We start from the raw sequence: 72,089 nt of genomic DNA on the forward strand, positions 1-72,089 counted from the left end.
CCAGACCGAGCCTTCAAGGGGACTGGCAACTTTTGTGACGCTCTAAGTGTCATGCTGTAAGAAATGTTTCCAGCCACATGAAGAGGCAAAGTATAGTTGTTCCAGTTGGTAGCCCCAGTTGAGATTCCGGCTAATAGCCAGCATCAACTAACAGCATGTAGGCGCACCATCTTAGATGTTCTGGCCAACTCATGGAATTATGAGAAATAATGTCATGGTTATTGTTTCAAATTATTAAGCTTTGATGTATTTTGTTACACAGCATTAGAAAACTAAAATGCTAACACAGAATGATGGATAGTAAGCAGCAAATCTATTTTAGAAGACTAAACGTCTGTGAAAATTATAATTATAAAGCAGAACGTAAATATTATATTGATTGTAATGAGAAAAAGAACATTGCAACTAATAATGGCTCCCATTTCACCATAGTCCTCATAGTGACTTACAGGGCTCTACTTGATCAGTCCTTCCATCCTGTAAACTTCCGCTCTCTTCTATTACTCTCCTCTTCACTCACTCCATTCTAGCAGTGCTGTCCTCCTCACTGGTCCTAGGACTGCCAGGCATGCCCTTAGGGAGTTAATCTAGCTTTCTAGTGCCTAGAATGGTTATCCTAGATATCTTACTCCACTCACTTCTTTTCTGAAACCTCACCTTCACAATGGATTATTTAAGAATACAACCTTCTCTCACTCTGGCACTTGGCACTCTTGCTCTTTCTTATCCTTTGTTTTTCTATTCAAATTTATTTTTTACTTATTGAATTAGTAGCATGTTTACCTTCATTATTTATTTCTATCTCCCTTTGAATATACTATAAGCTCCACAAGGGCAAGAATCCAGTGTAATGGCCATTTTATTCACTGCAGTATCCCAAACATTCTGGCTCATAGTTGGTGCTCAACATATATGAATTAATACAATTAAGAAGCTGGAAGTCAGGCAGAGAAGAAATGTAAGAATTCTGATTTTCCTATCTTTCATACTAGGGAGTCAACCTTGCATAAAATTCAATGTGTTTTTAAACACATTCAACATCTTACGCTTTCTGTAATATCCTCTCGATATTTATATGAAGTTCTATAATTCTTTTATTTGATATTTTTCTGTTAAACTCATATGAAATAATTTTAATACATCTAATTTTTACAAGAGTATGCATACATAATTTCATCTTTGTAAACTTACCTCCTTCTACGCAGACAGAAAGACTTTACTCTCCCCTCTGTTTATCTGCATAGAAACACATGTAGAGCAACCCTCACTCAATATTAACAAAGGATATTTCTGGGGTCTGGGATTTGAACATTTTTTTCTTCCTTCTTTGAACCTGTTTGCATTAATTGAATTTTTTATCTTAAATTTTTAAATATTTATCACATCAAAATTATAAAGTTAAATTTGAAATATAAATTACTGCTTGGTGAGGTATCTCTACCTGAATATCCCAAATGTCACTCATGTTCAACATGTACCCAAAAAAAGAAAAGAAAAGAAAAAGACTGGCCTTATTCTTTATACTCTAAGCTTATTTTCTTGTGCTTTATCAAAGATAAGTCATGCTTATCAAACTGCAACTTGAAATTTAAATCTATCTTTGACTCCTTCTGCCTTAAGGCAACTAGTTATTAATTGTTCTTTGCTTCTAATTTTAATTAGTGTCTCAAATCCGTTTATGCTCCTCATTTCCATTGCCGTGATCAAAACCTATATAAGAAGTCCAAATTTCTTCACACATCACTCAAATAGCTGAGATTCTGTCCTCACCCTCCTATCCTACCTCAGTCACTATCTCGCCCCAGCCTTGGCAACCCTGTTACATCTTCAAAAGCCTGGACAACTTGCCTATTTTTAGGCTTTTCTGTATTTTATTAATTTTGTTGTTTTCTCTCTTAGTATACAATAAAGTTCCCTTTGAAAAGCCAAACCTGCCTCAGAGTATGGAGGAAAACAAGGGAGGATTATCTGTCTGTTCCCTTTTTTTGTCTTAGTTTTTCCCCAAGCTAGAAATTTGAAAGGAGATAGAGTACATGGAGATGGTGAAGAGATGGTGAAGGTATGATACTTGGAAGGGAACCAAAGGGAGAAAATATGAAAAAGAAGACACAACCAAAGGGCACATTCCAGAATAGTTTCATCCACTTCAGCTGTCCCTGCCACTTGAAAGGTCTGTTTGCAGAATCCCACTGTTTCAGTTTTGGAAGGTACGTGTTTTATTAAAGTGGTTACTATCCTGAACTTTCTGTTCCAAAGTACCGCTGAACATAGGCCTCCTGACATGACTGGAGTATGATTGGTGCAATGGCCAAGCACTTTATTCCCCCAGAGGCCTAGCCAGTTACAAAGCCGCCTCTCGGGGCATCTCTCCACATGCAAGATGACAGGGTATGGTGGACGTAATCAATTTCTTGAGGGCCAAGAGAGACAACAAGAATCCAAGCAGTGGTGAAGAGGAGTCAGAAGTCAAGGTGAAAACAAAGTGTGACGTTGGGGCTGCCAATAAATCTGAGGCCAAAGAGGAGTCGGGGAGAGGTGCAGAGCAAGGACAGTACATCCCAATCACAGAGCAGCACTGACAGCACTGGGCAAGAAGGGCGGGTGGGGATGATTTATACAATTAGGACAGGACAAACGAAAGCTGCCTACAGGCATCAGCCATGGAGACATCCATGATGGGTTTTAACACACTGATATGGAGAACGAAGCAAAGGTCTGGTGAATGTGTGCAGGGAGAGAATGTTCTCATTTGCTTAGTGGGCAAGAACTCTTTACCTGATACTTTAGTGCCAAACATGCAGTAATGTGTAAAAGAGAACCCTGCCCCTGAAGGAACTGATAAGCGTGGTATTATAAAACTTGTATCCGCCCCCCTAAAATTTACACATTGAAATTATAACCCCTAGCATCTCAGAATGCAGCCTTATTTGAGTCTAAGGTATTTTCAGATGATCGAATTAAGATGAGGTCATTAGGGTGAGCCCTAATCTATTATGGCTGTGTCTTATGAAAAGGTGAAATTTGGAGCCAAAGATAGACACATACATGAGGAGAATGCTTTGTAAACATAAAAGAAGGGATCAGAGTGATGCTTCTACAAGCCAAGAAATGCCAAAGATTCCCAGAAACCATCAGAAGCCAGGGGAGAGGCCTGGAACAGATTCTTCCCTACATCCTTCAGAAGGAATCAGCCCTGCTGACACCTTCATCTTGGACTTCCAGCCTCTAGAACTCTAACAGTTTATGATACTTTGTTACAGTAACAGGAACAAAATAATATAGGTGGAAACTTAAAATAAATAAGTAAACAAATAAATATACAATGGATTCCCAGTAGCAGTAAGGGCTTTAAAGAACATCTAGGTGATAGGATTCAAAATGAAGGCAGGGGCACTTTTTTTAAAACAGGAAAAGGCTTCTCTGAAAAATTGTATTTGAGGAAGATTTAAATGAAGTGAGGAAATTAACATCCCTTAGATCAACGGGAACATATCGAAGAATTTGAGTAGAGATTGGTATAATCTAATGATTTTAGTTTAGGTTGTTTTGTTTCGTTTTAAAGATTGCTTTGTGGGGAACAAACTGCGATGGAGGATGATTGGAAATCAGGAGTATAGGCTTCAGATGACATGTGCTGATGGTGGCTGGAGTGGGGCCATCATGAATTGATGACAAGAGGATACATTTGGGATATGTGGTGATGGAGTAGGTGAAGGCATGTAGTAGGGGATCTTGAGAAGTAATTGACTTGTTACTACTACTAACATGTAGTAACATGTGCTCAATCTGGCTGAGATGCTGGTTCTAAGTACAAAACTGCAGATGTGAGAAAGGTGTGTTGGGTTTCTTAGAAAGTTCCTGCTATGTGGGCCAGATCAATGTGAATAGTGGAGGTCTTACTGAACTAAAACATAAACATCCTGAAGCCAGATAGCAGTATTAGGTTCTCTGAGATACAGCTGTCAAAGTCTCAAGTATTTCCTTTGTTGCCAAGCCGTGAGAATTTCGTGAGGGGATATGGTCTGTGTGTATACTAGGGGATGGGGGAAGACAGAGACTACACACTAAATAAGAATAAATGTTTACACAGCCTTACTTCACACTGACAATAAAAAATGGCAAGACAGTGTGTTATGCGTCACTTAATGTTTATTTAATATCAATCCTGAGCCCAAATTGATCCAAGGCTCTGAGGTCTTGATATCATTTTTTGAAACTATTTACGTTTAAGCCAGTTCTTGATGATGTGAGCACATGGTTGAAGATTCAAAGAGAGAATCTGGCAAACAGTGAAAGGGGTCAGATAGGAACGCAAGTTCTTTTTTTTTTAAGTACGCCATCTTTCAAATTTAGTACCACATTGAGAACATTTAATTCATTAAGAAGTTGTGTAGTTTGCTAGGACTGCCACAACAAAATATACAGATATTACAGACTGAGTGGCTTAAACAACATAAATTTATTTTTTTCATAGTTCTAGAAGTTAGAAGTCCAAGGTCAAGGTTGTGGTAGGTTTGGTTTCTTCTGAGGTTTCTCTTCTTGCTTGCAGATGGCCATCCTCTTTCTGTGTCCTAATATAGCCTTTTCTCTGTGTATAAGAACTTCCAGTAACTCTGATTGTGTCCAAATGTCCCCTTCTCATAGGAGCCCCAGTTGAGTTGGATTAGTACCCACCCAAATGACCACATGTTAACTTAATCACCTCTTTAAAAATCTTTTGATTCCCTTCTCCAAATATGGTTACATTCTGAAATACTGGGGGTTAAGACTCTAACATATTAATTGGGGAGGCATAGACATGATTCAGCCCATAAAAAGGATAATTTCCACAAGTTCATAGGAAACATCTGATGGGCTTGAAAATTATGGCAAATAAGTTACAATTTTCATGAGGTTGTTTTATATAACAAAAGCATTCCCAGATATCAGTGGCTTTTGACATGAAAGTTTACTTGTTGCTCATACTGGTTGAGGGCAGCTGTCACTCTGCTCAATGTGTCTTGTCATTCCAGAATAGATGAAGGACTATCTCCTATTTAGGACTTGCCATTCCCATGGCAAAGGGAAAAGAGAGGTGGTGGGAAATGTGCTGCAAACACACAGTGACTCTTAAAAGCTTCCGCTCAAAAGTGCCATAGTTATCATTCACTAACATTTACTTGGCTAGAGCAATTCGCATGACTTTGACATCCAAGCTTAAGCATGACTTTGACATCCAAGCTTAAGTAAGTTATGCTCCTTCAACAGGGAAGCAAAAAAGCACTGCAACTCAGTTTCAACAGGTGTAGCTATATAATCCCAGCACAAGGTACTAGGAAGCAACTAAACTGAGAGCAATAATACAATGTACCACAAGGCATGCCAAGGATTCCTAGAAATTCACTGTTCATGAAGAAAATGTAAACTCAAAAAGGTAAGTAACAAAAATTTTATCAAGTTCACAACAGAGAGCAGGAGATGCTAGCAAAATACATGAATCAATTCTCCACGTTAAGTTTATAGGTTACTAATGAACCAAAAGGGCATAAACATTGCCTTCTGTTAGGAGGACTTGCTTGAAAGTTTATCTAGAAATGAGTAACCAAAAAGAACCTAATTAAAGGTTCACAAAGATTAATGATTTTAGACATTTCAAAAGCATTTGACAACAACAAAATTACTAAGCCATGTTAAAATGCTGAAGTCGAAATATTCATCTCTCACCCTCCCTTCTGATGCTTGTCCCCCACACCCCCACTATGACTCCCTGCTTTATTCTCCCATGACGTCTTCTCATTGTGTTATCTTTCTGTCTCTTGCCTTCACTAGGCCAGAACATATATCTTCTCCCAGTTTGTTCTTACCAAAAGAGAAGTGTTTTTTTGTAACTTTATATTGAAGTAAGGCACCCTTGTGTCCCTTTCAGTCTATGCTCTCCCACACTCCAAGAATGGAGACCAACCTGACTTCCAGCACCATAGATTAGCTTTGCATTGTTTTAGATGTGCTCTTGTGTGTCCGGCTTCTTTCACTCAACATCAGCTTTATGAGAAAAAAATCAATAGGTAGATCATTCATCCTAATTATGTATTAAATTACGTCTTGTGACTGAATCACAATATTTTTACCCATTCTACTTTTGGTGGATATTTGGATTATTTTCAGGTTGGCGCTATTAAGAATAGGGCTACTATGAACATTCTAGTTCATGTTTTTCTGGAAATGCGATTTATGAATTTATTTGGATATTTACCTATAACTAGAATGACTGGGTCATAGGCCATGTGTATATTTAGCTTTAACAGTTTTTGAAAGTGGTTGTACCATCCTCCAAACTTTAAGGTTTCACATTCATTTAAAAAAGCCTTAACAGTTGGCACAGTCTTTCCAAAAGAGGCATGTAGTGACCTCACCTTTAGAAACAATAGATTAAGGATAAGACATGGTACGTGCTAACCGCCATGTCTCACTTCTAGTTAGTTATCTGCTAAAAATTTATTAACTAGAGGGATTTACTGGCCGGATCACTGCCTATAGGTACAAAATATTTTAACAATGACGCATTCTGCTTCTGTACCCCTGCTTGCTTACCCACCTCTTAGTTATCAGTTAATGAATGGAGGAGATATAGTCTTTTGTGTAAAAATTAAGGATGTGGGGGATGGAATCGAGGGCTTAAAACCTTTGTGCCCCTGCGTCTCGGGGCTGCTCCTTGGCAAGGACAGCCGCCAGCTAATAAACTGTCTCTTGGATTAGAGCACTCGAGTTGGGCCTTGTTATTTCGGTCACAACAATGCAGACCCGGAACCCATGCCTTCTGACTCCAAGTCTAGTGCTTTTTACATTGAGTAAATTTTAAACCCTTCTACACTACTTTCCCCTCACCAAAACTTTGCCACCTTCTTCCTTTAATGCTTCTCAATTGAATAGACAGCTAGTGTTTATGAGCTCTTCTCCCCAGGGTATTTTTGCCTTAAAGAGGGTCAGTAGAGACTTCAAATACTAATTCTAATTGTGAGAATTTCAGGTCCCATAAAAGTTCGGTCCATAAGAAGAAACGGGGGAAAAGGAGAGAGGGAGATTTTTTCAGTTACAGGGAACTAAGTATTCAAAAGAATCACTCAAATCCCAAATGACTATTTATCTGAATAAAGCCATCCTGATGAAACACGATAGGAAATAGAACGCTTGTTTTTTATCATGCGAATGTCAGGGCAAACACTTTGGAGATTTATTAAACCCTTACTTCTCCAAAGTGATACATTGGAACCAAAGGGAAGCCTGAGTGGTTTAATTGACCCATAACCAGCCAAGTCTCCACCCAGGAAACTAGGAGCAGGAATTTGCTGCCGGTTTCTTGAAGATAGCCTATACCTGAGCCCAGTGCATGAAGAAGCAGTAGAAAAAAATTGAGAAAGATGACAATGGAAATCAAGCCCCAACCCTTGATGGCCCACTCAGGTGTACATCTGTTCCCCAATTCTGTGTTGTAATTAAAGAGAAATGGTTTTTACATATTAAGATATTTTCCATTTATCCTAGTCTGATGCCTGAATTTAAATGCAGTTCAAGTTAAGAGTACTAATTAATTGTGAATCACTCCAATACTTGAATATAAGGCCTCTCGAGCCTAATGTGCAAATTTATGTAAAAACAATGTGAAAATTAGAAATGCATTGGCACATTTTTTTAAACCAGAACTGTAGCACTCTGTCTAGTCAAACAGACTGCTCATTTGCAAGTTGTCTATATGCAAAGCATTCTGCCCCTGGGAGCCTCAAATCTCCTTAGCAAGTCATCTGAAATTTGAGAAGAGCTTTGTTCTGAATCTGCTATCTGCTCTTTTCACTTTCTCTTCTCTGCTTCCAACAGAGCAGACAAAAAGCTAAGTACAGATTTCACCTGGCAACCCCAAGCATGGCCAGAACCTGAAGCCTACCCAGGGAAAATTCCAAACCGCTCCCTCCAACCCAAAGGACTCAAATTTCCCTTTGCAGACTGGACCTGGTCTGTTTATGGGTAGATACTGGGCTAGCTTTCGGAATCTCAGTAAAGCTTGCTGTTAAAGCGGGGCAGCTGTTTTGAAAGCTGATCAATAGTGCAGACTTGTCAGAGTCAGGATTCTGTAGTTCTGGGGCTTCACCCATTCTTCGGAGAAAGAGCCAGCACTGACAGGTACCCAGGTGCAGCAGCAGGGGGCGCATCTGGCACATGAGCCCAAAGCAGACTGCCACCTGAGCCAGAAGTGTGTCAGAGGTCAGTCCCAGGAGATGCTGGGACGGGGCCAGCAGGACAAGGTCAAGTCATTCCACACCCAGGAGTTGGAGGGGAGCCTTTCTGGAAATTCCCTAGTTAATCATATAGCTGTAGAATGGAAAGGATGATGAGAGAGACAGGAGGATCTTCCAGGAACTGGCAAGCAGCCAGGCAGAGCTAATGGCAGCCCACCCACGCAAGATAAGGCAGGCAGTGGATCCTGATAGCTGAGAAGGAGCACTCTGGGACAGGAGCTGCACCAACAGTGAGTGTGAATCACTGTCACCTCTAAGAGGCTGACTCAAGGTTTTCCCAGCAGCTCAATCCCAGATTAAAGGGGCATCATCTCTAGGCCCCCAGCCTCCAGTCACACCTCTGCTTGGTGGCCCACTCTGCTGCCCACAGCTCATGTTTGCTCAAGTTATGCAAAAGGTTAATTTCTCATAATGACTTGTTCTTTAAATGCTGCTTTCACTGTGACCTGTAAATTCAATTTTCACCAGTTCGAGTAGTTGTCATCACACTGATATTAGCATCCTAAGGCCCCAATACTCAAAGTGTGGTCTCTGAATTTGCATTATCATCCTCAACTCTGAGTATGTCAGAAATTCAGACATCTGGGGCCCACTGCAGACTTCCAGAATCAGACTCTGCATTTAATAAGACCCACAAGGGATTCATGTGCACATTGAGTTTTGAGTAAGTGTTCTAAGATATTCCTCTAAATCTCTACCAAGCCAAGCTGAGTTTCAGTATTTCTATTTATCAGCTGGGTAACCTTGAATAGGGCACTTTTTTTCTTCAACCCTCAAGTCCTCATCTGTAAAATGGGGATGCTAATCCTATTTAAAGTTAGTTAAATTGAATAATAATTAGAATTTGTCCTATAAGTTGTGAATAATGATCAAAATATTCAACTTTATTCTTATGTTGTATCCTGACTGAATGATTGTATCATAAACTGCTAAAAGCAGGAACAATTTTCCCTCTACCTCTTTTTTATCCTCCCTATACACTGAGTGTAGTGTTCTGCCCATAATGAGGTTGACTATTTGACATTTACAAAAATCAACCTCCCTTGGAATTTCCAACTGCCTCTCCACCCCCCTCCCCCAAAATTCTAATTTCAATTTCCAACTCCAAGCACAAAGAGCTCCTGTCACTTTGACCTAATCCTCTGAGGTTCATCCCTCTAAATAAGTGTATTGTCACTATCTGTAAAGCACTTTGTTACTATGGCAACACATTCATAATTGGGTGTGTGAGTAATTGAGAGTGGCTCCCCTGACCAGGGGCCCTCCTGCCAGACTATACAGAAAACATTCTGTCCTCCTACATGTTACCCACCCATAGGTTTGCATCAAGACCCTATGAATTTCTCCACTTTACATGTATTTTATCAATACTATAGACCAACAGGAGCAGAAGGATAGATATGGTAGGAAAAGTACTGGGGGAGGAAATTGAAGGTCTCAGTTTCAGTTCAGAGTCTAACTCAACTTTTCAGGACCCACACGTAGGCCCCCGCCATCCCCCTTATTTAAAAGAGATGAGTGAACAACGTGCTTTCCTAGGCTTAACCTCTCCCATGTTCTATAATATTCTCAGCCTCACTTAACTCAGCCTCATTTAACAAACCTTTCCAGCATTAAACATTAACACAGCTCTTTTTATATGGCACGGTTCATTACCATGCCAATAAATGATTAATTATAATTCTCCTTCTGGACCAATAATTTGGCGGGACTTTTATGATTCATAATTTGTGCTGTGTTGGAATGTTACCATTCGAAACTGACATACCAGCATTTATTGTTTTTTATTGCCTCTCTGAGGTTGCTTTTGAAAGAGACACCAAGTGACACATGTTTAAGAAGGGTTTAAAAGTTTGACGTGGTTGGAGTAGGAATTACTTATCTAGCGAGGAGTGGAGGATTGATGCTTCTGTGCATTTCTGTGATCATTTGAGCCTCAAACCCAGCAATGAATAATTCAACAGGCTGTTTGGCCACTGCAACAGTTTGTGATGGTGCATCCTGTGTGGTACCTGCCAGCAATTTCAATAACATTTTAAGTGTGATCCTGAGTACCGTCTTGACCATCTTACTGGCTATGGTAATGTTCTCCATGGGATGCAATGTGGAAGTCAAGAAATTCCTGGAGCACATAAAGCGGCCGTGGGGCATATGTATTGGCTTCCTCTGTCAGTTTGGAATCATGCCCCTCGTGGGATTCATCTTGTCAGTGGCCTTTGACATCCTGCCCATCCAGGCTGTAGTGGTGCTGATCATGGGATGCTGTCCCGGAGGAACTGCCTCCAATATTTTGGCCTATTGGGTCGATGGCGACATGGACCTAAGGTAAGATATCTAAACCTCTATATACTGCTATCGCGTTGAATTAATCTTTCAGAACCTGTGGCATTTTGAATATTCATCAGGTCTGCCACTGAATTAGGGTACAACTGAGGAAGTAAACAGAAAGGAATAAATGATTTTACTTGCCTTCCTGTGTAGCTGCTTGCCCATTGAAATTTGAGGGTTACATATATATATATTTTTAATCTAACTCAGTTAGTAGGGAGTTGGATAATTACTGTTTATCTTTGGGAAAAGGGTCAAAGTTTTTAAAACAAAAATCTTTTTCAAGCCACACAGGCTGCAGCTGAGAAAGTTTTCTTTGTCTATGAGAAAAAACAACAAACAAACAAACAAAACTTTGTGGTGATGAGGAGCTTTGCCTGTAATCATGAAATCAAATTGTTCATTCAACATTAGAATCTTTGATGAGATAATAGTCAACTCTACCAAACACAGCTAGTTCTTTTGACAAGCTTTTTCTTGGTATAAAGCAAAGGAAGAATTTGTACATTTGTTTCAAATTAAAAGAAAAACACTTAGAGCAGCTTCTTTAAAAAAAAAATTATGCTTACCTTACTATAAAATAAACAGAAAATGGTTTCTCTGCTTCCCACAGAGTAATTTAAATTGCAATGATTTCCCAATTCATCCTGTGCCAGTCTGAACTAGCACTAGAAAAAAAAAGCTAATAGAAATAAGGCAAAGCATTAATGTGACAAGACTGAGAATTTTAATGCTGCAAGTCGAATAGACAAATGTCTTTTTCCTTACCTCACAATTCCTCATTTCCTGTGAAAGGTATGCATTTCTGCAAACTAGCCAGGTGTTAATGTAACGTATGCTTATTAAACACTGTACTCTAGGCAATCAGCTCTGTTAATCACCAGCTACTATACTCAGAAGAGAGAAGCTCAAAGTATAAAAATGTAACCATTGCAAAATGTAAAACCATTCCAGGTCAATCCAGTGTCTAGTGAGCAATTGGGAGCCTGCCACCGCATCTGAGCTGATGCTGATTTCACCAAGAGCTCTGGAAAAACCATTCAAATTATATACCTTCACAGTGCATATTTTTCATATAAGAAAATATCGTATCTTCCTTGCAATAATTTTTTTTCCGTAAGGAAAGTCCTGTAAAGAACAAAGGATGACAAGAGCTGTTTAGGTTTTGTTAATCTACGAACCACCGTATAGCAATAAGATCTTTTTAGACTTTAATTTAGTTTGACCAGGACAAAGGCACACAGAGGTAAAGAATTCTAAAAGCTAGTTGACTGGAGTGAACCAAATTGAGTATGGGGCTTTGATTTCCACTAAACAGCTTTTATGTAATACAGTCAACCCTTGAACAACACAGGTTTGAACTGTGTAGGTCTACTTATACATGGATGTTTTTCAATAAATACCGTAAATGTATTTTCTCTTTATGATTTTTAATTTATTTCATTTTAAGAATACAGTATATAATTCATATAATATAATATATATTTTTTATTATATGAAATATATATACATACATACATATATATATATACATATATATACATGTATATATATATAATCAGTAAGATTTCTGTTACATAAGAGGCTATTAGTAAAGTTCTTGGGAGTCAAAAGTTACTTGTGGATTTTCTGCTGTGAGGGGGAGGGGGTCAGTGCCCCTAACCCTAACAGTTGTTCAAGAGTCAACTATATTTGTAACTTTTTAACAAAATGGAAGAGTCTTATACCTTGGCATAATGCCACATGTGTAATCATTTGGTAAGATAGAAAAGTATGTGTGATGTTGGTTTGCTTGTTCTTGAAACAGATTCCCTTTTATGAGCTAAAACTGCAAAACCTTAATCTAAAAGGCCAAGCTATACTTTTCTGTGGTTTTAGGTAAATTTTACTACTCTTGAAACAGGAGATGATTATGAAATCTTGTCTATATTGCATAATAATTCCTGCAGTAAATAGTAATGTTAGGAAATAAGAACCAAAAAGCAGTGTTTGAAACCTTGGTGAAAAATCCAACTGAATCAGTGTATAGGATTCCTTCGGCAAGTCAGAATAAGTCCTATAATGGGAGGGATAGCATTGAAAATTTTAATTTTCATTCTAGAAAATGTGCACTCCACAGATCCTCCTTGTCTTAAAAATAACACCAACATCTTTCCAGTCCAATAGTCACCTCTCTAGCAATTCCACCTATCTAGAACTCAATAATAGGCTTGTGCACACCCAAAATAAATCCCATTTAATCCCATAAAGTTTCCTCACACGGGACCTAGTCATTCTCCTAATTCCAAAGTTCTTTTGTGCTTTTTCTCAGCTCAGAGGATAAAAAATTGGAAGTGGGCAGGGGTGCTAGAGAGGCAGGCCTGAGTCCCACAGTAGCATGTGGTCCTAAAAGCCTGACCTTGAGAGAGAAGACCAAAATGCCTCCAGAGCAAAGAGTTCAGCTTACGAAACACAGTAGCCTTTGCATTGTTTATTTTGGGGACAAACACAATCACCCAGAAGACATCGCTGCATTTTAGCAGAGTAAATAATAATGTTTTAGCAGAGTAAATAATACTGTTTACCACAATGACCCATAATTATTGCAAGATGATGACATGCATTGCATATGTTAGGTGGAAGACTGATTAAATATTTCTTTAAAGCAAATTTAGAGAGAAATACCTCAGCTATCGGGAAAGTTTTCCAACACTTCATTCTTCCAAAGTGAGCACTGGATAACTAAAGTCCTGATAATTTATTTAGATACAATCCTATCTATCATTGCCATTTCCAGTTCTTTCCTCTCGGAACTTTACTTTCTCCATTTCCACTTGAACTCTAGCAATGGCAGTCAAGATATGATTGTTTATATGAACGGGTTATCTGTACTAGTTGAATGTATGCCACAAATGCCAACAAAACAACCCCACCTAGCCTTAATTTTCCTGGGTATGGTTCCTGGAAGAAGAAACCAAATCATTTTTCCCTCACTCGTCATCTCTTCCAAACCTGGGAAACCACTGCATTTTAAAATCCCTCATGACAAAAACAAACAAACAAACAAAAAACAGAAAAAACAAAACCCATGCACACAAAGTAACAAAATAACAAAGCTTGCTCCTTGGAATACAGCAAGTCATACTGGACATTTCACCCCGTCCCCTGACCATGCCAGCCTAGAAAGTTATGGGAATCTGATCAGTGCACAGGTATTTTCACCTGTTCTAGTTGTGTCATGGGCACATTACACACAAAATCTTCCAGGGAGAAATGACAGTGACATTTTCAGGTGTATCTGCTGGGGTCCAGACCCACATTTATGGGGACACAGAGATGTCTCACCTTCTTGTGTCCTCTACCCCCAGAGAGATCCTGTTCTTCAGTCTCTCCTTTCTTAGCAATGGCTTCAGCCATAACACACAAGGACATTTCCCTTGAGCTTTCCTTTCACATCCTTCCCTCAGTTTCTCCCAATTTATTCACTGTCGTGCACTTTCTATACTCTCTTTTATTATTTTGTAAATTTATGGTCTCTAGATTTGCCTACCACATCCTTTGTTCTGTGGCCATATATTGTTACATTGTTCATCTTCCAGTTCAGTGTTCACTGTTATTTAAGTTGTTCAATTCCCTTATCTTCCAGTTGATTGTAAATTCAAAGCAATCCCTCCCATTTCAAACACATAGAAGTCCAGCTCTAAGAACTAACCCAATACTATTTGATTTTTCCTTTATTTTTCCTCAAAGTAAACAAGCTTTGATTCTCTCATGTAGCATTTATTTTTGTATTTTGCTAACTAATATTTGTTAGACAGTATTATGAGCCATGTACAATATAAGTACTCTACATGCATTAGTGTATTTAATCCTCAAGGTAATCCTCTGAGGTCAGTACTATTACCTTCTGTATGTGACAGATGATAAAATTAAGGCTTAGAATTTTGACCAAGGTGACAGAGTCAGTACATGTCAGAGTTAGAATCTGAATCCAGACCTATCCATTTATCCCTCTCGAGACTCTTATCCTTTGCTCACTACTGTTTCTATCACTTACTACAGCTCCACTTTTCAGCACCACCAATAACACACTCCTTTTGATCTTTTAAATTTAGTGTTTCACTTCTAATATGATTATAAATCTTCTACATTTTCTTATAACAAACTTCATCGAATTCCTCGACATTCACTGAATTCTCGTTTATTGTTTTTATTTCCAGAAAGAAAAATAATTCTCCTTGGTGGTGAATAGAACTAAAGCCAAGAATTAAATACAAGAGATTTTCTTCTTTTTTACATTTTCTCTCCTTTCAATATAAATTCATGGTAGTATTTCTATGGTTGACAACTATGCTCTTTATAGAAGTTTAAATTTATTTTATGTAAAATTATTTTTTCTTTTACTGATTTATTCTCCTACATTGCTTCTTAAAATTATTTATCTATGAATTGTTTCTCATCTCATTTTGAGTGGATCAATGTTCTCGTATTAGTTCAAATGCCACTGACTTCCAACCACCTATTCTCTCATCTCTTGGCAGCACCTTACCGTCAAGATGTCTCCTAAAGTGAAACCTTTTCTTTCTCCAACTCCTGCCTTGTCCCTCCTATGGCCTTTAAGAAACTGCTCTTGCAAAACTCGAAATCATGATACGACTTCTTAATTGTCTTAGCATTAACTCAGAATTGAAGCTTTCACTAGGAAATTTGAAAGAGAAACAAGGAGAGAAGCAGACTTCCTTCTCAAAGTTGTTCTCATAGTTTAACACAAAAACTTCTCAGACTTCTCTTCACTATGATCCAGGTAATGAACACTGCTCCCCTCCACCATCACGCTCATCTCCTCCACTCTAGAAAGTACATAAGATGCAGTGGAATAAAAATAACTTCATTATGGGATAACTTTAAGTCCATTCGAATTTATTTTTAAAAATAAAAGATAAAAAAAGAGAATGGCATAGAATTGAGGAAGGTAGAGAAAGAGTGGAAAAATCAAACCCCAGTACTTTAAATTTAAGTAGGACAAAGCACAATTTATATCAAATTGACTTACTGTGCTGTAGGACTTTGCTTAGCATTCTATTTTGTATATAAATTAAATTCACCTGTTACCATAATCGATTGAACTTTTAGAAATGGTTTACATACAACTAGTGTTGATTATTGTTATACTAGTTAGCTCTACTCAGTATTTTTTTTCTAAATCCTTTCAACTCATTTTAAGTGAGGTCATTCCTGGTTTTTTACAGAAATGATTATTAGGAAAGATGATTATTAGGAATGATAAACATTGTTCCCACTCTTTATTTTGGCAAATCGGTGCTAAATTAGATGGCTTGAAACAAAATTCCTCCCTGCAGCTGTTTTTCTTAGTATTGTATAAGGTGCTTGTTTCTGTTGTGTTTTTTTTTGTTTTTTTGTTTTTTTGGTGTTTTTTTTTGTTTGTTTGTTTTTGTTTTTTGTTTTTTTTTGGGGGGGGGTTGGCGGGGTTAGGGGCTGTGGGAGGAAGCAGGTGTTTTAAATAATTTAGCATCTTTCTCCAAGTCGGCATATAACACCGTCAAGAAATTACTACTCTGATAGTCTCAATGCTACAACTATCGGAGAAAAAGCCTTTCAAAAAAATTTCTCTAGTTTCATGAGTCGGAATTATGCTGGAATATAGCACACACTATGACTAAATATATATTAACAGTAACTAGATTTTAGTGAGCACCTTGCTTTATTCTAAGTACTAGACTCACTGGCTCAGTCAGTTCTCGCAGTCTATGAGGTGGTAATGGTTATGATTTCATATTACAGATAAGGAAACACACACAAAAAAAGTCAAGTAAATTACACAAAGTCACATAGTAAGTGGCCATGCCTGCTTCCAATCCAGGCAGTTTCTGGCTTTGGTGCCTGGCCCAACCTTTTAAGGCTCTGTTCCCCGAGGCAGAGAATGTGCCCCTGTATACAGGACATTTAATGGGAACAGAAAGACTCACTACCCCAAAACATCTTTTCCATACACTGTGACAGTGCTAAAAATTGCATCATTCCATATTAACCCCTCCATGTCGAAAGCCAAAGTCCCCTTACTTAGCCAAGTCAACTCTCTAAAACACAGATACTCACAGATGGAATGTATCAGATCCTGCCTCTTCTGAATACATTTGGTAAATTTCTTAGTAGAAATAGAAGTTAGTCCTACCCTGCCTGCTTGCGTGTTTTCTTTCTTGTTTGGTTTTGGTTTTTGTTTTTGTTTTTGTTTTTGTTTTTGTTTTTGTTTTTGTTTTTTTAAGTCAGCTTCCTCTTCTTTTCTCAAGCTATAGCATTTAGGGCAATAATTTGTCTCCTTTAAGGAAATGCAATGAAGCTTCCTCTCTTGGACATGCATTCTCCTCCAAAGGTCCAGGGAGGCCCATCTATCTTGTCCCAACACAGACAGACATGGCAAAGCCCCTGTTGTCTTTCCTGACATAAATGTGTTTGTTATTTTCTGATTGGAGTTTCAAAGAATGCCATGTAATGAGTTTAAATTGTCATTAAATATCTTCTCTGATTGTTGAAAACCAATGGGGAGGGAGGGATGGCCTAGAACAAAGTAGGAAGACACCAAATACGGATCTCATCATTTTGCTCAGGGCCAGACCCTGCGTACACGGGGGCACATGTATATTTCTGTCCAGCAGACCAGATGGTGCTACTGGTTGAGACAGTCTTTTTTAAGACTTTCTAATCATGAATTGAAAAATGAAACCTTTCTCCTAGAAAACTCAGGTGAATGTATCAACCTGCCCATTTCCTTTCAGCATCAGCATGACCACATGCTCCACGCTGCTGGCCCTGGGAATGATGCCTCTGTGCCTCTTAATCTATACCAAAATGTGGGTCGACTCTGGGACGATCATAATTCCCTATGATAACATAGGTAAGTCATTCCTCTGTGAGATTGCCAAGTATTATTCTCCTACTCTCTGCTTATGCCCAGCTAGGTTCTCAAGCCAGGCTCAGACCCAGCCAGTATTTACTTACCTCTTGCACCAGCAGCAGTTTATGCCCAATTAGGATTTCATTACAAGTCACCCCTGCGTTTGAATTAGAGTTGGCGGAATCTAAATGCCAGACCTGGACACCATGGGAGAACCTGTTTTTTCCCTCCATTGATATCACTAGGGAGAGGGGCCAACTTAAGGGTTTCCCCTGCACAGCTGTCTGGACTTGAGGAGGCAGAAGTTGCTCGTGTACCAGAGGCTCTGTTCTTTCCTTAACCCACGGTGCAACTAGTTCATGGGAATAAGAGTTTGCTCCCAGACAGTCAAATTGAAGAACTACAAAAAACATTCCACTAATGATTTAAAAATTGGACCCCCGGTAAGCAATCATGAGTGTGGTGAACAAAAACTATCAGATAAAACATATTGTTTATAACATTTGACTGTGAGCCACATCTTGATTTAAAAGTCGATTTACTGGCACGGCCTGTGTATCGTGCCTGAGAGTCACATTTGCTAGTTATGACTCTGTCTCCACTCATTTCAACTCCCAGATGTTTACCGCTATCCCAGTGGAGTTTTTTCCCTATTTCTGGGAGAATAAATGATGGTGGAAGATTAAGTTGTTGGCATAACATGGGGCCAAGGGAAGGACAGGATGGTTCCTGATGTACCCAAACCAAGCATCAGGCATATTTCGTAGAATTATCACCATAAAAGGTGAAATTTAGGTGAAATAGTACATCAGTACCAGTCACTAGGTACACTGCATGCTAAATAGTCTATTTTCAGCTGACCTTAGAGATAAACATCCCCCTGATGGGCTGTGTCAAAAAGGTAAGAGTGTCCCACCGAAGAGAGCATGTAAGCTAAAGCTAAATGGTGATTCAGCAGGTTGTTTGTAAAAGGAATTTCTGTTGCAACAGAAAGCTGGACTGGATGGCACCTAATATCCCTTCCATTTCTAAGAAAGATCGTGATAAAACTTGATTCGAGTTCTACACAACTGACTTAGAACACGCTTTGGGGACACTAATTGGGAGCAATCTATATTGCAATATTTTCAGATATTCTCCCTCTCCACCCCTATCATGGCCATTAGACCAAAAAAAAAAAAAATGTGGTCCTCCTTGACATCACGTTCAGAATGGGATTTCTTGATACAAGGTCCTACAACTGACCCCTGGAAACTCCTCCTGTCAGACACCGTCTCCTGCTGCAAACAGGTTTTAGTATGACCCTCCACAACCGCCTGCCTATGCTCATGCTGCTGAGCTCTCAGTCTGCTCCTCAGAGGACACCTTCCTTAAAGTTGAAGAATGCAGTTTGCTTGAGTGGTATACATTTTAGGCCTCTCAAAGAACCTGTCTGTGGAATGAAGAGCTTTAATTCTATATTATTCATTATTTAAGAGGAGAATTTAAGCTTTAAAATATTCTTTTGATATGCATTCCATTCTGGAAAATGTCCCATAGCAATATGAGTAATTCTAACTATGGTGTGAATGACTTATATCACATCCTTCAATGACAGTAAATTCTGAAAGCAAGAGAAAGTGAGAAAGAGTAATTAGAAATGGGTCATCAAAGAAAAAACAAAATAAGAAAGAAAATAGAAGAGAAAGAAGAAGAAAAGTTAAAAAATTTAAATGAGAGTTTGAAAAACAAAAATATTAATTCTGCTTAGTCACCATTCTGCCCAGGCCTATTTCCAACCTAACCTTCTTGCTACTGGTTTTTCTAATCTTTTAATGTAGAAAACAAACAACCTAATTACTGCAAAAGATGTTATCACTACGTTTTCGATGAGGAAATTAGGCTTAGGGTCACTGTTTAATCTGTCCAAGATGACCAGGTTGCCTGGTCTGTTCTGCACTTGTTCCACACTGAGGATAGGTCTGTTTGGCACAGGTTCCACATAGTGCTCACCATGATTCAATAAATACCCGGTAAGCCCCTTCGGATGATGCATTTGGATGGAGGAGAAGGCAGCTTGTACAGCTGGTACCACGAAAAACACAGTGCAGCAAGTTGTTGTTCGTACTCCTCTCTACCTTATATTTGAGTGCATACAGTACCACATACTGTATATCTGCTTCATCACCTAATTCTCACAGCAGCACTGTGAGATGGGTATAATTTTACCCATTTCATAAACAGGGAAACCATGGCTCAGAGGGGTTAAATGATTTGTACAGTTTTCACAGTTTGTGAATAAGGTTCAGCTCTGAAACTCTCTCATTCCAAGTTCCACCACATGACTCCAAGCACCACTCTCTTTCATTCTCTTTTTCCTTTCTACCTTTCTTTCCTCCTATACCTGCTTTGTAAACTTGATTAAAGACCAAGTTATGGTTCAAATGGCGTAACTGTAAGCAGATGCTTTCTCATCTAAATAGGCAGGTGTTGGGCAGAAAGCACAGGAATGTGAGGAATAAGAGAAACAAGCAGAGCCTGGGAGAAGAAAAGAGTAGGATCTCTAGACCATTGAAGAGTAAAGAGTTAGAACAACCCACCTTTCCATGTGGGAGTCACATACTCTGAGTATGAAGAAGGACAAAGAGTGTGTCTTTTCCAATCAACTTCAAGTCCCAAAAAAAACTTTATCTGGCCTCATTTGGTCAAGAGAGTAAAGTGAATATGCAATGGATTCGAACAGATGGTCCTGCTTGCATGTTTATTCCTTAGCCTTGGGCTGCCCCCAAAGAGATAAGGCCTCTTAGCAAGAGGGGCCAAACATGGGAGTTTGCTGTCTTTTCACAGATCCAGCACATTAAAAATATGTTACCAAAACCTAACCACACACATTCCAAGCACAGCATTTTGCACCTAGATTTAAGCTACCAGAGTACAATCCATACCAAGATGGTTTTCATTTAAGTTCTATAAAATTCAAACAATTTAGAGAATAGACCAGAGACCCAGGGTCTATGTAGCAGGATGTAAGGATCCTCAAAAGGGATTTTCTCAAAGTAGCAGGATGTAAGGATCCTCAAAAGGGATTTTCCTGAAGGCTCTTACCAGTAAATCTATAAACAACCCTTTTTCAGGTCCATTGTTCCACCATTTTCTCCTTAATTTCTCCTCACCATCATTTTTTTTTTTTGTCCTGCTCTTGGTATCCTTAGCTACCAGAAGGCTACAAAGAAATTATGTTTTCGTCACTGTAGTATTCATTTTAAATTCATATTTACGGGCCTGGAATCGAGAATCTGTTTGCCAGTCCTAGTTCAATCTACTCCAATACTAAGGAATGTCTGCTGTCAGAATTTCATTTTTCAATTCCACTTTCTCTCAATGCTTTAAAAAGAATGTTTGAAAAAGAAACAGCCCATGAGAAGTTACAAGTTGTGTGTACTATATTATATAAAAACAGCTATTGGACAAATGAGTGTTAAATAATTTAGAGAAACAAACCACATGTCATGAGAACAGCAGTAAATTTAACATGGTGAAATTGAAGTATGACTCTTATCTGGCTGGGTGAGCATGCTCCTGCAAAGAATTATACTTACTTAAGAGGTCGTCAAATATATTATCTGACAGAAAATTTAAAGCATGCTTTTCAACCTATTCTCTCACCTCTCTGCTATAGATTTGAATAACTGAAATCATTCTTAACCAGAAGTCATTAGCCTACGGAAAGCTTGGAGAAGTTTGAACTTTTTCTTTTATTTCTTCTACCAAGAAGTAGCAGATATAAAATATCATCTATGTACTTCTTAAGAACACGCACACACGCACGCGCACACACACACACACACACACTTTGAAAAGGAATTTTTCCTAGGATAGAAAGATCCAAACACCAAAAAGACAAGATTCTGACAAAATGAAACTAAAAAATATCAATCGGCAGTATAAAAACTCTAAAAAATTTACCCCAAAATTTAAGGAAAGGATTCATATTATTTACTGAAGTGGGTTTTTTGTTTTTGTTTTTGTTTTTGTTTTTAATTCTGTTCTATGTATTCAAGAAGGATACTGATATATTCCCTAAGTTTTTTAAGGCTGCTTATTTTTCTGTTTTCCTCTTTTCTTGTGCTGTGTTCTGTTGATCAAATTGCTCTTCCGTCATCTTTAGGTACATCTTTGGTCGCTCTTGTTGTTCCTGTTTCTATTGGAATGTTGGTTAATCACAAATGGCCCCAGAAAGCCAAGAGGATACTTAAGGTAAGTGGCCCATGTTATAGAATGCAAAGTCAAATGTTCCATAGTGTGAGTTGAAATGATAGGTCTTTCCAGCTACTACACTTGTTTTCTCATTATTATGGGGGTGGGACTTAAAGTTATTAGACATGCAGTTGACTCTTCTAGAAAGACTTTCCTTGTTGTATCCACAGGGCAAATTTCTATCCACCTTTTGAGATACGTAATTCAAACATCACCTCTTGGTTTTATTCTACTCTGTGTTCCCACAGCACTTTGTTCTTATCTCTATTATGTGGCTTTGTATTATAAAATATATCTACACAGCTGTCTTAGATAACAGATCATATCTTTCTTATCTCTTTATTCATATGACCTGGCAATTGTTAGATAATTATATATATATAATTTTATATATATATATATAAAATTAGTAATCATTCATTTTCTTCACTAACTATATTCTGGCTAAATGATATGGATATATAAACATGGATTATATAGATATATGGATATAGATATAGAGATGTAGACATATTCCACTGACCAGGGAACAAATTAAGCTTGTTGGTATTCTTTGTTTCTCTGGACAAAAAAAAAAAGTTATAAAATCCAATTTTTTTTTAATGTGAAAGGGAGAAAACAAGAACAGTAGCTTTTGTTTACACATATATTTTAACTTTTATAGGGTTTATATCTATTTTCTCATTACCATAATAATCATAAAAGGTGACTAGGGCAAGATTTTATCCATAATTACAGATGAAGAAACTTAATATTCAGAGAAATTTCATAATTTACCAAAGGAAAGAGAGCAATAGGAATGGAATCCGGAAGCCAGATCTTCTAGTTCTTATTGAGTGGGTTTTCTTCCTCTCTGACAAGGATAATTTGCAAGCTAGAACAACTTCAGGCTAATTGAACATGTATGCTACATGTCCTGCTATTTTCTTAAAAATTAAAACATAGGACAAGCACCAACATTTCTGGCCACAGCCATCAAGCAAGGAATACACAGAGAAGTCACTTCATTATCACATTTATTGGTTCTCCTTGTGTCTTTCTTCCAGGTTGGGTCCATCACAGGTGCGATCCTTATCGTGCTCACGGCTGTGGTTGGAGGAATACTGTACCAAAGTGCCTGGGTCATCGCTCCCAAACTGTGGATTGTAGGAACAATATTTCCTGTAGCCGGTTACTCTCTAGGGTTTTTGCTGGCTAGAATAGCTGGTCAGCCCTGGCACAGGTAGGGTGTTTTTGTAAATCAGATTGGAAATTTTCTTCTGTAACAGCAGTTGTATTAGTTTGCTAGGGCTGCTTTCACGAAGTCCTCCAAATGGAGTGGCTAAAAACAACAGAAATGTATTGTCTTACAGTTCTGGAGGCTACAAGTCCTAAATCAGTGTGTAGCAGGATTGATTCCTTCTGAGGGATATGAGGGGGATTCTGTCCCAGGCCTCTCTCCTTGGCTTGTAGATGGCCATCTTCTCTCTTTTCTCTTCATATTGTCTTCTTCTGACATTTCTCTATATTCAAATTTTCCCTTGTTGTAAGGATGCCAGTCATATTAGATTAGGGTGCATCCCAATCACCTTATCTTAACTTATTACATCTACAATAACCCTATTTCTAAATAAGGTCACATCCTGAGGTATGGAGCCTTAGGGCTTCAGCATATGCATTTGAGAGGACACAATTCGACCCATAACAACTCATAAATACTGATGACAAATTCAAACTCTTTCACCTGTAACAACTATTTCTGAATATGTCATTCTACATAGACTCATTCATTCTTAAATTATGCAAGTCCCCCCAGAAAGAAAATATTGACTGCCTCTCTTTTGCTCAAATTCTTCTGGACCATTTCCAACACAATGCAGGTTGATCTCTTCCATTGTCTTGTATCCTTATTCTCCAAGCATAGTAACTAAGAAAAGCACTCAGGTTAGCCTTTTAATATACGAGAGTTCCTCCAGCCAGCAAAGGTAAGACCTCATCAACCAAAAGTGCTGAATACTAGAACTAGGTTTAGCATGTAGGGGTTTGGTACTGAGTAAGAGCATTTCCTCCTCTACTAGCCCATCTGAATCAACAGGCAGAGGGAAAAGCAGATGTAGGAGCTGGTGCCTGTATGAAGTTTGGAAAGAGCTGAGCAGTCCTGGACAGTGGAAAAAGTTGGATACGTGAGGCAGGCTGACCTAGGCCTGCACTCTGACAGGCCACATACCTACCAACTGTGGGACCTTGGGCCGGGCACGTTTTCTCTGACCTTTCTCATCTGTAGAAGGGAGGCAGTAATGCCTACCTTGGAGATTTTTGATCAAAATTTAATCAGAAAAACAAAATCAATTTAACAATAAAACAACTATAACAAATACTCTATCTTGAGTGTTTTCTCAGCCCCTGCTCTGTGCTCTGCACTGTTAACATGTACATAATTGAAAAGAGTGAAATGAACTCTTTTGCCATTTGTACACCACTAATAAATGGTCCATAAATGAGCCTGAATTTATAATATATTTTTTAATTTAGATGTATATTCCTCTTTATTATATATATTTATTCAATCAATACCTTTATTTATCAATAAATATATATTATTTATTAATAAATATTATATATTAAATAAAACATAAATAAATATTCTCTATGTAAATATATATATTTTACACATATAGATATAGATGACATAGACATATTTCACTGCTCAGGTGGTAAAATAAGCTAATTGGTGTTCTTTGTTTCTCTGGACAAAAGATGTTATAATCTCTAGATTTTTTTTTTTTTAATGCAAAAGGGAGAAAACAATGATGACAGTGTCTTTTGTTTACATATGCTTTTTTAACTTTTAGAGCATTTTATATCCATTTTCTCATTATCATAAGAATCAACAGATGACAAGGGCAAGATTTTATCTATGTGTGTATATACATATAGAGAGAATATTTATTCATATTATATAATAATACATAAATAAGTTACATATGTATTCTATATAAATAAAATTATATATTGAATAAAATATTAAAAGCAGATCTATATACATATATTATATATGTACTTGTTCTCATATCTACTTTTAATGTTATATCATAACAAAGCAACACAAAAACAAAACAATAAAAACGTGTATTCTCTTAACATTTCTTTTAGGTGCCGAACAATTGCCCTGGAAACAGGGATGCAGAACACTCAGCTGTGTTCCACTGTGGTCCAGCTCTCCTTCACCCAGGAGCAGCTGAATCACGTGTTTACCTTCCCACTCATCTACAGCATTTTCCAGCTCATCTTTGCAGCAATATTCTTAGGAAGTAAGGAATATGCTAATCACATTTTATTATGATGTTCTTCTTTAAGGAATCCTGGAGTTATTAACAAGGCATTTTTAATAATCTTTTTCTGGCAACGAATTACATAAATTAAATTAAATGCCTTTTTTTTCTGGTAGTGAAATAAATGGGTAGAAAAAGCCACCTATAAAATTATCATGATTTCCCAACTACTGAAGAAAAGATTATAATTTTACCAAAGATTCTGGTAAAGATTATATGTAAGTGAAAAATAATGGCGATCAATCCTTTCCACTGACTCTCTTTTCCTCAGTAAGTAGGGAGGCATATTAACCTGTTAAAAACCATTTTATCGTGTGCCTTCCTACATGCTTCCCGGAACCTTGAACCAGTAATTTTTTTCAAAACATTGTTTTGATATGCTTTGTAAATATAGGATATTTATCAGAAAAATGGTATACCGAAGATATTTATCAAGCTAAGTTTCCCACGTGTGCATGTGTATATAGGTATATTTTTGAAATACCCATATAATCGAAACAGTTGAAGCAAATATGTTCTTTATTTCAGGTACTAGGGATAGCTAACTCGATTTTCAGTTTTATTCTGATGTAGCATATAGCTTTGACCCATTAGCCCCTGCCACCTGCTGGCCTTCAACTAGTTAAAACTTCCTCTACATTTTATTTTCCAAGGACAGATGATGGTTAACCTCTATTTTATTTAAATATTTTTTTTTATTTTTCAATTACAGTTGACATGCAATATTATATTACTTTCAGGTGTACAACATAGTGATTAGACATTTAAATAACTTATGAAGTAATTACTCCAATAAATCTAACACCCATCTGACACCATACATAGTTATTATAATATTATTGACTATATTCCTTATGCTATACTTTACATCCCCATGACTATTTTGTAACTACCAATTTATACTTCTTAATCCCTTCCCCTTTTTACCCAACCCCCCAACTCCCCTCCCATCTGGCAACTACCAAATTGTTTTCTATGAGTGTGTTTCTGTTTTGTTTGTTCATTAAGATTGTTTTTCAGATTCCGCATATAAGTGAAATCATATGGCATTTGTCTTTCTCTGTCTGACTAATTTCATTCGGCATAATACCCTCCAGGTTCATCTATGTTGTTGTACATGGCAAGATTCCATTCTTTTTTTTATGGCTATATAATGTTCCATTGCATATATGTACCATTTCGTCTTTATCCATTCATCTATTGATGGACACGTAGGTTGTTTCCATATCTTGGCTATTATAAATAATGCTACAATGAACATACAGAGGCATATGTCTTTGAATTAGAGTTTTGGGTTTCTTTGGATAAATACCCAGAAGTGGAATTACTAGGTCCTTTTTTGTCTTTTGTTATACCCTTTGTTTTAAAGTTTATTTTGTCTCGTATAAGTATTGCTAACCTGATTTTTTTTGTTTCCATTTTTATAAAATTATTTTTCTGTCTTTTTACTTTCAGTCTGTGTGTGTTTTTTGATATGAAGTAAAATCTCTTATAGGCAGCATATGTAAGGGTCTTGTTTTCTTATCCATTCAGCCACCCTACATCTTTTGATTAGAGTATTTAATCCATTTATATTTAAATTAATTGCTGATAAATATGTCATTATTGCGATTTTATTATTCACATTTTTTGTAATAGTAGTTCGGTTGTGATGAACTCCCTTAGTTTTTCCATGTCTGGGAAGCTCTTTATCTGTCTTTTGATTCTAAATGATTGCTTTGCTGGGCAGAGTAATTCAGTTGTAAGTCTTTGCTTTTCCTGACTTTGAATATTTCTTGCCAATCCTTTCTGGCCTATAAAGTTTCTGTTGAGAAATAAGCTGGCAATCTTATGGGAGCTTCCTTGTAGGTACCTAATTGCTTTTCTCTTGCTGCTTTTAAGATTCTCTCTTTGTCTTTCATCTTTGGCATTTTAATTGTGATGTGTCTTGGTGTGGGCCTCTTTGAGTTCATTTTCTTTGGGACTCTTTGAACTTCCTGGGCTTGCGTGTCTATTTCATTTACTAGGTTAGGGAAGTTTTCTGTCATTTTTTTAAAACAGATTTTCAATTCCATTCTCTCTTTCTTCTCTTTTTGGTATCCTTATGATGAGAATATTGGTACAGAATTTACTTATTGGGGCTCTGGTGCCTGCTGAATCTGGTCTTTGCTGTGTCATTTATGGAGATGGTTCGGTGGTTCTCTGGTGTGGTCTGAAGCTGGCCACCAGTTGTGTTGATCCTTGGGCCTCTTGGGAGGGGCTGTGGTGCAGTCCAAGTTTACCCACTGCCTGTGCCCTGCATGGGGCTACTTGGTATGAGCTACAAAGTGATCTGCAAATGGCCGCCATTTGTGCTGGTTTTGCATGTGCCTGGGAGAGGCTAAGCTGCGATCTGAGGCCAGCTGCCACTAGTTTTGGGCTTGAGGCTGCTTAGCAAGAAGTCTGAGGATACATCAAGGCTAGATGCTACTTGTTTGGGGTTTGTGAACCTTTGAGAGATTTTAAGAAAGTCTGCAGCATGAGCCAAGATAGGTTGTTTGCATGGAAAAGCCACTGGAAGCAGCTTGAGCGGGCCCACACGTTGCATGGGGAAGGGTCTCAGAGAATCACTAGAGTGTGGCAAGCTAGATATGATGCTTGCCTGTGTGTGCAGATTGAGTGAGGAAAGAGCCCAAAAAGGAACGATGGCTTCTGCCATCCAGCCCTTTCCCTGAAGCCAGACGATTTTGTTCTTTCTCATACATCCCTGGCACCTTTTGAGCTGCTGCCCTAGAGCTGGAGCTCAAAGTGAGTCCGTCAGCGAATACATCCATGCATGGGCCCTTTAAGAGGACCACCTGGGATTTCGGCCACCCTCCATTTCACTTAGCCACAATCTCTGCTGGTTTACACAGCCAGATATTAGGGGGACTTCTCACCCTGACACTGGAAACCTGGTCTGGGAAGTCTGGTGTGGAGCTGGGACCTTTGCTGCTCAGAAGGGACCTCCGCAGCTGAGATGTTCCTCCCAATTGTTAAGTACCACACTTGAGTATGACATGAACTCAGTCTGGGTCTCCACCTGTCCTCCTATCTTCAACACAGCTTCTTCTGTATATCCTTAGTTATAGAGCTTCAGTTCAGCTAAACTTCAGGAGATTCTCAATGATGGCTTTTCTGTAGTTTAGTTGTAATTTTGATGTGGTAGTGGGATGAGATGAGCACAGCATTTACCTGCTCCACCATCTTTACCAAAACTCTAACCTCTATTTTTAAATTCTATTTTTTTTGTAATAAGAAATTGCTGTTTTAAGCTTCATGGCATTTTAATGGGGATTGTATAGTGAAGGTGAATGATGCAAATGATGTGAATGTTAAGTTATAAAATGCCTGGAGTTAGTTTTGTTTAAATTTGGTTTTACTTTTTCACTTAGCTCCAATAGGTATTCAACTTGGCTGTGGGTGCTAATCATTTTCTGCATTACTGTCTTGAATGTTATTCTCAAAGCAGAGTTTGGCTTTCTATTACAGGACTATCTGAAACCACTGGAAACTTTTCCCTAATTTATCTTTGATGTAGAAGACAGGAGTCCATGGCCTAATTATTTTGTTTTCTTGTATGTACAAATATACCCAAATTGGTGCACCTCAATATTTTTACAAATAATTAGTTAATGATGTCTACTAGACAAGCCAAAGAAAGACTGGTTGATAGAGCAATTAAGTAGATCTACTAGTTGAATAACTAACTCAAAAGGAATTAACAGATAAGCTGAAGGAATGATGGGAGGGCACCAGTATTGGTCTTAAACTTTCCCACAGTTTTATCAGCAAAATTGAAATTCCAATTGAATCCATATATTGGTTTTGAAAACAAGAAAGAGATCTTTATTAAGTATATGCAATACTTAGAAGCATATTTCAGTGAAAGGATTAGAAGTTTAAATATTTTTTGGAACAAGAATAGGAAAGGAAAGAAGGAAGGAAGGAAGGAAGGAAGGAAAGAAAAAGAAAGAAAAGAAAAGAAGGAGGGAGAGAGAGAAGGAAGGAAGGAAGGAAGGAAGGAAGGAAGGAAGGAAGGAAGGAAAAAAAGAAAGAAAGAAAGAAAGAAAAAAGGAAGGAGAGCAGGCAGGCAGGGGAGAAAGAAAAGGAATAAACAGGTCGATTAAATAAAATCAGGAGTCTAAGTATAAATTGAAGCAATCCCAGCTCAGAGTTTATAATAAAAGTGTTGGAATATTTTAACTAACCACAGCTCAATTCAATCAGTTCAATAGCTCAGGGCTTCAAATCTACTATATTACTAGAAGTGCAGGGACCAATCCAAGGAGATATTGATCTTGATATATTAATATCTTTGAAGCAGGACATTGTATCTCTCAGCCATGTATCATGATAGTTAACATTTACCAAGCTCTTACTGTTCTCCCAGGGCCATGCTAGGCACTTTAGTACTTTATCTCATTTAATGTTCGCAATTGCCCTTTGCAGTAGATAGTATTATGATATCAAATTTAAGTGTAAGATATTGTAATTTGAGGGTAAATAATACCTTCTCTTCCCCTGAGGACTTTGGAACCAATTAAGAGGTAGAAGAAAAAATCAGATATGTAGATAATACACTTTTATTACAGATAAAACAATTAGGAAATATAGCTCAAAACTGCTACCAAGCAGGCTTGTTAATACCTCACCCTTCCACTGAATCACACATGTGCACGTAACACACACATATACACACATAGATTGCAAGAGTCCCCTTGAAGGGCAGTCTGCCCAGGTGAGCTGACCTCAAAAATATGCTGAGAAATGGCTGAGAGTGGCAGCTCCATAGAAGAGAAAAGGCTGATCACCAATCAGCCAAGGCCCCCTCCTTGTGGGAAAGAATGAATAAAGGCTGGGAGAGATGGGAGTGTTATTCTAGCTCACGTCCTCCTACACAGACCATTAGATCAAGGTCCTGGACATTGCCCCTTAACGTAGCATATTTATTGAGGACTAGCACATTAACTGGGAGATGATATGTACAGAATAAATGCTTGGCGAGTACCACCTGCAGAAGTCATGGGAGCAAGTATCCTATACAGCTGTACACTAGATCTTCCTAAACTGCAGTCATTTCTCTTACCATGAGTAACCATGGAACTAGGAATGGTGATTGTCCTAAGTAGCCTCCAGCCTACAAAATCTGCAAACTGATTTTTGAGCCATAGCTTTTAATCACTGTCCAAAGTAAGTTTGCAGCTAATTATTATGAAAGTTGCTTAACTTCTCCTGTATTGTTTTTCAGTTTATTTGATATATAAGAAATATCATGGAAAAAACAATGAGGAATTTCCAGAGAGCAAAGACAACAAAACAGTCCCCGAGTCATCGCTCTATAAGGTGAATGAAGGATTTCAACCACAAGAAAAGTAGACACCAAGTAGACAAAAAAGAAGAATTCTAAAGACCGTGCTTCAGCTATAACAATATTTAATTATTTGTTTTGATGGGATATTTGGCAGGAAAAAGTTAAAGCAAAAACTTAAATTCCAGTTGAATCCATATATTGGTTTTGGTACCAAGCGACTGACAGTCCAAATCTTTAATGTAGCAAATATTTATATGTATATAAATATTTCTGTGTCTTTGAAATATCCCCCCCAAAATATCCTCAGATCTCAGACTGAACCTGACATAGATAACACTGAGAGCCTCGTATTCCTGAACTGAATTCTTACCCAGAATCTCATAACCCAGAGATGAGCACCTGACTTTTTTATATTAAAATAGCTCCACTGAATTATTATAAAGTGATCAAAATTTTCTCCAGTATTTATAATTGTAAAAAGATTGAAATGAACATCTTCCATTAACATATTAATTAATGTTGCAACCTATTTGTGTAACTCTGTAGTGTAACATGGGCAAATATCTGACTTCTTGTATTTAAAAATACTAGCCTTCTCTAAATGATAACCCAAAAGCAAAAATAAGAGAAAAGAGTTTCTAAATAGAATTCAATAACCAAATTAATAATTTTCTACATTGGTTTCTCTGTCTCAGGAGTCCAATGACACCCACTAGACTTTTTAGGAAATGGCTTGTATTTAGCAAAGCATTCTTTAAGCCCTGGAGAGGAACTTCCTCAAGGTTTGCCTGAATGAGGCAGGTGCATGTTGGCTAATATGACAGCTATTCAGTTTATATGGAGCCCCAGAGTAGGCATCATTGCCTGGGGAGTTGTCAAGAGGTACAAAGACAGTAGAAGTATTGGAAGAAACACCACTACTCTAGTGGATGAATTCGATTCAATGGGAGATAATGGGAATTACATGAAAAGGCACAAATAACAGAATCCCACTTGAAATGCATGACTAGCTCCAAGTAGATGTGCAGAAGTAAGAAGCGATAAGAAAAATGAAGTCAGGGAGCTATAGAGGAAGTGAGTATTGAACAGTATTTGAGAAAGAAGAGCACACACCCAGGGCCCAGAAGTAGAAAGGGCATTGCCATGTAAGCTCCTTGAATGCTATAAGCAGGTGTAACAAGAGGAAGCAAGAAGGATTTGATCAATGACAACAGGGTTTTATGGCAAGAGGGAACTGGCTGAGTGTTGGGTTCTCGATTTTAATGTCTAGTTTAATTTCCTTTCCCACATTCTGCAGCAAGATGCAGGCACATTCTTAACTCATTTCATAGTGATTTAGTTCCATTTTTCCGTTTGGACATTTTTGCTGCCTCATAGACTCCCTTTCAAATGTTTTGGCTCCTAAAGGGCCTTTTGCGTTTGAATAATGTGAGTTAGATCCTGCTGGTGCACCTCAGCATTACAGGAACATGAACATCAGCTCTTTCAATAGAGGGATGAGGGATTCTGCTTTTCAATGTTGTAATATTTATACCTTTTTATAAAAGATTCACATTTACAATTGAATAAGGATCTTATATTTTTCTATCATTAGACAAGTACATTAAAAGGGACTAGGGACTTTTATTAAAGGATAGTAGGTGAGAGGTGGTACAGATTTTCTTATTAGGGAGTGTCAAAGAATATGCTTTCCAACAGTGCAAAAGGGAGACTTTCAGTCTGTCTGTAAAGTACCTCTTATACTTTCATCAAATAGACAACAGGCAGCTGCACTAGAGACACACTGTGAATTCATATCATAATTTCAACGTACCCGAATTCAAGGGCCTGGATGCCAGCAGTTGCAGCAAGCAGGTTTTTCCTCCCTGTTGATAAAGATATGAGACTGAGACAGAACTTGGCTTTCTTACATAATGTGGTATCTTGTAAGTTGTGGATTTTTTCCTACTGTGCTAGAGGGAAGAAAATTAGCTGTTTTTAAGTTGACAGCTCTCTATTTTTAAATGACTTTGAAAAGACAAATAAATTATGTATTTTATTGCTTCTGTGAGTATCATATTAAATGAATATTTTATTTGAAAGGCTTGAATAAATGAAAATAATTTTTGTAATGTTTGGCCTATTTGAGTCTTTGTGACAACTGTCAAGATATTTTCACTATTTAATTCTAGAGATATAAATAAGGTAAAGTTTCTCAAATATTAAATTATTCTTTAAAACATGCCTGAAACTCTTAATTAAACACTCTAATAATAAGGTCTCCCACTGATACAGACTGAGGTTGTCCACAAGAAAATCATACTACTGTAACACTAACTAAAGACTCTTAAAAATGGTATGATGATGATAGTTAATCTAAAAATAATAATAAAAGTATTATGTGTACTTATAAATAAAACTACCACTACCTTCTACTATATACATACATATGTATGTGTGTGTATGTGTGTGTGTGTGTGTGTGTGTGTGTATATATATACACACACACACATACATATGTATATACACTTCAAAAACCACATTAGTTTAGAACAAGTGTCTTCAAAGTATGATATAGATACTCCTGGGAGTTCCTGAAATTATCTAAGGGGTATGCAGGCACAGATATGGAATCAATTTCCATTTCTTCAATTTCCGTATGTATACTTTCCCAAAACTGCCCTGCTTGAAATGCTTGAGTTGCCCTTAGTTCTCATTTCCAACCTCCTCTTCATGGCAGGGTTCCATTCCCCCCCCCCCCCAAAGAAAGGAAGACCTTACTCTCATCATCCCTTAGGCTTATTATGGTACATTGCCCAGGGTAGAAGACTTTTGAACATCAACTAAAGGAATAATCAAAATACTGGTGCCTGAGGAAGGCTTCTCATCTTTCTTAGTTGTATACATTCTTATTTAAGAATTTAGAAATGGGATATTTTGACCCGTGTTGGAATATTTTGAATATAGAAATACTATAAAGTAGAGTGGGAACAAAGACAATTTTCCATTAACACTCTCGCTAGCAATTTCATCTCCAACTATTTACCCAAAAAACATCATTCTTGAGGGTAATTTTGTGAGAGCAAGCAAAGGAGCATTGGTTAGAAACATTGAAAGAGAATACCGTTTTTTTCACCTAAGGGATGATAAATTTATGGCAAATATCTGAATCTTATCTATCTTGGAACTGCAATTCCAATGTGAGGGGATTGACATAGGGACTTGTATTGATGGATTGGTTAGGACTGAAACATAAAGTCGGATTTTTTTTTTTCTGTCAGAGAAAAAAAAGTCTGATTTGGCTGATTGGTTTGACAGGGGTCCTTGCTTTGCCAATTAGGAAATATGAAAGACATTTTCCATAAGTTAAATGAGATAAATCTGCACCTCCAAGATTTTAAAAATATATTTAAAATGTTATAATATCAAAATCATATTATAAAATAATTGATCTAGAATATATAAAGACTTACATTTCAATAAGAAGGTAAGTAACTAAATTTTAAAACGAGCAGAACAATTTGAATAAACTTCAGCAAAGAATGGCTACTAAAGCCAATGAACCCACAGTAATAGCAAATAAATAAATGAAAAGATCCTCGATAACATTTATAATTAGATAAATACAAATTAAAACCACGATGAGGTACCTCTACATGCCCAATAAAATAGCTAAAATAAAAATTACTGATGATAGCAAATGTTGTTAATTCCATAAACCATAACTCTCATAGACTACAGGTACTACCGTTACTTTCAAAAAACAGTTTGCAGTTTCTAGTAAAAAACACACACTAACCATATAAACCAACAATCTCACTCCTAGGCATAAGAGAAATATAGTAACACAAAAACAGGAGCCAGTAACTTGCAGAAGGAATTGATTAAAAGGGGCATGAAGGAACATTCTGGGATGATGGAAATGTTCTGCAACTTGAAGTGTTTGTCAAAATGCATAGAACTGTATGCTTAAAATTGGTGAACTTCATTCTTTGTAAATTATACTGTTAATAAAGCTGATTAAAAAATTTATGATTAAGATGTAGTAAGGAAATTTATTCCATTTTTCCCTAACTCTCTGAGGATACTGAGTTAAATTTGGAGCCTCTAAGTAAAAGAGCAACAGGCTCTAAGAGCTATTTATTAAGTTTAATAAAGCCTTTTGTTGTATACTTTCTAGAAACAAAAAGTTAATAGCTCAAGTTCCAGAAACGTTTTGAAAAACAGGTATTTGCAATTCTTTGTTTTCAACAAAACTGAACGAGATGCCCATCAAGTTGTCAACCCTTGAATTAAAAAAAAAAAAAAAAAATTGATGATAGACCACTGATTTCTTTAGTGAGTTAACCTGGAAGGCATTTGAATTTGAGGGACAATATCTACCAAAAGTTCTTGTATTGTCCTTTTCTTCATTATGTGAAACAAGGTTGGTCAACACCGAAGTCTATAAACACACACAAAAAAGAGGAACAATGTAGATGTTGAAGCCTCTCAGTCTAATAATAACAGCAAACTGTTACATAGTGCTTATTGACTTCCAGGCTCTTTTTAACCTCTCTGCAAATATGAACTCATTTAATCCTCACAACGATTCTATCCCCCAACCCCTATCTTTTACAGATGAGGAAATTTAGGGCACAGTTAAGTAACTTTCTCAATCTTACACAGTTGGCAAGTGGCAAAACTTGATTTGAACTCAAGAAATCTGGCACTACATTCTGTACTGTTGACCACAGTCCTAAACTACGTAATATCCACAGATATATGGAATTTTAAAATTTTCATGAATGCATTACATTAGAATAAATTTTGCAGTGTAAATGGAATTAAAATATAAATTCAAGCAGAAAAAAAAATAAAATGTGAATTTTCCAAATATGAAGGCAAAACTTTTCCATCTTATTTCAGTCAACAATAAGTATCATATCTATGAGATATGCAGATAACTTTGGATACATTTAAAAGTGATGTAACAATTTAATTTTAAAGTTTCACTGTTTTACAAAATTGTATTTGCAACTATTGTCAGAAATTGAACTTATTGTTTAATATTATGACAAATGGCAAATATCACCTAAAAATATACAAAGTATTTTTACGTTTTAAAAATTATTTGGTGAGATATGCAACCTAATTTTTTTTGTTTTAATTCTAACCTTTTAATAACTTGCTAAGTATTACATTTAAAAGGCTAGTCAGTGTTACAAAGATGGTAGGGGAAGCTAATGAATGATCGCTTTTTCTGAAAATTAAATACATACACACACAAATACACACATATAATTGTATACAGTGCTAAAGTAATGAGAAATAGTATCATTACTCAAAATTAAAATAATGATTTGAGATATTTAAACACAACGATTACTAGTATGTTGAAACAGTAGGGTTTTCAGCTGAACTGCTGATCCATACATTATTATAAGTTCTTGCGTCATCATGGTTACATCATTCTCAAACTAGGAGAGCTTAAAATAGAATAGTTGTTTTAAAAAATAACAGATATGATTCTGTCTTTCCGTTACTGTGGATATAATGACTCTTTCATAGGTAGTCTCTTGGAACTAAGAAACAATATAATGGCTATGGTTACAAAGCTAATATCCCTAACATCAACCCTTTTAAGGAATTGGTGAAGACAATGCAGACATTTATTAGGGACAAAATGGAACAGCAAGGGGGAAAGCATTATGAAATAATGTTTAGTGAAAAAATAAATACTTATAATCTTTATATTGAAATGCATGCAAATGATAAGCATCAAAAGAGAAATGGAAATATGAGAACACTTTAAAGAAATGGGACTGTGGGATGGTTTTTCAATATTTTTCTTTACCACTATGGCACTTCCCAAAGGTTTGTTTGGTTAGTTTTCTTTTTCTTTCTCCAAATCTCATATAGTTAGGGTTTGATGAATATTTGTTGAATAATGGATATATGCACCACATAATGATGTTCCAGTAAGTAACAGACTGTGTATATGACAGTGGTCCCGTAAGATTTAAAGAGCTGAAAAATTCCTATTGCCTAGTGACATTGTAGTTGTCATAATCTCGTAGCACAATGCATTACTCATATGTTTGTGGTGATTGTGGTATAAATAAACCTATTGTGTTACAAGTCATATAAAAGTGTAGCATACACAATTAGGTATCGTACATAATATTCGATAATGATAATAAATAACTATGTTACTGGTTAATGTATTTACTATACTAGCTATCATTATTTTAGAGGCTACTCTTTCTAGTTATAAAAAAGTTTGCTGTAAAATGGTATGCCATGTTACACCAGCAGCAGCCTTATACATCTTGTGTTTATCATGTTTAATTGCATCATTTTCTCTTTTGCTTGATTTAATCTCATAAAGTCTACAGCAGTGTACAGGAATGTCCAAAGTCTTCACATCCACTCAACACTCTCTTACTGACTCACACAGAGCAACTCCTAGTCCTGCAAGTTCCATTCATAATAATAGCCAGATACAAGTGAACCATTTTTTATCTTAAATAAAGTATTTTAGTGTACCTTTTCTATACTTAGATATGTTTATATATACAAATTTTTATCAAAATATTACAGATGCCTAAAGTATTCAGTACAGTAAAATGCTGAACAGCTTTGTAGCTTAGGAGCAATAGGCTATCCCATATAGCCTAGGAATGTAGTAAGCTATACCATCTAGGTTTGTGAAGTGCACTCTGTGATGTTCATACAATGGCAAAATCTCCCGAGGACACATTTCTCAGAACATATTACCTTTGTTGAACAGCACATGACTGTACTATATTATAGATATTTAAAAGGCTCGGTGTCTTTATTCCTTTTCCATGCCACCTGGCTAAAAGTTTCTTATTCTTGTGTTTCAAAAATTCATTAGTCCTACAACACATTATTTCTTAACTCGCAAAATATACATCGGTACCAACAGCCCACTTACAGTTTTACCTTCTTATTCATACCATAGTTTCCTGGAGAAGCAAACAAGCATTTATCTAGGGCTCATAAAATTCTTAGAGAGACCTCAAGTAATATGGCAGTTACCAAAAGGCAAATTATATAATTACTTGTGTGTGTGCGCGTGTGTGCGTGTGTGTGCGTGCAAGTGAGCATCTAATTGGTACAAACAGGATGTTGATATTTACGGGAAAGATGTTTTCCATGTTTTCCATGAGACACAACACTATCTTTGCAAAAGCAAACCGCATATTTGCAAAGGAGAGAGCTTTTAATTATGACTTTAGTATGAGTGGTCCATCTCACTGACACCTGCTTCCCTTTGTTTATTACTCTCATTTCTGACAATTCAGAAAAGGCCATGTCTAGTAGTTGAAACTACTCAGCAGCTTCATTTCCAATAGCAATCTGTCTTAAGTACCTCGTCCCTGCCCCACCCCTTACACAACTCCCTTTTTCAAGGACTTGAGCATTTTATAGACTTGTAAAGAAACTGTATTATATCTGATGATGATGGTGATGACATCAGTCATACACCTAAAGTTCTGTTCATTCCACACTCCAGCTTATCTCTTTCTTTATTACTCTATTTTATTGTTATTGGGATTGCTGAATCATAAAGTTAAGGGGAATAATTCCATTTAAAAATATCTTTTATATTATTTGGAGGTTATACCTATATTTTGAATCTTCATAACATATTGAATACTCATTCATTAAAATGTCTGTGTTGTATCACATGACAGTAGATTATTTAAACCTCTCTTGCATTTTCCCCCCACCAATACATAAACTCCATAAGGTCAGGAACTTTTACATTCAATCCTATAATCTCAGCACCTAAAATAGTGCCTAGCTCATAACAGGTGCTCGAAACATTTGTTAAATAAAAGTCTATGAAAAATCTATTGAATATATCAACACATGAAACATTTTGTTTCTCCTGTTTCTCTCCAATTACTTTGCTCCTTATAAGTCTTATGTTTCTATGATCCCTGATAGCAACTGTGACCATCTCCAACATTTATTTCTTGGCTCTATGACCTTCAACTACAGTAAACAAGTAATTTGTCTCATTAAATTAGATTCAATGGCTTTAACTTTACACTGTTAATGACTCTAATTATCCATATTTTATCCATATTTTCAACCCTGATCTCTCATTTAAGCTCTAGTCCTACACCTCTCATTGCACATAGGACAATACTATAAAGCATTATCTGTCCTCTTTATATCCAAGTTGTATCCATTTACCTAATTCCATTCTTTCTATCAATAACATTCTCCAAGTCAGCCCAGCTTGAAAATCTGAAGCCACTTTCTACTCTTCTCTTTTCTTTATTCCTTAGAGTCAACCAGTTAAAATTACCAGTTTATGATTAACTCAGAAAGCCTCCTAGATCAAACCTTCTGTCTTTGTTTCCACCACCATATTCCAATATTAAACCTCATTTTCTCATATCTGTATAACTACATCAGCCTCTTAGTTTCTCTTCCTCCAGTTTATCTTTCCTCCAAAATCCTGTACACACAACACTTGACAGCATATCCAACAAATATTAGGAATCAAGTACTATTAGTTCGATAAATGAAAGAATAAATGAATGACTATGTTGCCATAATGTGTCTTAAATATTTAGTTTGTAATAGTCACTTCTTTCCCAATGTGTCTCAACTCAGACTTCAAATCTGTCTACAATTAGACTCCAACTTTTGTTCGCTCATTCCAAACTCCCCCTTCGTCCTAAGTAGTTTTCCCTAAGCAGGCCAGAATCAAGTTTCTCCAGCTCTAAAAAGAAACCCTTCCCAGTCTTCACAGATGCAAAATTTGTTCTATTACCTCCATGAATAAAAGTCTCGAATGACTTGTGCCCCTCATTAGCGGTTCATCTTCTCTGAATTCCTATAGAATTCCCTATATGGTACTAATAAATTTTGGCGTTCTAATCTGCAATGTCACTTCACTATGTTTTTACACATACATCTTCTTTCTTCAGCAAGATTTACATAATCCTGGAAGACGGACACTGTCTTAAGATCTTTGCTTGACCGACTACAATGATGTAAATGACTGGGTATTTCTTTAACACTCTACATGCTTTATTTAACCTTTGTATTCATCCTATGAAGAATAAAAAGGAAACAAATTTTGAAGCAGAACAAAATCTACAAATAACAGGCTCCTGAAAGGAAAGAAAACCCACATTCTACACCAATTGATTAACATGAAGCATGTAACTCAAGAAGACCTTTATAAGTAAAGCTTCCTAAAAGTTTACATTTATAGCCATGAAATAAAGAAAAAAAGTAAAAGAAGCAGAATTTAAAACAGAATATTTTACTTTTTTATTATTGTTTCCTGAAATGCCAAAACTGACTAACTCTGTTTATTTATAGTCAGTTGAAATGGTGGAATATGTGTGTGTGTATGTATGCATATATATATATATATGTTCTTAAATAATATATGTATGTACATATGTTCTTAAATAATAAATATCTAGAGAAATTTATTTAATTTGATGGTTTTCTATATACTTAAGAATAACAAACCTCCATAACCTGTTTTTTAAAAGTATTCAGTAATAGTAATGTCAAAAGAAAGACAATAAATGGAGATAGAAATTATATATCAAAGAAATTACCATATAATTTTATTAAGGATGCTTGTTCCTGCAACTCAAAAGTGGAAAATGCTCTTTTCAGATAAATTTCAAAGATAAGAATGATGATAAGTGTTTATTTTTGACCCTCCAAAGACTAGCAGACATTTAGTAAAGAATTAAAAATAATGAAGGAAATAACTCACATTTTTTGGCCTCAGGGAATTCCCTACTGTTATGGAAATAATTCCCCAATCTTTATCCTCTGTTTTTTCAGATAATTATTTCAGTATTCATTTGGCTTTGGTGCTTAATAATAAAATAAGAGTTTTTGAAGAAAGATCTCAGACAAAAATACCAATATGTGAACAGAGCCACTCCCAGACCATCCTGTGAGGTAAATTATGTATTTTCTTCCTCTGCGTACCTATGCTCTCTTTCTGCCAGGTACTCGCTGTGAGTCATTATAAATTTCTAGTTTCACTAGAAATTTATCACTTCCCCAGAAAACTTATTCTCCAAGGAGGCCAATCTACTCAATATTTTACAAACACTCCTCAAACATACTTGACTCCATACCTTAATGGAAACCATTTCTGTAACCTCCAACATCTTCCTTTCATCTCTCCATCTATCCAAATTTCACCCATCCTTCAAGGTCCCACTCAAGTCCCACCTCTTCTTTGTATCTCTTTCTGATCACATCAGATTCTTCAAAAATGTTGCAGAGCTGTAACATTCATGCAAATGCTATGTCTTCTCTCCTCAAATAGGATTGCATGTCCTGGTAGAATGACATAATATTTTATATTTCAAAAGGAAAGTGATTTGACCAAAAACATGAGCCTACCTTATTTAAAATTTCTATTTATTCTTTTAACTCTCTCTTCCACTTTCCTGTATGGAGTTCCTGTTAAGTCTTCACATCTTGTTTTCTGCCTTTTATTTTGGTTAGTTTTTGTTTAAACATTTCTTATCTCCCTGACAAAAGTATAAGCTTCTTAAGAGCAGGCTTTTGTCTTATATTGTATGACTCAACCACCAAGACAAATAGTTTCATACATGTATTAAGAGATAATTGGGAACTCAGTAAAAATATGTTTAATAAATTCTACATAGTGGTTTAGAGCTAGAGGACCTGGAATCAGATATGGCTTTGTCACTTAGTAGCAGTAGTATTGTGACCTTGGCTTTGTTATTTATCTTTCATCAGCCTTAGCTGCTGCATCTGTAAAATATGGACATCATTAGCTATTTTCTTTGTTTTTGGTATTGTCAGGGTTGTGCTATTGTTAGCGGTCTCCTTCCATTCATAATTGGAAGAACAGCCATGTCTGTAGCAAGAAGCAATTTTTTATTTAAGAAAGCTTAACTATCCCATCAAACTCTGCAGAAAATTTACTGACTTATCACTGTATTTTCTAAGCTTTTTCTCTGAACTAATAAAAGTATGGGAAAGCAATAAAACAAAGGAAAGCAAACATTTATAATATATATGTTCAGTTTTAAGGACCCAAACAAATGATGCTGCAAAAGTCTTTACTGTCAAATATCATTTTGTAATCCTTGATGGTATCCAACATCACTTATGAACAATCTGCTGGGTTCTGGAGATGATTTTATGGTTCATTGCAGTCTTGGTTAAAGTCTTTAACCCATGACACTGACTTCAGTGAAAAATTTCAAAACCACCTTCCGTCATTTCAAACACAACATTTGCTCACGTTTTGCTATTGGAGTCTTTTCTGCAGTATAGAGGTATACCAAAAGGGATCTGAGCAGCCAAGTGGCAGTCTTCTGGGATGCTAAAATCTGCATGCCTGAGTGACTCTCTGATTCTCATATGCCAAAACAATTAAAGAAGCAGGAGTGGGTTAAAAATTGTCAATTTTTTTCTTTCTAAGTCATTGCACACAGTTCCTATGCATAATTTGTTATCCATTATGCAGACTTTAACATCTTGTTTACCACTGTTCAGATGGAGTGTTTCTTTTTAGAAAAGTTTCTGAGTTTCTATAAATTGATTAAGAGATTTCAAACAAAGAGTAGTAATTATTCAGTGAAAGAAGAATTGCCGATCAACTATAAGTGTGTGCAACAAATGCTCATGCCCAGGAGGTAAACTTGCTCTGGACCTCTCATTCATCTGAACATTACTTATTTATTGAGCAAACACATACACTGTGTTAAGCACTGAGCACATCGACTGCCTTTCTTTAGGATGTTGTAGATTGTCTTTCACATTCGAGGTTCTTATTTAAGGTAATCTGACCAGCAAATCAAAAGCAAAACATTCCACTCCAGAAGATTGATTTAAGCATAAGAGTTTAAAAATCAATCTCTCAACAATTTGATATGATCAAATTAACTTTCTGGCCATGGTCTTTAAAGGTATTCCGTAAGAGCACCTTTAAAACATCACTATCTAACTTCCCATTTTTCAAAACATCAAATATATTATCTTAGCTCAAGTCTGTTAGTCGCAGTTTCTAAGCCATGAATGCACACTTGATTTAGTCCTTTTAAGCCTTTACTTCACTATTTTTTGCCATCTTGCCCCTCCTTGGAAAATGTTCTTTCTACTCTGTCTCTGCTAAATTGAAAGCGCTTTTCTCAAATTCAAGCAATGGATTCATTTCTCCTAGGAAAGTCTTTTGCACATAGGTCCAGTCACAATGTTCACTTGAATTAGCCACATTCCAATCAATCTCATACAATATCTAGGTTACTTGAAAATATAAATGTAAATATGCATCTACTGTGCACCTTGCAGCTGTATAATTAATATAAGATGAAGGCATAACGTTTTCTTTAATTTTTCATCTCTTTACACAGAGTTTTCTAATATACTATCATTCTCTATAAGTGCCAGTTTTTTTTTATGAAGAGAAGCCATTAACAAATTTATAAAGACCATTAGTAACACTAGGAAAATTGGGGGGGGGCGGGGAGTGTAGAAAGAGAAAAGTAAAGGTTTACTAATTTAATAGAATGAGTCACTTCAAAGGGGCCTTTAATTTTTAGAAGTGAGTCCAGGAGAATATAGACCAAGACTAATAGAATAGATGCTTAGCAAAGCTAGCCCAAGTTTTCTAAGAAACACACACACACACACACGCCTGGTGAAATCATAAAATATTGTCTTTGTCTAAAAAATTTAGCGTAGATGGATATAACCAGAAAATTTGCAAGATCATCATCCAATGAACATTAGTTTAGTCGAGCAGTTACAGTTCCAAGTGGGCCTCCCAGAGGTCTCCTTGACCAGAAATGGTGGCGACCAGCAGAAACTTCTCAAATTACACCAGAATCCTGGGATTGACCTGGAACAGAACCATAGGGAAGCTGGAACAGAAGCTGTTTGTTCATTTGCCAACATTTACCTCAGCACTAAACTGCCAAATAAAAAGTGCCAACAAATTTTTAAGAGAATTATCCTTAGCTGCGCAACAGTCAGAGAGCTGAGTAAGGATTAAAATTGAAGTATTTATAATGCCCTCTCCTGAGCTCAGTGCATTGAATCTTGCCTAATATCTGACAGTAGAAAATATCATTTCACCAGTTTTGTGTCATAATCAACTCCAGGATAAGACCTTAAATCAGACCATGAAAAGTAGTTGAAGCTGTTTATCATATAGGCATAGCAATGCTGAGAAATATAAATGTTAAAAGGGAAGATAGCAACTTGCAGAATCTAAATCCAGAAAACATAAGAGTAAATACACACATACACACACACACACACACACACACACTCACACACACACATATTAACTTATTAAATTTTATGTTCTTTTCAACGGAATGCCTTGTTAAAGGAATGATAAAGTATCATTACTTGGTTATTGGCCCAAAAATACAGTTTTCTGTATAAATGTTTCTCAATATGGAATCACTTGGGATCGTGGCTCAGAATTGAGTGCTTAAGGAATTTCAGTAGAGATGCTTTTTTTTTATTGCATTGCAATAAAAATTTAGAGTTAATCAAATGCCATGAAATTTTTCCCTGATAATCTATGCAGCCAGCACTGCATTGGCAAATAGCTGTTTAAATTTACAGCTTCAAAGCAGAGGAAGTTTGCTGACAGGTATGACACAGAACATCTTAGTAGGAAAATACCCTTAAAAGCAATTTTTTCATCAAGTTCTCAACAACCTCTTTCCCACCTATGCATATAGCCCCAGGAACTGCCAGCCCTTCAGTAACAACACATACTCTATTAGCTTCCAGCACTGAAGAAATTGGACAGAAGCCATCTTTGGACTTAACTACATTATCTGTCTACTGTGAAACTCTCGACATATGCCTTCTTTTGCCCACATATTCAGCTGTCCCTTTTAAGCATGCCTGCTCCTGAATGTATAGGCAATAAGTTAATGATGTTGAGTTTGAGAATTCCCCCAGGTAGCTTCATTGTTAACCTTAACCCAGACTATGCAACTCAGCCCTTAATAGTAAAGTAGACCAGAAAGAAAGCCGTGTGTCCTTGGTAGTCTAATTACATTGTTATTTCAACACATTCTGCTCTTTTTCATATTTTGTTTTTATCTTTCACTCTTATTAAACCTAACAATGTAACGCCATATCTGATTTTTTAAATTCAATACATACACAAAAAAAGAAAAGTTGAGGGGGAAGGTCAGACACATAAAAGTGTGATATCTCCAGTCAGAGCCAAATTCCTAAAGGGTTAGCCCATTAAATGGCCAAGCAAAATAAGACACAATCGGTGCTAACTTCATTTTCAAAAGTTCCCACGTGTAGGTTTATAGGTGCCTAGAGGGATGAGTTACCCTCAATTGTGTCTTGTTTAATTTGGCCATTAAAAGGGCTAACCCTTTTCTAACTTGGCTCTTGTTGTAGATATCACACCTCCACATGTCTGAATTTGATTCTTAACTTGGCTTTTTCAGCACATATTAAATGTTTCTGATTTGGTATCACTCTAAAAGAATTCGTAAGTGGTTTCTTTGCACTTATGTCTGGACGGATTAATGTCAGGTGTGATTGGTGGGTTTCCACTATTAAATTATTTCACACTCCCTCACCCCACCTAAAGGCTGTAACCTCAGAGTTCATCTTCTGTGTGGGGGGCCAAAATATTCTGAGATCAGGCACTGGAAAAGTTAGATGTATGTATTGCAATCACAACAAACAAAAATGATATGTCACTTTGTTGAATAAACATGTTATCTTTGACAAGAGCTTTTCATTAACGCTTTTTACTTGGAAAAAAATAAAGATAAGTTGCCTAATCCAGTAGATAGAATGCAAAAGTTAAGTCCTTGTTTCTGTCAGTTTCTTCATTTATTAGATGGAGAAACTACTGTTTATTATAGGATTACCTAATTTATGATTTAGTAGGGAGAAACTCAATTGGAATAAACTGAATTTCTTCGAGAAAATTTGTTATATTTGTTTCTTTCTCCCCCAAGAATTAAATTTAGCCTATAAAGATACATAAAACACATGATAACCTAAATTAGAATAGATGAGAAAGAAGAAAACTCACGTAAAAATTCATAAAATGGAGTAAGGAATGAGTTGTTGCACTGTGAAACTTAGAGTGAGAATACACCATTAGAATCCTGACTTACTAGCTCTATAACTAGCTGGTAAGTCATTTAATCTCACTAAGCTTCAATCTTCTTATGTGTAAAATAGAAATTACAATAATTTCTACTTCATGGGGTTTTTGAGAGAATCACATGAGACTATAGATATGAAAATACCTTGTAGAGTATTAATCTCAGTAAAATATTTCACAAATAGTATAAAAAATAGAAAATAATTAATTGTTAAATTATGGTGTGACTATAGTACAAGTTCATAGAAAGAGGGTATTAGTAAGAATTGGAGAAGATTAGAAAGTGTTCTTTGAAGCAGGTGCAATTTGAAGTGTACCTTGAAGTACAAGGAAAGAAGAAAGTTTTGGAAGAGAGAAGTAGGATTTGGGGGTGAGGGAATTCGTGGGCAGCAGATGCAGCAGCGTACAGGTAAAAATCCCTGGTATGGGCAATGGGTGCTGGTAGTGAGAAAACTGGAGATAAGGGTACTCACCCAGGAGTAACAGAAATGAGAATGAGGAGACTGAAGGAGCCCTGTTATGGACTGAATGTTTGCGTCTTCCTAAAATTCACATGTTGAATTCCTAAGTTCCAGTGTGGTGGTATTTGGAGATGGAGTCTTTGAGAGGTAATTAGGTAATTAGGTAATGAGGATGGGGTCCTGGTCTGATAGGATTAGTGCTTTTATAAGAAGAGACACCTGTAGAGCTTGCTGTCTCCTCACAGAGAGGTTATATGAGCACTCAGAGAGATAGCACTGCCTACAAACCAAAAGAAGAGATCTCAGAATAAATCCTACCTTGCTGGCACCTTAATCTTGGACTTCCCAGCCTCTAGAACTGTGAGAAATAAATTTCTGTTGTTTTAGATGCCCAGTCAATAGTATTTTGTTATGGCATCCCAGGCTGACTAAAACAAGCTCTAAATATGGAAAGCCTCAAAAATCAGACAGAAGGCTGAATGCAAGAGGCTAGAGGTTCTTTAGAGGAGTGATAAAATGAAAGAGATGTCTTTGGAATGTTATTTTAGTAATAGTGTGCAGGGTGAAATAAAAGAGAATGAAGCTGAAAGCAGAGATGCGAATGAGAAAGCTGTTTCTACAATCCATGTACAGTATGATGAAAATAATTACTGGAAATATAGCAGTGAGAGAGGAGAGGGTGAATCTAACAAGCTTTTCTAAGACTTACACAATAGTATCTGGTAATTGGGAATAAAAGAAAGAGAAGAGTCAGCCTGAATCCTAAATTTGGTTCTCATCTTTGTATTTTTTTAAAAATGGATGGAGAGCTTGGAGTGAGCAGGATGAATTGCTTAAAATAAGAAAATCAAGCATTATTATTATCATTATTATAATCATCATCTTCATTATTAATATAGAGCACTAAATCTTTACTCATGGGTTGGCCAATCAAAGATTAGGAAGCTAGAACTATGCTCAGTTTGGCTTAATTCCAAGTCCTATCTCTAACTTGGAGAATTGCTGCTACATACCCCCGCCCCCCCGCCCCCACTCTTACATTTAGCATAATAGAAATAGGCAAATACCCCCTTCTTTATCTCGTAAGTTTATTTGTAAATGAGACAGCATTTGTAAATAATTGGAGCCCTCCAAAAATATTGCCATGCTAACATAAAAATTAGTGTGCCAAGACACACAATCATTATTATAAGTATTCATATATATATGGATATATAACTTTATTGTTATATATAACATTAATTGTTAAGGTCAGTGGAACAACTAAACAATAATCAAATGTTTTCTATCAGGAACTTTAGGAATCATAAGTCAGAATGTTATTATCAAACCATATATTAGTCAAAGAATAAGCTTAAAATTTAGACGTTTAAATCCTAAAAGTTCCAAGCTTAATTAAATCATTTTAATAGATGTTACCTCAAATATATAAAGTACTTTCTTCTGAGAGTCCGTGTTTTTGTTATAGTCATCCAAAAACATACCTGAGATGTAAGGAGAAGAAAATATTATATTCATCAGAGCAAATAAATTATTTTAGACATATCTTCATTACTAAAAAATTGTTTGATGAACTATTTATTTATATGCATATACATACATATATACATGTGCATATGCTATATACATAAATATAGATATCGATATCAATGATATAGACATAAATATGTAAAATCTAACTTTGAACATTAGAACTATAAATAATTTTACAGGTCATCTAATGTAGTGCTTTTATTTAACACATGAAACCTTGAGACCCAATTTATATGTTCACATTTCACCTATGAAAAGAACTGAGGCAAGAGAGTTAAAGTAATTTAGCAAGGTCATCTTTTAGATAAGTGGCAGAGCTAAGACTAAGCACATGTCTGAGATTCAGAACCTCTCCTCTCAAAAGCCCAAATTTACAAACTTTTAAACTTTTAAGCGTTAATGAGATTCAGAACCTCTCCTCTCAAAAGCCCAAATTTACAAACTTTTCATTTTGTCAAGCTACCTTCCTGTCTCTTTCTCAGGAAGCTACCTTCCTGTCTCTTTCTCAGTCTATAATCCCAGAGGCAATGTTAGGAACCCAACCATCCAAGGAGAACTGGGTGAAGCTACCCTGGACCTAAGAAAAACCAAGAAACCGAAGGCCATCAGCTTTCCAAGAGGGCCAGTTAATTTGGAGAATGTCCAAACTCATCCCTAAACAGGTCTTCTCAGATTAGATTTCTCATGCAATTACTGAGATGAGTTCAAAACCACATTGGAAACTGAAGTCCAGAACAAATATGTAACTTCTGTTTCCTCCAACCTGCCTCTTCTTCTGGCTTTCATCAGAAGGTAAAATTGGGAGCAAAAAAATGCTTAACTTCTTTGCCCTCTAAACTCTCCTATGTGCCCCCTCCCACATGCCCAGCGCCTTCTTGCTATAGACACATTCAGGTCTGCCTTCTGCAGCTTCTATGTGTGCAGCTCCTGCATCACTCGAAATCAGAACTCTAGTTTTCCACATCTCTCTCAAGTCCCAAGTGTGACAACCTAATTGTTACAAAGAATTTTCCAAACTGTGTTTCTCTGAACACACAAATAAAAAGCTTTTCAAGTTCAAGTAAGTTTTGGAAACTTGATTATATTCCCTTTTTGGAAATTCACTCTACACATACTAAAAAGCCTTTGGGAATTTCATAGACCAAAAAAAAAAAAGAAGAAGAAGAATGAAGAGATGGAGGAGGAGGAAGAAGAGGAGGAGAAGAAGCATTTGTTTCTGTTTAACCCAATTTTTGCCAAGTTTATCTGACCATAGACCTCTTGGTTTAAGTATATTTCTCAGAACTAATATTTTGTAAAATGCATTTTAGGAAAATTTGCTTTAAGGTCATTATTCCTGTAATTGGATTAATGTTCCTCCTGGCCTTGCTAATGTTTTATAATTTAACTTGAAGTTCCTAGAAATATACCTTAACCTAAAGGAACAATCACTGGAGAAAGAATCTTATGCAACTGACAGTCCCCTGAGGGACTAGGGAGTGGCAGAACCTTTCCAGTGCCAGGAAATGCCAGACTAGCACACCTCCCCTGCAGCTCCTCCATGCCTCATCTCACCATTGTCCAACTACCAGGGATTCAGGAGTCATGGTGGCAAAGCTTTTTTTAAAATCCCATTTCTCTACATAAAAGCATATGGATATAAAATCCCTGAGGAGAAAATTTAAATGATACGGTTTATCATAGAGTTTTCTTTCTGCAGTGTTTATTGAAAAAGGCATTATCACATGGATTCCTTTTGAATTGCATTTTGACTTTGTAATTTTATTTATTCATGGTTTTCCGATGTCAAGGTGTTGTGAGAGCTTAAAATTCTATTTCAGACCCACGTAATTGTGTTTGAAAAGATCTATACAAACAGTTCCTACCGTGTGAATTATCTGTGTTGTCTGTGCTCTGTGTAATGGCTCCTACAGCTTCCTGCAGAATTCAACCCAATGGGCAGCCTTTTCTCTCACCATCAGAGTCCTCTTAACAACTCAGTCAAACTGAGCCCAATAAAGCCTGATTGACACACCTCAGAAAGACCTTTATTTATGCTCAACTACCTCTTTGGAAATATTGCTTCAAAAGTTTTCTTTATAATCAATGCTGGATTAACCAAAGCCTATACTAGCCTGTACTTTTGTTTCTCCTCCCCCTACATTTATTGTCTACCATCTTAGCCTATTAGTTACTGCATCTACTAATGCCTCTACTACTGCAGCTTAAGCAGTAGATGGGCTGGAGAACAGAGATAAAATTCCTTTTAAGGTCACTTCATTTGCAGTAGCAATGGGAGAAGAGACTGAAAAAGGCTCCCTGAAGCTTCAGATCGACTCATGATATTACCTATTTGCTTCCTTCTCAGTCACCTAACACTTATTCATTAATCAAAAGAAAATTTGAGGGCCTGATTTGCTTATGATGAGACCATATGAAGTATTACAACCCATAATTATTTTTCATATGGACTTTCAATGTAGTTGGGCACACAACCTAATCACACACACAAAAAAATATTATAATAATACAGTTGCAAAATAGTGCAAGCAACGTCTCAGAATGATATTTTATTAAATAAATTCACTTTTTTAAAGCATTATTTAGCTCCTACTATGTGCCAGGCAATTTGTTTGGGGCCAGAGATGAATAGATAAAAAAAAGAATCCCACCGTCAATGCACTCACTGAAAGACTAGAAAGAGAGAGAGCAAAATTAACTAGCACTTACAAAATAGTGGCACAAATGCTTTGACAGAAGTATTTCAAGAGTGCTACAGGAAAACAGAAATTCCAGTCGCATGGAGTCCAATAAACAAGAAAGAGATCCTGAAGTGAGTTTAGAAGACAAGAAGTTTGCCTGGGGGATAAAAGAGAGAAAAGCATGTAAGGAAGAGAGAGAAGGTAGGGAAAAGGGAATATGTTCAGGACTGGGAGAGAAAATTCTAAGCTGGGTTCATTGGCCAGGACAGAATAAATGTTGCACATAAGGGTGTCAGGAACAATGACAAAGACAGGAGACAGCAATCCAACTATGGAGGGTATAATAGATCTTACCAAAAAAAAAAAAAATGGATTTTATCCTTAGGGTAGTACAGAGTAATAGAAACATTTCAACTAAAAAAGCATATCATTTCATTTGAATATTACAAAAAATGACTGCAGCAGCAATATAGGAGAAGTTCGAGTAAGAGCTAGTATGGAAACAGAGGTAGCCTGAACCAGGACAAAGCAGTGAGAATGAGGAGATGATTCTAGCCAGTAAAAGAGATTATGTTTTCTATGCAATGGAATATTACTCAGCCGTAAAAAAAAAAATGAAATCTTACCATTTGTGACAACATGGATGAACCTAGAGGGTATTATGCTAAGTGAAATGAGTCAGACAAAGACAACTACCATACGAGTTCACATTTATGTGGAATCTAAAAAACCAAATAAACATACAGAAACAGACTCATAAATACAGAGAACAAACCCCTCTCAGGAGGGAGGTTAGAGGGGTGGGTGAAAAAGGTCAAGGAATTAAGAAATACAAATTTACAGTTATGAAATAGTCACAGGGATTTAAAGTACAACATAGAGAATATAGTCAATAATATAGTAATAACTATGCCAGGTGGGTACTAGACTTATTGGGAGATCACTTCATAAGTTATATAAATATCTAACCACTATGATGTATACCTAAAATTAATATAATATTGCATGTCAACTGTAATTAAAATATTTTTTAAATTTAAAAAATACAGATTATTCTCCAGTTAAACCTAAAAAACAATAAAAATAAATAAATAAAATAAACTATGTAGGAGGAGTGTTGAGTTTAGTGATTGAGTTTGGGCTGAATGAATTCAGGTTTCCTCTGAAATAGGCAAGTACAGATATCCAGCAGGATATCAAGACTATAGGTATGTGCTAGAGATAAATTCGAGTATTTTCTGGATGTAGGTGGCAGTGGAAGCCATGGAAATGCTGTTTGTCAAATAATGTCGGATCAGAGGAGATCATGTGGAAGGCGGGGGAGGGGTGTGCAAAAAAAAAAGACACAAGAGAAACTCTAGGTAACAACATCCACCAGGCAGGTAGAGGGAAAAAGGTGCAAAGCAGTTGAGAAGAGAGCTAGAGAACTGAGGTAAGAACAGTGTTACAGAAGTGACCCCCGCACACTACTAGCCTAAGTGAAAGAGGGCATTCCTCACGCAACCTACACAGCTGGGACCTCTTGTTTTCATAGGCTTCCCTGGGGAATAAGGGCACTCTGAAAATCCAGTCCACTGTTTGTGTCCTGAATATCGCGTATAACCTCTGCTCTGCTTTTTTTGCTGGTTTGGTAGCAAACCAATGTAAAAGCGATCTGATTCATCATCTTCATCTATCTGTAAACTGGGAAATATGTCTGTGGTCTTTCCAGTCCATTTAATTGCCACTTTCATTTTACAGATAAGAAAAAGGAAGCTCACAGAGGTTTAGACTTGGCTACCCAAACAGGTAATAAGGGCACCAGAATTAAACTCTCGCCTTGCTTCAAATCCAATCATTTTGCACTATATCCCACTGATTCTGATGACATTTCCCATTTGTTATCCTTTTGTCCTTTCTCAATGAATACAAATTAAAACTAGAGACTGCTTTCAAAATTTGACCTTGCAGCCTTTACATAAATGAGCATCATTGGGTGTTCCAAAAAACAGCTTATAAAAAACACAAATCGGTGATGATTTTTAAGTGTTCTTACTTTGTGAATGCTCAGTGTTTCTGTTCAATTTTCCCTTCTGCTACTTGAAGAAGACAAAAAAAAAATGAAAATGAGAGTGAACGAAAACTTCAACAAATTTCAGTCAGGAAATAATAGCCTTAAGAATACTATTGATCACATTTTAACTTGTAAGTAACCTTCGGGTGGGGGGAGCTCAGGAATCTAGGTGAACATATATAAATGTTCTACAAATAATATGCAAATAGAATTTTCATGGCTATGTAACATATCCAAGAATAAGCCCCAAGAAAACCCTAAAAGAAAATCTAAAGATTAATATTTTGTGGGTCAAGACCACTGTAATCATGAATAAAATGTACTGTGAGAATGGGATGCTATGTAAGATTAGGTCGGATTAAGGAGGACATTTTTGTTTAATCAATGAGAATAACTTTTTAAAAGGTTTCAGAATGTGTCCCCAGTGATTGAAATTATTCTACTGCTATGAGGAAAGAAATTGGGTCAAAACTCATTATCAAGTGACATTTCCACAAGTAGCAAGGGAATATGCTATTTCCTATCAGACATTACATCCAGAGTCTGGGTAGGTTTCTTTCCTGAATCTGAGCCTAAAAAGCTACTTCATTTCCTCACCTTTTCCCAGCATTTGTAACTATCCAAGTTTCAACAGTGACTGTGAGTAGTAGACAAACTACTCTAATTCCCTGTGCTATAAAACTTATTTTTAAAAGTGACTTGTAAATCAGCAGCTTGCTTCAGTTTCTTCCTGTCAACCCATAATGACATACCATCTCCATTCTTAGGGATAAACAGAGGAAAACTATCACAGCTAAAAATAATTTTTTAAAATTTATTTATAATAAATCATTTGGGGCACAACTTTGCTTCCATTTCTTCCTCTCTGGAGGATCATTATGGAATTTTAATACTCTGGACTTGAATTATCAGCTTTGGTTTTTGCTTTAAGGCCATAATTGTAAGTTACTGAGAGCATTAATTGTAGTGTTCTTTTCTCCACTGGCATCTTTCTTCAGAGAACTCCAAGCAATACCATTCAGTGTTTTATCTCTTAAATCCTCACAGAAACTTTGGAAAGTAGAAATAGCACTACTTCCCTGCATAGCATGATACACGCATTTAGAAAATATGTGTATCATGCTATGCAGGGAAGTAAGATTCTTAACTTATTAATTACTTCGTAATCAAATGAGAGTCATAGCCTATTCTTGATATGTAGGTTTTATGAGGGCCGATATTTTGTGTTTTTTACTTGATGTATAGATGGATGGATGGAGAGATATATATATTCATAATCTTGGTATACTGTGTCCTTTCTTCCAAATGTTTTACATCTGACAGAAATGGGTAAATGGAAAAATAGATATATGGATGGATGGATGAAGAAGTGAGTAAATAAATGTAGACTATATAAATGGAAGGATGGAAAGATAGATGGATGGATATTAAATAAGTGAGAAAATGGGTGATGGATATGTAGGTGAGTGAATGGATAAATGGATGGATGACACTGCTGATTGTGACCCAAAATGTTATTTTATGCCACAAATGAGACCACGAAGAGGAAGAATCTCAAATACATTCAGTAGGAGCTCCTGCTGGGCAAATAGAAAATCCATAGAGATGAGGAAGAACTAAATTGGATTAGAAATGAGTAGTGTTAGGCAAAGGCAAACAAAGTATATTTGTTTCACCAAGTTTGGGATTAAATCAAATTGTAGAGTTGAGTATTGCTCTAGTTCTACAATGGTGTCACAGGCTTTGCTGCAGGGTGATGAAGATACAGTTATGGATGCATCAATGGAAATGCCTGAGAATCCAATATTCCATAAATTATGTATTGAGAAAAATAATCCCCTTAGAAAAAAATATGTTCTAGGGAGCTCATACATATTTTATACTTTGTCGTAATTCAATGTTAGTCTATATATAAGTTCACACCAAACATTTAAAAACAGGAAGAGTAGCATATTGGATTTTCTCCTCAACTGTTTAGCCTCTTTCAACAGCCCTGCCTATTTCACAAGGTTATTTTAAGGATTAAATAAGGAAATGAAAGCACTTTGTAAACTGTAAAGTGCTACCCTGATGTAATGTTTCATTAACAAATTAATTTACAAATGACTAGGACAAGGTGCCTTTTGAATGATGGTTTTCATTCCTACATGAATTAGAAAATAAATGCTCTGGTGTGGTCTACTGAGCAAAATAAAGGGGCTGCAGCGTTCCCTGATGTCATGGCACAGATGTGCAGAATTCCGATTGTCTACATCAGACAGTAGCAATCAGGCAGCATGTGGAAACCCATCTGGTTCTCATATTGTCTGAATGAGGTGCTGAAGTGGAGGATTTTTACATAGCTGAATTTGAACAAATCCTCCCGAGCTTTCACCAAATGATTAAAGACAGTGCAAACTGTCCTCAACCTGGTCCCCATTCTTTGATGTACACTGTCAGCAAACTCTAAGCTATCACGTGAGACAAAGGCTGAAATGGTAGATGTCAGACCAGTAACTCTGGAGTTTTTGAGTGATTTTGCTGAATTGTCACTGGTTCATTCAACTGGGAAGTTATACATGAGACATTCAGAGGTGAACCAAACATAAACCAGACGTACCCAATTTTTAATGTTCTCAGCTGTGTATTTGTGGGAAATATATTTCTTGGAGGCTTGCCATTTCTTTGTTGAGTGCAATGGCTGGGGTTTCTGCTAAATAGTGGTGGTGGGGCTGCTGGTGACAGAAATGCTAAAGCTAAACACAGAAGCCTAGCTAAAGAAAACAAACTTTCTCTCAAGAAGACGCACAATTAGCTCCATGTGTTAAAAGAAGAAAATTATTAAATCATTTAGTCAGGCATCTATGTCAAATGCAAAATGTTTTACTTTAACCCTTTCTAAGACCATGATATGCTCTTATTAATAGATTATTCTATGATTATAAAAAAATGGGAAGCTGATGGTAAATAATGGAAATAAAAGATACATTGGTATTTTAAAGAATTAATCTTGATTCCTGGCTGTCTAGAGTTTTTCTCCATGGTTATTCAAACTGAATCCAGAGATGTAAAAATAAATTCTTAGGCTGACCTTAAAATCTGGTTAATATGACTTGCCCAAGAATATCCAATCAGGAAGTGACAAAAGAGAGATTAAAACCCAGATTTTTAAATTCTCAATCTTAGGGTTTTTCCACCACACCAATCTTTCTCTTTTTATGTAACCATGTGTTGTTCTCCTGCAGTCTATAGAGTAATAGAACACAGGAATGGGCTTTTAAACTCTGAAATTTCAATGAAGACCCTCAATTAATAAAGTGTTTCCTTGCTATAAAGCAGTTGCTGACCCTGGTCTTTCTCATCAGTCACTTCTAGTTTAGCTACTTTCCACTGACAAGATCATTCTACCTCTCTCTTATCACTCTCAAGAGGCCCTGGAAAGGAGAGCAGCAGGAAGAGAAAGAGGTAAGTGTTGTGGTTTCTGGTCCATAGATTTTGATCCCATCATTTAAGTCACTTAGCACACGTTTCATCCCATAGGCACTTAATACTATACATTCCTTCTTAGAAAAGAACACTAGTTGGTTTAAATTTGCTCACATGATCATAAATATGAGAAAGGAAGTCCAGACTGAACAATAATAGCCTGCTAATCAAGTCATCATCTTTCAACTAAAGAGCAATGGCCAATATGACTCTTATAGTAAGAATCTCTCTTTAGCCTATCATTTCATAAGGAAAAGGAAAAAAAAAAACAGATGCTTCCTGTAATTCTATAGGCTTATCTCTAAGAACTGAGATATAAGTAGGGAGGTACAAGGAGAATGAGAACACACTCCCAAATTCTTCACCTACCTCTGCCCTCTCAAGACTTTCTGCAGATTGGGAATTTACCAGTGATCAGCATTAGCAGAGGAATAAAGACTGAACTTCACTGGATAGGATGGTTTCAAGACCCAAGATCTTCTGAGCCCAGTCTACAGCTGGGCAGAAAAGGCTAAGAAAATATTGTCCCTCAGACAATCTAGAATGCTTCCATGGCCCATAAATGCTGTCAATGACCTTCATTCTCTTCATATCCAAGATCTGTCACTCTATCTCCTCCTTTAAAGACTTCAGACAATTCAAGAATAGACATGAAGAAATCAACAAATGACTTCTTCAACAATATTTAAACTTTATACCTATCTTAAAGTAGACTGTCTCCATGTGGCCACCCACAAATTATATGCTCATGATACACTCATTATAGAAAAGAATGTTTGTGACCTGTTCACACACCTCAAAACAGATGCTTTAGAAAATGTCCACCACAATACTAGAGAGATATTGACCACTAGCTCCCTTGGAAAGTGTTAGGTATACTATGCCATGATCAATTGTTTTATCTCTATTTGATCCACTGTTATTTCTTTGGTGTATATTAGTATTTAGCATCTATTATATACTTCACTTGAGGATTTTGGCAGGCTATTGAACTAAGTGTTCATTTGATACTTAACTACCTACAATCTTATCTCAGATTCTATAATTCAGTTATAAACATCTGCATTATTTTGAATACACTTTACATCTGCCCACAAATTACAATCAGAAAAGTCTTTGCCTTGGAAATTATCAAGTACACTAGCCTGGAACATAGTATTTGTTCAATAAATAGTTGTTGAGAAAAAGTAAAATGGACTTATCAGGCAGGATTTAGATTTTAAAAATGGTGGAGAAGAGGCATAAACAAGTTTATCAACTATCCCAAGTGGTATTTAGAACCTCTGTTTCACACACAAGAGAAGAGTTGCCAAACACAGACTGAGATGTGACAGATGCTTTTGCAAGAACACTTAGCAGACAAATAATGCTTTCCTTCACCTCAAAATTTCACATTTTACATTTTAGTTCTCTCTCCCAGTAAGGCAGGTCTTTTTGGAAAGAATTTACAATATCTTTTCTTGAATCAGAGGCCTCCTTCAGTTATTTGCTTTCCTAACAGAAAGTTTACCCAAGGGAGCACCCATATTTTCTTTTCTGTTGAAAGACTGGGAAAGTACATACCCTTTATTAAAAAGAAAAAAAAAATCTCATTTGGGTGAAGGTTGAAGAGGCAGGCTGGGTGTTCTCGCCATCTCACCAAGAAGTACCCTTGTTATTCTTTCCCTTTTTCTTTTTAGGTTTAAAGTTCTGTGATATTATGAGAAACAACAAAAGGCATTTACATAAATCAGCTAAGTGCTAAGGTAACAGACATAATGAGAAGAACAGAATTAATGTTTTTGGCTCTCAAGCTTCAACAGAAGGAAGCATTTGTTAATTTTCAGTGAGGATTCTTCTGTAAAGTCATTGTCCCAATTTTAAGCATTCTTCAAAAAATAAATTAACCAGCACTATTTACACTCTAGATTCATTCCAAAACCAGAGCAAAAATCATGCCTTATGAATACTTTTAACTATAATTTATAAAGTACACTTTAGGGTCTATCAAGCATTTCCTCTGGAAACTGGGGAAGACTTTGGGCTCTGGCCCAGGCTGGGTCTCAGGAACTGTACTTGTCTTCACAAAGGGAAAAAGAAAAGACAAATCTGGATAAGATGGCCTCAGGAAGTAAGAAATTGTTCAAATATGTATAATTCATGAGGAAGAGATTAAGGCAACATTAATGTTGTTTACTAATGCTTCCTCATGGCCTGGAAAAGTATCTAGTACATAATAGGCATCAGATCCAAAATGTAGTGATTCTGGACATACTAGCAATTGCATTTGTTCAGAATACAAAATACAAAATAAAACAAAATTGTCTTTGTGTAGCATGCCCTCAGTGAAGACTAGCATAAGAGAAGTTGCTATTAGAGAGTGTTGGTTTAAATATCACCACCCCCACCCCGCCTCGCTGCACGATTACATAGCAAAACATGGTCTGGGTTCCTGTAAGCCACTTGGGGGGCTACCCTTGAGGACTCCTAATCCCTTCGTTGAGAATAACTCTTCCTGTTAGACTGTCCATGCTATGTTACTGGGAGTTTAGTACCTCTTGCACTGCTTATTTGTTCTCTCTCATCAAGCCAATCATCAGAATCAAAATGAATGGCAAGAACTTGGTGCCTCAGGGAAAGCAAGATAAAGTCAATAATAAAAAGTGTAGTTGAAATCTATAGGCCAAAAATATGATCTCCTTTCACTTTGAAGGGTCTCAGACAACCTTCCAAAACTACTGGCATAGGCAGGTGGAGTCGATTTACCAAGGAGAGAACTAGACATGATTCTATGACCTTGACTTCTTTGTATACTGGGTCTTCCCTTTACGGACTTCAGGATCCTTCTGAGACACTGACTGACTGTCCTCCAGGATGGCAAAAGTATTATAAAATAAAGATAAAGACTAGGGGGTAATGTGAAAATGGTTTTCTATGTGGATGAGGTGCAGCCTAAATGTTATTTTGAGGTAGACCAGTTAAGTGGTTAAAGGTATAGCAATGGTAGGGATTTGTCAAGTACCCATTTTATGTTCTCTTTTTGGCCATTGATTTGTGGATGATGGGTGGTGAACGATAAATACAAGTGTGCCCTCCAACATCAAGAGATCAGTGGGGTCAGTTGTTGGACACATAGTGATACGGTCTAGGGATGTAGAAGAGCTCATAGGAGAATGGATCTGTTATAACTTATGCACACCGCAAATGAAGTATGCCTTCTGGGTAGGTATCAACTTCTACTAGAAAAAAAATATACTGGACAGACGGTACGGATATCAGTTCACAAACTCAAATGTGCAATGGCACATAGCCACTTTTTATAAATCAATTTAAATACAAATGTGAGCCTGCCTCCTTCCATACTTGCAGGAAACCTCAGTCATTCCTAGAGTCCTCTGGCCAATCTAGGGCTATGCATAGTTCGGTGCCTTACACGGGAATCCAGCTGAGATGTTCCCTTTATTGTTGTATGATTCTTCAATAGACTTCTGCAGCTACTGTGTCTGCCTGGGGCAGTGGCACGTTTGAGGAAGCTGTTTATGAATTCTCTCTGCCAAGATGCACCAGGAAGCCATTCCTTTTAGGAGACTTGCCACATCCTCTGGTTGCTATCCCAGGAAATCATGAAAGCGCCTGCCACTTTTCTCACCCTTTTCATCCACCAGCTTTGGGAACTTCTTTTAGTCTGGGAAAACTCTTCTCTGGTCATATATCTCCCAAGTCACTCTGCTGCTTTCTCTAGGGCATTCCCTCATTCTCTTCCTATGGCACTTCAGCTTTTGGAAACAAAACAAACAAAACAAAACAAAACAAAAACAAGAAGTTCTGTAGACAGTTTCTGCTTTCCACCCTGCCACAAAATTTTCCTGGGACAGGAAACACAAAGGCAGGCAAACTCTAGCTAGGATGTGAGGAAGGAAAAGGAACAATCACAGAAGGAAAACAAACTAATATTCAACTACGCATGTAAAAGAGAGATACCAGAGAAAAAGTCCAGATTAGCAATACTTCAGAGGTACTTAGAAAGTCAGGCTAACTTATGAGAAACCCTTAACTTGGACACAAGTGTCACAGGTGGAATATAATGCAACATCCCTGATTTGCCCTAATATGAGGCCAACAGAACTCCACAAGGCCTTGAATACCCAATGGCCTTGAATGGGCCACAGTAACTGGCCAGGTTATAATCACAAACCTCACTCAACTGGCCTTGCCAGCATTCTGTCCTTCTCTCAAGGGGCCACCACCTGTGTGACCCTATAGCTGATTGTGCCAACTACATGTATGGTTTATATTATCTGCAGTTTAACTAAATAACTACATTTTTCCAGAAGAGCATCTGCTGAGGAAGGCTGTATGAATTTCCTAGGGCAGCCATAACAAATTGCCACAAACTGAGTGGCTTTAAAAAACAGAAATGTATTCTTCACAGTTCTAGAGATCAAAAATCTGAAAGCAAGCTGTCGGCATCACCATATTCCCTCTGATGTTTCTAGAAAAGAATTCTTCCCTCCTTCTTTCAGCTTCTGATGGTTCCCAACAATCTTCGATATTCTTTGGCTTGTAGATGCATCACTTCCAGTCTCTGTCTGTATTGTTCTTGGCATTCTCTCTGTGTATCTATGTCTGTATGTCCAAATATCCCTCTTCTTATAAGGACAACAGTCATATTGGCTTTAGTGCTCACCCTAATCCAGGATGACATCATCTTAACTTGATTATACCTGCAAAGACTCTTTTTCCAAATAGGGTCACATTCACAGGTTCTATATAGACATGAGTTTTGAGAAAACACTGTTTAACTCAGCATAGGGTTGGAAACTCAAAGCAAAAAGAAAGTTTCCTCTTTTTTATGAACTGTGTTGTCCAGCTTGCTGTATCTATCTGGGACTGCAGTAGTCTGGATATACTATCACTGATTGTCAATTGTCCTTGTACAGCCTCTATATCTCATAAGTAACCTTGACAGTAAGCAATTCTCTACTGTTTATGGGGCTTCCTTTGGGATAAATTTTTACAAGGTTTAGGATTCCCAGACTGAGACTGACAACCACTAATCCTTTCTCTCAACTTTGCGTAATGGAAGGGAAAATTAAAAGCCTCCCAAGAATTGTGTCTTGACAGCTACAACTCTGTCTTCCAGTGGTTGAGGGAAGCGATAAAGTTTCAATTCAGAAGTTCAAACTTTCAATTATACAATGAGTAAGTTCTGGGGCTCTAATTTACTTCATGGTGATTATAGTTAATAATACTGTATTGCATATTTGAAATTTGTTAAGAGAGAAAATCTTGTGTTCTCACCACCAGAAAAAGGTAACTGTGTGAGATAATGGATGTGCTAATTAATTTGACTGTGGTATTCTTTCCATAAAGTATACGTACATCAAATCATCACATTGTGTATCTTAAAAACAATCATGCTGCACAACCCACATATATACAATTCTATTTAACCATTATACTTCAGTAAAGAAAAGAAAATAGTAAAAATTTTAAAACTGAAAGAAAAAGCTCACATCCATACACTTCACAGAATGGCACTGAGTAATTCTTGGGACTGGGATAATAGTCAGTCATTCCATTCTAGCTCCAGCCACTCCCTAGCTGCCCACATCCCAGATCCCTCCAGTTCGAGAAAGTAACCCTAAATGCTACTCTTCACACTGCAAATCTGGTCCACCATATGGACTACCAAAAACTCATTTTCAAGAGAATAAATGCAGGAGAATATGGTCTCTGGGTCTGCAATCTGTCTGCCAATGCAAATCCTGCTGGGTTCTGATTGATAACAGCTGCTCCAGCTGAAGGTGGATGACACCTCACAGTGGTCAGACGTTTGGAATGAATAAGCAAGGAAGGGGCCATGATCAGGTCTGCACTGGAAGCTATCACTGTTTTTGCAATTAGCCATTATAGGACACTAGAGCAAAGGGCAGATGAACCAACACCCAGATGAAAAATCCAGAATGTCTTCTTTGTTCTTGAAAAATTTGCATCCAGCCCCCAGTTGTGAATGTAAGTACGAGCTACAGGACAGCAATAGAGCAGAAGCTACCTGAGGGAGAGGTCTCTGAGGCCCCAGGACAACCATAAGACATTGAGAAAACCCTGCCTCCCTTACAAGAGGTAAGGTCTGGACTGGGAGTCAGCAGAATGGCCCCAAGACTGCAAAGGAGAACTAAAGGCCAGGTTCCAGTTAGGGTGGCCTCTGGAAGAAGTTATTCAAAAGTTAGGAAGAGAGTAAGGACAAAATTCATGATGCAAGGTACTTACAGGTATTAGCCCCTTTGGGGGCAGCAAACTAAGCTGGAGAAAATGCCCTTTCTCACCATAGCATTGAGTGAGGGTGGGGAGCTGGTTAGAGGCACAGGATCAAACACCTATAGAGAAACTGAGGGCAAGATATAGGAACTTTTCTTGGTTTATAGTGGAGGCATTTCTCAAACTTAAAGAATATTATGATCGGCTAATTGGTAGTAGGGGAAATGATGTATTGATTTTGTTATCTATACATATTTATCAAAATATGTACATCGGCTTAATCTACCTACATATTTTATTAAGATGTGTCATAAGTAGTGACCCTGATTACTGTAAAAAGGCCATTTCTTCACATTTAACTAATACACTGAAGTGAGGAATAAGAACAACAATATGATCGTTTTTCATTGCAAATGACTTCTCTACTTCTAGATTCTTGGTGATGGGTTCCTTCCTGCCCTGCCCCCATAACCACCACCTGGTGAATCATACTCTGTTAAGATCTGAGTCTTCTGTTTAACTTTAGGATTTCTCTTCTCTCCAGGAGTTAGTCTTCTAACACTAACTAGCTCAACAATCTCACAGTCATGCACAAAAAAGTTAATAGAAATCTATTCATAAGATGTGAAATAATGTTACAATTTAATCCTTTCCTATCTCCCTGCCAGGTGCTTCAGTGGTAAAACTGGACTCAAGAACCTCAACACAAATGAGATGTTATATTTGGTAAGCCAAGAAATTGAAAGATATGATAAAGAGTTCTCCTTCTATTTAACCGAGAATAAAACAAGGCAGCAGATTTTTGCTAATGTTGCCCAAAAGGAAATGCTGATGCAAAGGAATATTAAAAATTTGCAGTGTGACTTTGCAAGAAATGTGAACTCCATAGATTAATCAAATATAATTTATCAATATATCAACAAATATTTATGGTATGCTTTTTGTGCCCTAAGTAATATACTAGGCTTGTTTATGGAACAAATATAGTAAAAATTATATACTACCATGTCTAAACCCTCGAGGAAATTTTTTTAAATTTGCATGAAAGGATAACTAGCATAAAAGCAATGGAAGAAATTACAAAGGAAAAGATAGACTGATTTGACTGCATGAAAATGTAAACCTTCTATTTCTCAAAATACAGGCTTATCAGATGATAAGCAACAAAATTAAAAATATATGTAATTATGTTTCACCAAGGACAAGTTCCTTGATATATGATGAGATTATGATAATATGATATGATATGAATATGATAAGACACTAAGATCCCAATAGATAAGTGGTCCACAAACATAACATTCATAAATGAGAACATGTAATGGATTTACAAATATTTGAAAAAATTATCTCAGTAATTAATCAGACATGAAAAATTAAAACAAAAAAAAATTTAATTTACCAATTTAGCCAAGACATTTTTAATGATAACTGAGAAAATACAGTCTTTCTTATGTGAATATTAGGAGTGAAGAAAGGAAACAAATTACCTCTCCACCTCCCAAGTACGGCAACAAAATAGGAGGGGAAAAGTCTACATCAATAAGTAATGGAAGAGAGAATATCTGAGGGAAATAATTTTTAAGTTAATAGAATTAGAGAACTGGAGGTATTTGGATGAGGGCAGATTGTAGCCTGGAATCTGTTCCATCTCCTGAGAAATTAGAGAACAATTTTGGCAGTGGAGAGCTGAATAGATCATAGGGGACATGGAAAAGGCTTTGTGCTATATTAAGCAAGATATTCAACTACATTCTTACAGTTGACATAATTGTAAGTTTCAAATGGCTCTCTTTTATTTTAGTCATCATTATAGGCTAAAATTATCATACCAAAATTATAGTAAAGCAATTCTGCAGATGGCTAGTACTAGGAGGTCTGGACACCCAGCTCTCTGCTGATATGACTTAACCTGTTGGATTTTAGATATCAGAAGGAACAGATGGACTGCATAGTTTTCAAAGATCCCCCCAACTGAGTTTCTTAAAAGTATTGTATGACACCTGTATCAAGGCAGTCAATCTGTGTTGTTCTTTAGGCCCAAACCTATATGCCTTACCAGTCATGCTGGGGGTAAAGCTGACAGCTCTTTTGAAAACTGCAGAGCTTAACAAAGATTCATGCTTGATGAGAAAATCATTCCTTCTCTCTGAGAAGATGAGCCAAGGCATAACTGAAGACAGGACCAGGAGTCTCCTTAAAGTATTATTGTGAATCATAAAAATAAATGGGCTTACCAGAAGCCAAAAAGTTCTGCTTCTCTCTCATGCTCACAACACTTCAGCCTAGAAAACTTTAAAAGTGGATGTAAATATAATTCACCATGCTCAAAGGAAAATGTCAACAATGTACTCACGCAGCACCTCACTTAGGGCAATGCAAAGCATCCACCTAAACAAGCTAAAAAAGGGAACAGTCTAGTATGTGAAATGTTTTTTGATTATTTTTTTGTGGAGCAATTAAATATTAGAGAAGAAGTACTCAAAATAGTAACATTGCTTTTAGAATATGGACCTGCGGTCCTTCTTTCGGTAATAATTAGCTTGTAGGATCATTATATGTCTTTTCAGGGCACTCACAGCCCAAGATAATAAAAGCCTAACACCATACAAGGCTTTTTTCTTCTCAAGGAGAAGAAAGTTAACCAACTCACTCAAAGTAGTATATGCTCTTTAAGAAACTAATTTAAAGACAACAAAAAGCATCATTTTTTTAACGCATGTAAAAAAAAACAAAATTTACATTTCCATCTGGCAGCATTCCTTAGCCTGTTTGAATATAGCTTTGGGTTTATATTCATAAAGCTCATGCAGTTCAGTCCAAAACTAAAACCTAAAAAAGCAAAGCCTGAGGAAAAATCAATAAAAGCCACGTATATCTATCATTGATTCCAGATTATTGTTTTCCAAGAAAATAAAGAGGATCGTGGTGGATAATCAACATATCTCGAGTCTACGTATTCCTCATGAAATTTCTGACCTAAGAAAACCAGATTTGTAGTTTTTTAAACAAGCAGCTAGTATACTACTAAAGTGAAATGTACAATAACAAATGAGTCAAATTTGACAGGATGAAATGAGTATTAACTTGTAAACTAAGATAAACTAAATTTTGGATAAATTTTAAGAATGTAATCCCACCATTGAATAATTCTCAAAATAGCCAAAACATTGACACCCCCGGTGCACATTATTAAACTTGATTTTTTTTTCTTCAGGAGATGATCATGATCTAAAACTTGTCACATTCAAAATAGAGTTCCTTACGTCTTCACCTTTGCTTCCAAGTATGTTCCTCCTCCATCTTTCACATCTCAAGAAATGGTGCCATCACCCCCACAGTTGCTCAAGCCAAAACCCCCTATCTTATCCTCACACCTCACACCCGACCCCTCAGCAAATCCTGTTGAATTTCCCTGCAAGATCTAACCAAAATCCAACTTTTCTTATCACTTCTACCATTCTGGTCCAAGATATCAGCTCCTTTCACCTACACCATGAAATAGCCTCCTAACTGGACTTCCTTCCCCTACTTTTGTCCACCTTCAGACAAAATGATACACAGTGCCCAGAGCAATTTTTTAAAGTTCAAATAAGATTATGTCACTGTTTAGCCCACCTAATCCTCTGTAGCTATTACTCTCAAAATAAAATCTAAATTCTTGACCTATAACTACATACATGATCCACCCACCATCTATCTCTGTAACCTCGCATCCAACTATTGGCTTACTCTACTCAACTAAAATGTTCTTCTCTCAGATAGTCACCCATTTTATATCTTCACTTCATTTAAGTCTTTGCTCAAATGCTCCTTAGGCCTTTTCTGGTGACCCTCTCTAAAATATCCATCTGCAGCCTCTATTCTATCACTCTGTATGCCTTACCCTGCTTTGGATATCCTCACAGCCCTTAACACTATTATACATATATTTGTTACTGTTATCTTTTTTTCCTGCTAGGATGTTAATTCCATAAGTGCAGGAGCTTGGATGTATTCACAACTGTACCTCCAACCTTCTGAAGCATACTCAAAACCTAATGTCCATTCAATGAATATTTGTTGAGTATGCATGTCCTTGAATGAGGATAATAACAAAAAGTGGATGAAATAACTGCAAGCCTTACTGTTATCAACTAAAATTCATTCCACATATCAGAATGTACCTTGGTATGGAAAGCAATATGAAAAGAAGTATCAAGACACTAAAATGTTTATTACATCAATTTTATTACATTATGGTCCTATATTAGATTTTGCATATAATATAATTTATATGTACAATGTCAATTGCATTATACTTTTCGATATCCATTGCTATCTCTTTATGCTTTACAATATATTGTACATACCGGCTGATTTGAGTCAGAAAAATAAATATTTATTTTCACATTGATGTAATAAAATGTTTACTCGCCTTACATTTGGTATTTCAGTTTCTGGGAATTTGTCTTGAGGGAATTATTCAAAACCTGGGCAAAAATGTAAGCACAATTTTTTTTAAATGTATGAACAATGTAGGAAGAAAATCTAACAATGCCCCAAAGGTTTTAATCTCAATCTTCAACCACCTAAGATGTCCCAACAAGATATCAGCTAATTTAACTGGTCAGGGCATTCCCTAAACTGCAAGATCAACCCCTCATTATTCAGCTAAACCCAAATCAGAATGCTTTTCAATGGAAAACATCTCTTTTTCCTTTTAGTGTGTGTGTGTGTGTGTGTCTGTGTGTGTGTGTGTGTGTCTGTGTGTGTGTGTGTGTGTGTTTAACAGGAAAGTGAGAAAATATTAGAGAGTATGAGTGCTGAGGGAGGAGAGTTCTAAAAAGCTTTTTTTTGGTTTTAAATAGGAAAATAAAAATACAAAAGATGTTTGTGCTTATTCAAGATGAAAAGTGTCACAAACCTTAATTGGTAATAAACCAGTTCTGACTAAAGGTTAACATAAAAATGTATTTCAAATAAAGATGTGCAAATAGATCAATGGAACAGAAGTGAGAATCAAGAAATAGACTCTTGCATTTATGGTCAACTGATGTTTGACAAAGATTCCAATCTAATTCAATGAGGATAGAATAGTTTTTCAAAAATAGTGCTGGGTCAGTTACATATCCCTGTGACACACAATAAATTTAGACACTTACTTCACACCATACACAAAAATTAACTCAAAATGGGTCATAAACCTAAATAAAAGTGATAAAAGTACAAAACTTTTATCACTTTTGGGATAAGTAAATCATTCTCAGATGTGACACCAACCAAATGATAAATTGGACTTTATCAAAATTAAAATCATTCATGCTTTAAACAACACCATTAAGAAAATGAAATGACAAGCCACAGACTAAGAAAAAATACCTGCATATAATATTTTTGACACAGAACTGGTATTTATAAAATTTATAAAAATTCATACTACTAAAAAAATTGAAAGATATATAATATATAATAAGCAATATAATAAATAAATATATATAAAAAGAAATTCTGCAATGAATTTACAGATAGTGCTAAACTGACAATATCCACATGGACAATAATCAATTGTACTACACTAAATACAATTTGCATTTCTCTGGAAAAGAATTTTTATCTGCATTATCAGTTTTTTAAAAGTTAACTTTCAGCTCCACAAGGTTATAAAGAATTATAGTCAAAGGCAAATATAGGCAGAGATAACTCAGATGGATGAGAAGATCAAGACACCCATTAAATTTCGAAGCCTTTTGCAAATTTTTCTTATACAACCACATGATACTTTCATGATAAAAAATGGTATTTAAATGGTGATAGAAGGAAATTTAACTTTGGATGGTGAACACACAATGTAATATACATATGATATGTTATTGAATTGTACATTTGAAACATGTAATTTTATTGGCCAATGTCATCCCTTTAAACTTATAAATAAATATCTAATACGTTAAAATGAAATTTACTAGTTGTTGAATATTTTCCCAATATCGTATGTATTTTTCCAATCTCTGAAAGTTGACTTGGTTTAGCTTTGCCCCAGAAATATATAACCAGTTGACAATAGGATTTGATGACATGGCTTCCTCAAAAGTACTTCTAGGTGTTGGGACTTAAAATATCAGAAATCTAATAAAGGGCTTTCATGTGCCTGGGGAAATTGCCCCAGGATCTAATCAACATCACTCCAAATCGTCATCATCCACCAGGGACTAAAATGTCTAACTTTCTTTAGTCCAAAATTTGCCCCTTAATTAAAGGTAAACTTTCACATTAGAAAATTAGAAGTTATTTCTCCTTAAGTAAGTAAGCTCTAGTCCGCAGTTCCTAAGTCCTGAAACCACTTTATGATTAATTAGCCAGCATAGAAGCCACTTCTAAAGTACAAGAAGGACTCATGTTCTGCATCTACCATGTAAGATAGAAAAAAACCTCAGGCCATTTCTATTTGGTTTATTTCCCATTACAAAAACAGATGAGAAATCCTTAACAAAATACTAGCAAACCCAATTCAACATGTGACAAGAATCATACACCACGAACAAGCGGGATTATTTCCTGGGATGCAAGGATGGTTCAACATATGCAAATCAATAAATGTCATACACCATATTAACAAATTGAAGGATAAAAATCATATGATTATCTCAAGAGATTCAGAAAAAGCTTATCGCAAAATTCAACTTCCTTGTATGATAAAACCTCATAATAAATTAGGTACAGAATAAATGTATCCCAACATAATAAAGAACATATATGACAACCCACAGCTAATATACTCAACAATGAAAAGCTGTAAGTTTTTTTCTCTAAGATCAGGAAGAAGACAAAGATGCCTATTCCCTCCACATCTATTCAGTATCCCAGCCAGAGTATTAGATAAGCAAAATAAAGGGCATTTAAATCAAAAAGTAAAATTGCCTCTGTTTACAGATGCTATGTTCTTATATATATAGAAAATCCTAAAAATTCAACCAAAAAAAACTGTTAGAACTAATAAACAAATTTGATACAGTTGCAGGATAAAAAACCAACATATAAAAGTCAGTTGCATTCTATATACTAACAACAAACTATCTGAAAAAGAAATTAAGAAAACAATTCTATTTACAAGAGTACCAAAAAGGATAAAACACTTAGGAATAAATTTAACAAGGAGATGAAAGACGAGTTCTCTGAAAACTGTAAAATATTGTAGAAATAAATTGAAGACAGAAATAATGGAAAGATATTTCATAGTGATGGATTAGAAGAATGAATATTGTTAAAATGTCCATATATTCAAAGTTTTCTGGAGATTTAATATGACTTCTATTAAAATTCTAATGGTATTTTCAAAAAAATAGAAAAGATAATACTAAAATGTATATGGAACCACAAAAGATCCCAAATAGCCAAAGCAATCTTGAGCAAGAAAAACAAAGCTAGAGGCATCCTACCTCTTGATTTCAAAATATATTACAAAGCTACAATAATCAAAATAATATGATACTGGCATAAAAACAGACATATAGACCAATAGAACAGATTTGAGAGCCCAGAATTAAGTCCACGTATTCACGGTCTACTGATCCTTCAGAAGAGTGCCAAGAATACACAATGGGGAAAGGACTGTCTCTACAGTGCACGATGTTGGGAAAATTGGATATACACATGCAGAAGAATAAAATTAGACCTTATCTCACATCACATACAAATATCAACTCAAAATTGATTAAAGACTTAAATTTAAGACCTAAAACTATAAAATTACTAGAAGAAAATATAGGGAAAATGCTTATTGACATTTGTCTGGGCAATGATTTTTTGGATAGGTCCCAAAATCACAGGCAACAAAAAGCAAAAATAGATAAGTGTGATTTCATCATACTAACATTAAAAAGTTTCTGCACAGCAAAGGAAATAGTGACCAGAGGGAAGAGACAACCTTCTTTACAGAGTGGGAGAAAACATTTACAAATCATACATCTGATTAGGGGTTCATATCTAAAATATATAAGGAACTCAAACAACTCAATAAGAAAAAAAAACCAAATAACCCAATTTTTAAAATAGTCAAAGAACCTGAATAGACATTTCTTAAGCAGAGACATACAAGTGGCCAACAGGAATATGAAAAAGTGTTCAACATCACTAATCATTTGGGAAACACAAATTAAAATTACATTGAGATATCACCTCAAACCTGTTAGAATGTCAAAAAGACAAAAGAGAATAGGTGTTGGGAAGGATGTGGAGAGAAGAGAACCTTATGCACTGTTGGTGGGAATACACATTGGTATAGTCATTAAAGACTGAAATAGAACTACCTGATAACCCAGCAATCCCAATTCTGGGTATACAGTTAAAAGAAATGAAATCAGTATCTCAAAGAGATCTGTAAGCTCATGTTCATTGCAGCATTATTCACAATATCTAAGATATGGAAACAACCTAAGTGTTGTTCGACGGATGAATGGTAAAATGTGAAATATGTGTGTGTGTGTGTGTGTGTGTGTGTGTGTGTGTGTGTATTCAATGGAATATTACTCAGCCTTAAAAATAAGGAAATTATGCCATTTGTGACAGCCTTAAAAATAAGGAAATTATGCCATAATATCCTAGAGGACATTATGCTAAGTGAAATAAGCCGGACACAGAAAAACAAATACTACATGATCTTATTTATATACAGAATCTAAAAAAGCCAAACTCATAAAAGCAGAGAATATATTGGTGGTTGCCAGAGGCTGAGGGGAGAGGGAAATGGGGTGATCTGGGTCAAAGGTACAAAGTTTCAGTTATGCAGCATGAATAAATTCTGGAGATTTAATGTGCATTATGGTGACTATGGTTAACAATACTATATTGTATAATAAAAACTTGCAAAGAGACTAGATTTTAAGTGTTCTTACTACGAAAAAAGTAATTATGTGAAGTGATGGATATATTAATTGCTTGATTGCAGTAATCATTTCACAGTATATACATATGTAAAACATCATGTGTACACCTTAAATATATTCAATTTTTGTCAATTATACCTCATTAAAGCTGGGAGTGAATAAAAAATATAATGAACACCAAAACGAAAAAAAGAAAAAAAAAAACACATGATAGTGTTTTCTTCATTCTAACTGCTCCAGTCTCTCATTTCATCCTTCAAATTTTACTTGGACGTTCCTATCATGTAGTTAGTGCTTTAAAACCGGGTTCCCCAAAACCAGCCTGATGAAGACTGGTCCTCCTCTATGACCTGTTAGGAACCTGGCTGCACAGCAGGAGGTGAGCGGCAGGCCAGAGAGCAAAGCTGCATTTGTATTTGCAGCCGCTCCCCAGTGCTAGCATCACTGCCTCCGCTCCACCTCAAATTATCAGGCATTAGATTCTCATAGGGGCACAGATCCCTGGTCCAAAAAAATTGGGGACCACTGCTTTAAAGTATAAATTGTAATAATCTTTGTTTGGTGCTAAGGAAGAAAGAACTAGGGCCCAGATCTGACAGAGATTCCTCTAGGGGCCTTTACCACATAACTGTTGCTGGCAGTATAAGGGTCAGAATAATTAGCTTGGTGGAGGCCTAGCCCTTGAAGACTTGAAGATATGGAATAGATATATTAATTAGGGCCCTGCCAACTCCTCTAACATTTGTGTATAATGACAATGAAACATTTTAATTGTTATGATTATTATTTAGTATGTTATGATATGTATTTCATTTCTTTCACAAATAAAAACTTGTCAACTGGTATGACAAGTATAGATGTTTCCAGTGAAGAGATCGCAACAGCTACTCCAACAGCTGTCTTCACAACAGCTACTCCATCTACATTAAAAGAGAGAATATTGGTAGAAGTACTGCTAATCATGTAGACATGTCATATAGTGCTATTATTTATACTTACATGATAGACTAATCCTAGTAAGACGTAGGAAGATATACTTTGCTGCTAATATGGCATGGTTCTTTCCTCATATAACTGAGTCATCAGTTTAAAACCTGCAATAGAGAGGGTGATGTTGAGGGAGTATTTTAGACTGTCTATCAAGGGAACTAACCCAGCTCAGGAATGAATGACTACATGACATGTAATGTTCTGATAATCGGCTCTAGCAAGAATGTGAGTTCTGGATCAAAATAATCTATAGAGTCTCTATAAAATAGAGCAAAGTGGGGGCTGGTCCTTGAACCTTTCATGTCCTAAGTAAGAGGCTCTTTTTTA

General features: G+C 36.3%; 1 protein-coding gene across 1 annotated transcript; it reads left to right on the plus strand.

Moving 5' to 3' along the window:
* The first annotated feature begins 10,018 nt into the window (after nucleotides 1–10,018).
* On the plus strand, nucleotides 10,019–32,393 carry SLC10A2 (solute carrier family 10 member 2). Its single transcript, XM_006909376.3, has 6 exons — nucleotides 10,019–10,595; nucleotides 17,372–17,490; nucleotides 21,638–21,726; nucleotides 22,773–22,948; nucleotides 24,859–25,016; nucleotides 30,286–32,393. Exons 1-6 carry the CDS (start codon nucleotides 10,219–10,221, stop codon nucleotides 30,411–30,413), a joined length of 1,047 nt encoding a protein of 348 aa, XP_006909438.1. The 5' UTR covers nucleotides 10,019–10,218; the 3' UTR covers nucleotides 30,414–32,393.
* Nucleotides 32,394–72,089: the final 39,696 nt, after the last annotated feature.

Source organism: Pteropus alecto, unplaced genomic scaffold (genome assembly GCF_000325575.1).
Source record: "Pteropus alecto unplaced genomic scaffold, ASM32557v1 scaffold13, whole genome shotgun sequence".
NCBI classification, from domain to species: Eukaryota; Metazoa; Chordata; class Mammalia; order Chiroptera; family Pteropodidae; genus Pteropus; species Pteropus alecto.

Bases quoted from the DNA above. Each gene is read 5' to 3' on its own strand.
- SLC10A2 (XM_006909376.3), top strand. From the start codon at position 10,219: ATGAATAATTCAACAGGCTGTTTGGCCACTGCAACAGTTTGTGATGGT. The intron at 21,727-22,772 runs GTAAGTGGCCCA...TCTTTCTTCCAG, and splicing joins AAGCCAAGAGGATACTTAAG to GTTGGGTCCATCACAGGTGC. The intron at 25,017-30,285 runs GTAAGGAATATG...ATTGTTTTTCAG, and splicing joins TGCAGCAATATTCTTAGGAA to TTTATTTGATATATAAGAAA.